At 47.5% G+C, this 72,089-nt stretch overlaps 1 protein-coding gene across 3 annotated transcripts; it reads left to right on the top strand.

Moving 5' to 3' along the window:
• Positions 1 to 11,539: 11,539 nt before the first annotated feature.
• Positions 11,540 to 16,242, top strand: LOC127313184 (BTB/POZ domain-containing protein At2g46260). 3 transcript variants are annotated; one of them, XM_071824715.1, is made up of 6 exons: positions 11,540 to 12,002; positions 12,840 to 13,227; positions 14,171 to 14,289; positions 14,363 to 14,426; positions 14,730 to 15,009; positions 15,124 to 16,242. In XM_071824715.1, exons 2-6 carry the CDS (start codon positions 13,011 to 13,013, stop codon positions 15,962 to 15,964), a joined length of 1,521 nt encoding a protein of 506 aa, XP_071680816.1. In that variant the 5' UTR covers positions 11,540 to 12,002; positions 12,840 to 13,010; the 3' UTR covers positions 15,965 to 16,242. The 3 variants fall into 3 exon arrangements, with proteins under 3 accessions (XP_071680816.1, XP_051199697.1, XP_051199698.1); XM_051343737.2 differs by having other exon boundaries at positions 12,437 to 13,227; XM_051343738.2 differs by lacking the exon at positions 12,840 to 13,227 and having other exon boundaries at positions 11,542 to 12,002.
• Positions 16,243 to 72,089: the final 55,847 nt, after the last annotated feature.

Here is a 72,089-nt window from a genome sequence, read left to right as displayed (position 1 = left end):
GCGTTTTGAGTGGTTTTGGTCCGTCGATCTGGTGTTGTTGTGCTTGATCTACTATTTTCCCAACTTTGAGCCTCCGATTCCATCGTTTCCCTTCGATTTGGTCGATTTGGATTTGGTTTGGGGAAGAACAGGAGAGAGAAATCGCGCCGTCCGGTTGAGCAGCCGGTCAACCGGGCTACAGACCGGCCGGGCCAGCCCAGAACCCGGTCGACCGGCCGTGCAACCGGCCAGGCCGGTCCAGGAGCCGGTCCAACCGGGCCCCAGACCGGGCGCAGCAACACCCCCTCCTTCGACCTCGTCTTCCGGCGATCTCCACCACCACCACCACCACCATCGCAGGTATAACTTGCAGCTTGCACCTTGTAACCCCTCTTCCTTTTGCGATCTATCCCATCGAGCATTGCTTGTCTAGTGTTGCGAGACATTGCACGTGGCCCCGCATTGTGAGGTGTGTGTGTCGCGTTGATTAAGGCACCCAAGCAAACACTCGTGTGGCAAGATAGCAAAAGCGAGGCTAACGCTAACATAGTGCGTGAAAAAGCCCCAAAAACACAAAAAGAGTGCGAGTAGCACCATACATCCATACATCCATACATCCATACGCCCATACATACAAAAGTGTCCACGTGCCACCAAAGATACAAACGAGTGCAAGTGCCACAATATACAAAAGAGAAAAAGCTTTTAAGCAAAGAGAGATAGGAGAAGAGAGGCCGCGTGTGAATCTTGTTGTCTCTTCCTTTGCAACCAAAGCTTTGGCTCTCCTTGTGTTAGTGTGACACCGAGCACTTATACATACACTTTTCCGCTCACTTTTGGTTGCACTAACCCCGCTTATCTCGTGTGTGTGTTCCACACTTTTTCCGTGTTTATAGTGATCTTCACATTGACATTTGGATTTTTGGTCCTCACCCACTTTTAACAACATACTCGATCTTGGATTTGTCTTTTGGCTTTCCACAACACTCGCCTAACACCATATTTGCTAGCTTTTGCGTGTGGCTTTGCGTGTGTTCCCGATACACTTGATCTTGCTTTCGGCTTGGTGGATTGCCTCAATACTATCTTACCTTGGTAAGAGTGCGAGGTAGTCTCCTTCCACTAACATACACAACATAGTTCTTGTCTTTCCATCATGGATAGGAACGGAGATACCACAAGGGATGAAGAGATCCTCCGCAACACCGAGAGGTTGGCTACTCAACACAACCTATGGACGCAATGACAAGAGTTCAAGGAGCAACTCTCCCTCTTCGAGACCCGCATCGATGAGCAATACGATGAGGTGGCTCACAACTTCTCCGCCGTGAACCAAGACTTGGCTCTTCTTCGTGAAGCTATGGACAACTTGAATGGCCAAATGGCGGCCAATGATGCCAACATGGAGCGGCGCATGGATAGCCTCGAGCGCGCCATCACCAACTTGGGTCGTCATCGTCGACACCGCTCTACTTCCTCTTCATCAAGCTCGTCACAAGACTATTACTCTCATGGTGGCCTTTCGTCCCCAAGCTCTTCTTCAAGGCATGAAGACCATCATCGACATCATCGCTCACATGCTCGTCATGAAGACTCCCGCTCCAACTCTAGGCGTGGAGAAATACATCACCATGCTCGCCCACATGAGCGTCCTCCACAAGACCAAGTCCTTCACCAAGATCGTCACCAAGCGAATCGCCATGCCAACCATGGGCATGACGACCAACCCCAAGACCAAGGTCCTCAAGATCAACCTCGGCGAGATCTCCATCGCCACCCTCGCCATGACCAACGTGGACGAGGAGAGCTACACCATGATCAAGATGAGAGACCCAACATTGAGCATCGTCCTCAACCGCGACAAGATCTTCAACCACATCCTCACCGTGAACCAAGTGAAGCAAGCGTTCATCTTCAACGCCAACCCAATGCTATGGTTGGCCGAAGAAGACCTCCTATTCCGCCTCTAGCCGCAAGAGATGAAGGCGCCCCTCCTCGTAGAAGAAACTTGGAGGATGAAGAGAACATGTATGGAAAACTCAAGTTCAACATGCCCAAGTTTAACGGTGAAGATGACGCCGAAGCCTACCTCTCATGGGCACTCAAGGTGGACAAGATCTTCCGCATCCACAACTACTCCGGTGCCAAGAAAGTGGCTATGGCATCACTCGAGTTTGAAGACTACGCCAACACTTGGTGGGAGCAAGTCCTCACTCTTCGAGAAGAGAAGGGTGAACCTCCAATTGACACTTGGGAAGATATGAAGAAGGAGATGCATGCTCGCTTTGTCCCCGCACACTACATGACCGACCTCTTCAACAAGCTCCAAAAGTTGAAGCAAGGCACCAAGACCGTTGAGGAGTTCTACAAGGAGATGGAGCTCACTATGATGCGAGCCAACATCCAAGAGTCCGAGGAACAAACCATTGCTCGCTTCTTCAATGGCCTCTCTTACCCCATCAAGAGGATCGTCGAGTTCCAACACTACTCCAACATGGTTGAGTTAGTGCACCAAGCATCGAAGGCCGAGCGCCAAGTGATTGAGGATATCAAGTACTCCAAGGCCAAGACCTACTTCACCTCCAAGTTCGCTACATCGACTCCTCCTACTACATCAACTCCTCAAGCTACAAGTGCCAAGGCCGACGCATCCTCTACACCTTCCAAGAAACCGACTATCCAAAGTCGCATGAAGCAAACGGTCTCCTCCACCGCCTCCTCTAAGGCATCCACGGGACCCTCTAGTGTCACTTGCTTCAAGTGTGGCACCCAAGGTCACAAATCATTTGAGTGCAAGAACACCAAGGTTATGATAACTATGGAGAATGGTGACATCGAGACTCTTGATGAGGATGAATATGAAGCCCTTGTGCAAGCCGCCGTGGAAAGTGAAGAAGCTTATGCGCAAGAATGTGGAGAAGATCCTCTCTTATGTGAGCATGACCCAAGTCCCTCACTTGTGGTCACAAGGGTGCTAACCACACAACCTCATGCTATGGAAGAACAACGGTGCAACATCTTCCAAACCCGTGTCAGAATTGGTGGCAAGTCGATCAAGGTCATCATAGATGGTGGAAGTTGCCATAACCTAGCAAGCACCGAGTTGTGTGAGAAGCTCCACCTCACTCTCCGCAAGCATCCTCACCCTTACCATATCCAATGGTTGAGTGACAAGGGCAACGTCAAGATACAACATACCGTCACCGTCAACTTCAAGATCGGCCCTTATGAGGACACCATCGAGTGTGACGTGGTACCCATGACGGTGTGCCACATGTTGCTTGGCCGCCCTTGGCAATATGACAAGAAGGCTATACATGATGGACTCTCCAACACATACACCTTCAAGGTCAACGACAAGAAGTTCGAGTTGCGCCCGATGACTCCTAGCCAAATCATCGCGGATAATGCGAAGGCTGTAGCGAGGGCACAACTCCGCACCCACCATAGTGAGATGAGAGGAGAGGGAGCGACCCACCACAAAGAGAGTGCGCGCCACAAGCCATACATGAGTGAGTCCAAGAGTGTCCTTCTAGCCACCAAGAGTGAGTGGAGAGAGCTCCAAGAGAACCCATCCACCATATTGCACTATGTGCTCATATGCAAGGGACCCTCGTCGGCGGCTAACGACTTAACCAACATTCCTCCATCTTTGTTGTCTCTTTTGCAGGAATTTCAAGACGTCTTCCCCGACGAGCTCCCTCATGGACTACCACCACTCCGCGGCATAGAACACCGCATCGACCTCATACCCGGCGCTCCGCTCCCAAACCGTGCCGCATACCGCACCAATCCCGAAGAGACCAAGGAGATCAACCGCCAAATTCAAGATCTCCTCGCCAAAGGGTACGTCCTCGAAAGCCTTATCCCTTGTGCGGTTCCCGTGATTCTTGTGCCTAAACCGGATGAGACGCAACGGATGTGTATGGATTGTCGCCCCATCAATGCCATTACCGTCCGTTACCGCCATCCCATTCCGCGTTTAGATGACATGCTTGATGAACTTAGTGGTGCCACGATTTTCTCTAAAGTCGATTTACGTAGTGGTTACCATCAAATCCGCATGGCTATTGGTGATGAATGGAAAACGGCATTCAAGACCAAACTCGGTCTATATGAATGGCTCGTTATGCCTTTCGGTCTTTCCAATGCTCCTTCTACTTTCATGCGCCTCATGAATCACATCTTGCGTCCTCTCATTGGCAAGAGCGTGGTTGTCTACTTCGATGATATTCTTATTTATAGCAAAAACCTCGAGGACCATGTGCAACATGTGAGAGAGGTCTTGTGCATCTTGCGCCATGAAAAGCTTTATGCTAACCTCCCCAAATGCACCTTTGCTCAAAACAAATTGGTTTTTCTTGGTTTCGTGGTTTCCGCTAATGGGATTGAAGTTGATTCTTCCAAGGTGGAGGCCATCCATAATTGGCCTACCCCTACAAATGTTGGCCAAGTCCGAAGCTTCCATGGACTTGCCGGGTTTTACCGCCGCTTTGTGAAAGACTTTAGCACCATTGCTTGCCCTTTGAATGAGCTTACTAAGAAGAATGTTCCGTTTGTTTGGGGCAAGGCCCAACAAAATGCTTTTGATGAGTTGAAGAAACGCCTTACCGAAGCTCCTCTTCTTGTTCTTCCAAATTTTGCCAAAACTTTTGAGATTGAGTGTGATGCAAGTGGGCTTGGTATTGGTGGTGTTCTTATGCAAGAGGGCAAACCCGTGGCATACTATAGTGAGAAGTTAGATGGCGCACGCCTCAACTATCCTATATATGACAAGGAGCTCTACGCTTTGGTTCGTGTTCTTGAAGTTTGGCAACACTATCTTTGGCCTAAAGAGTTTATCATTCATTCCGACCATGAGTCCTTGAAATATTTGAAAAGCCAACACAACTTGAACAAACGACATGCAAAATGGGTCGAGTTCATTGAGTCCTTCCCATATGTGATCAAATACAAGAAGGGCAAGGACAATGTTGTGGCGGATGCTCTTTCCCGCAAAAACACCCTTTTGCTAACTCGTTTGGATTTTCATGTTTTGGGACTTGAAGAGATCAAAGAACTATATCCGTCCGATTCTTTCTTTGCTCCCATTTTTTAGAAGTGCTCCGTTGAGCGAGGAGTGGATGATTTCTATTTGCATGATGGCTATTTGTTCAAAGCTAACAAGATTTGCATTCCCGAGTCTTCGCTTCGAAAATTGCTTTTGCAAGAGTCACATGGAGGAGGTCTTATGGGTCACTTTGGTCGAGAGAAGACATATGCCATGCTCTCAACCCACTACTATTGGCCAAGAATGTACCGCGACGTCGAACGCCTTTGCCGCCGGTGCACCACATGTTTACAAGCTAAGTCTACCTCCAATCCCTATGGTCTTTATACCCCATTGCCTATTCCATATGCACCATGGACCGATATTAGCATGGATTTTGTTCTCGGATTACCTCGCACTAAGCATGGTCATGATTCTATATTCGTGGTAGTGGATAGATTCTCTAAGATGGCTCATTTCATACCTTGCCATAAGAGCGACGATGCTTCACACATTGCTTCATTGTTTTTCAGGGAAATCGTTCGCCTACATGGAGTACCGCAAAGCATTGTGTCAGATCGAGATGTCAAGTTCATGAGTTATCTTTGGAAGACGCTCATGGCAAAGTTTGGAGTGAAGCTCCTATTTTCATCATCCTCGCACCCGCAAACGGACGGCCAAACGGAAGTGGTCAATCGAAGCCTCTCCACCCTCCTACGCATTCTCGTGAAGAAAAACTTGAAGTCATGGGAAGAATGCATTCCACACGCGGAGTTCGCCTACAACCGCGCCAAGCACTCGGCTACATCAAGGAGTCCCTTCATGGTCGTCTACGGGTTTGAGCCGCTCACGACACTCGACATACTACCACTTCCCCTTCATGAGCGGACGAACATGGACTTCGCCAAGCGCGCCGCCGACGTGAAGAAACTTCATGAAGAAACAAGAGCTACCATTCAAGAACATGTGCTTCGTCAAGCTACCCGCCTCAACGCCAAGAAGAAGGAAAGGATATTTCAAGAAGGAGACCTCGTTTGGATCCACCTCCGGAAGGAAAGGTTCCCTCGTGAGCACAACTCCAAGCTCAAGCCAAGAGGAGATGGCCCCTTCAAGGTCCTCAAACGCATCAACAACAATGCTTACGTCATCGACATCCCCACCTCCAAGTACTTGGTGAGCAACACCTTCAACGTTGCGGACTTATCGCCATATCATGAAGATGAGGAGGAACAAGAGTCGAGGACGACTCTTTCCCAAGGGGGGGGGAGATGATGCGGGGTGGCCTTCGGTCACCTCCACACCAAGACCAACAAGTCCCCCAAGTGGACCAATGACGCGAGCCCGAGTTAAAGCTCTTCATGATGAGGTGAACTCGCTCCTTACCACCCTTGACCTTGGTACCCCGTTGGATGGATTGCTACCTCATGCCGACGTGTTATGTGTCATTAGGTACAAGGAGCATCCAGAGCACGAAGAGGAGGACACACCATGGTCAAGAGAAGGAGAGGAGCAGCTGGACACGACGATGGACATGGAGCTGGACCAGAAGTCGCCCGAAGAGCGCAAGGAAGAGAAGATGGACGGCCGGTCCAGAACCCGGTCAGACCGGCCTCCTGACCGGGCCACCCGGTCCACAGCCCGGTCTGACCGGCCTCCTGACCGGGCCGCCCGGTCCAAACCGGGATTTGCGCTCGTGACATCCGGGCACCATCCAGGGGACTCGGAGCCTCGTCCGGTTGCCGCCCGGTCCCAGGCCCGGTCTGGACCGGCCTGCCCGGTCCCACGCCCGGTCTGACCGGCCTCCTGACCGGCCCGCACAACTTAAGTCGCCCAATCGACCCGAACTTGTTTCCTTCGTACCTTTTTGGCCCGTGACGCCTTGTAAGACTATATAAGCACCCCAAACGCCCCTTTAGCTCTTTAGACTTGTTTTGAACTCAAACCTACCTTTGAGCTTAGTCTCCCTTGGGTATCATCCCTCTGTAATCAAGGCCATCCTTGTTGTTGATTGGGATATTGTTGAGTGAGATTCTAGTACAAGCTACTCTCTCTCCCTCACCAATCTCTTCTTCTCCAACACCAATCTCTCACCGGGAATTCTGCCGCGTGCCTCTTCCGGGTGATTCTATTGGCGTGGTCCATCGAGCCACGGGGGTAAGTATCGGGTGTATCGGGTTGGTGTGCGTGCGTGAGTCTCGGAGTTCCTCGTGTTCGTCGTGTTCTTCGTGTTCCTCGCATTTTCCCATCTCCCCTCTTGGTTTCGAAGTCAATCCGCGAGATCGGACCACACATGGGGTCTTAGACCTCATCACATGTTTTTCTTAGGTATTGTATTGTTGATTGATCTTTATATTATCATGTTTTTTTTGAGAATTAGGGATAAATCCACATTTCATGTAATATCTAGCTAAGCATCCGTCATTAAGTGTTTTTATTTGATTTGTATTGGTATCCGACACTAGTTCTAGAATTAGAAGTAGAAGTTCCGTCCCTGTTACCCCTACTTCTAACAAAAATTCTTCATATTTTGGAACCATGAAATCCATATAATGTGTACCGAAAACCTAGTTTACGGTATCGCGCGAGCTTCGGTAGAATAGAACCCGTCAACTGGTAAAGGGCCCACCTTTCTTTTTAATACCTATGTACTTTTCTTTTTGGCCAGAATTTGGTTGGGGGGGGGGGGGGGGTAGCGGTATTCGATCGAAATTTGGGTGTAATTTGCGTTGGCGCAACGGAACTTCGCCAGAGTTGAGTGGTATATAGGTTGTCGTAATTTTTTTTCCAAAAATATGAGGATCTCGAGCATGAATTCTCGGTGCTCTTTCTTACAAGATTTAGAATAGGCTATTTTTTCAAACAAATTGAAATTGGTTATTTTTAAGATTTTAACAATTTTTACAGATTTAGATTTAGAGATGTTCGGAGGGAGCTTTCTCAAATTCGGGGGCCGATCATCATCAAAACCTAAATGGAAAAAGATACGGAGAAGCCCCGCCGAGGAACAAGGCGAGATCGCTGTGCTGTGCGGCGTCGACGTGTCACGAATGGAAAAAAATTCATCAGTCCCTTAGAGCATCTCCAACAGGCTCTGTAAAAGCCCCGCGCGGTAAAAAAACCGCCGGTTGGCCGCGAGCGGGGGCTGCCGCGCTGCTCCAGCGGAGGCGGGAAAAAGGTGCGCGCGCTAAAAAATTTTGCCGCGTGCGCGCTATAAACTCGTCACGCGCGAACGCGGCCAACTGCCATCCCTCCCACGCGTCCGTCTCTCTCCCTGCCTCTCTCCCTCCCGCGCCGCTCCGCCTCCGACCGCTCCGCCTCCGCGCGACTCCGCCGTCGTCCCCTCCGCCTCGCGCGAAGATGCCTTCGCGCCGTCGCCCCGCCTCCGGCTACCACGGCGTTCTGGCGCGGCCGAGCGGTCGCTTCGACGCGGAAATCCGTTCCGGCGAGGAGCGGATCCGCCTCGGCACGTTCGACATGGCGCACGAGGCGGCGCGGGCGTACGGCGCCGTCGCCTGGCAGCTAGGCCGCTCCCACCGCACAATGAACTTCCACGACATGTTCACGCGGGAGCAGGCGGAGATGCTCGCGCCGCCGCCGCCGGTGATCACGCGGGAGCAGCAGCGCCGACAGCGGGAGCTGGAGCAGCGCCTCCTCATCGCCGAGCGTGACGAGGCACTGCGCCTCGAATGGGCGCGCCGCTTTCCCGAGGACGTCGCCGCCACGGAGGCCTTCTACGCGCAGAAGGAGGAGGAGAAGGCGGCGGCGAAGGCAAAGAAAAAAGCTAGCCGCGATAAGCGCCGCGCCGAGTCCGTGGCGAGGAAAGCGGCGAGGGCCGAGAAGGCGGCGAGGAAGGAGGAGCAAAAGAAGAACGACGCAGGGCCGTCGACTGGACGACAACGCCGGTGTTGGAGACGACTCCGAGCAGTTCCGACTTCGACTGGGAGTCGGACGAGTAGTTATTGTATTTTCGTTCTATATGTCGCATTGTATCGTTGAACTTTTAAAATATATTCGTATTTTCGATCAAATTTTCATAATTTGTTTGATTTAATTTTCAAAACGGTCGGATTTAGCAGTTTGTGCCGCGCGCGCTGCAAAATAGAGCCTCTGCCGGAGGTGCGTTTTTCGCACTGCAACGCGCTGCCAAATAGAGCTTCGGCCGGGGGCAAATTCGCAATCACGCGCGCCAGCGGTATACAGCGCGCCGAATCGCCGGTTTACCGGCAGATTTTACGGCGCCTGTTGGAGATGCTCTTAACGGCCACGCGTTAGAGCATCTCCACTCGTTTGCCCTCCCCACGCCGAAATCCGGGGAGGAGTAGTTTCCCAGCCGCGTGCTCAGGCGAAGACGACGATGTAAATTTGAAAAACGGAAACTTGACAAACTACGGCTAAAAACGGGCGAATTTAGGGAGGAGGCGTTTTGGCTCATAGGAGCAAATGTTCCCATTATACAAAATAATTAAAAAATAATTTTAAAAATGACAAAAATTCCGACATATTGATGTACATCATGACATTCTATATTAGTGCACAAGTTTTCGTGGAGAAACAACATTTTATGTGGCTTGTACAAAAAGACAAAAAATGTCATGTACGTAGTCATGTTATAGCATCAAAATTTGTCTTTTTTACAGGAGCCACAAATTTTTTTAGTTTTTTTTGAAAACTTGTGTACAAACATAAAATGTGTAGATGTACATGTAAAATTTTATTTTAGAATTTTTTGATACTTCGAAATGTTGATTCACGTAATGGGAGCAAATGCTCCTATGAGCCAAAGTGAATATCCCCGAATTTAAACTAAATTTAATGATATTTACTATATAGAGGGTGAAGTTCATACATAGAGGCCGAATTCGACTATATTTCGAATTCGGCTAAGGGAATACAACTGTAAATTTTAAAACACAGCGCTCTACATGCCCAAATGGCGGTAGAACACCGTGTAGTCGTTGCCGTCGTCGTCAAACTGCGGCGGCGCGGCCTGGCGTCTCCCCACCGGCCGCTGGTGCGAGGCGGGGATGGCTTGTACCATTCGTCGTCCGAGGCTTCGAGGTCGACGAAGGGGACGGCGACGCCGGATGGAGGTGTCGCAGGCCGGCGGTAGCGAGCGACGTCATCGGCGGCGGTTGGAGCGGCGGCGCGGGCGGCGAGTTGACGCGCGGCGGCCAGGTCCATCAGCCGCCGCCGCTGCTCCGCCTCCTCGCGCTCCCAGTCGCGCCTCGACCACTCGTGGCGGTGTCCTCGGGGAGGCGTTGTCGGCGGGCACCAGGTCCTTGAGCGACCCGGCGATCGCCTCCGCCACGGCGGCATCCTCCGCGCGCTCGCCTCCTCCTCGGCGAGCTTTGTTTGCGGCGGCGTTGGTGGCGGCCGCGGCGTCCTCCTTCTTCGCCGCCTTCCTCTTCCGCCCACGCTGCGGGGAGGAGGGTTAGTCGCGGATGACGAGGGCGCCGCTGCTGCGCCCTCTGGTCGGCGGTGGAGACGCCGGCTCCTTCTTGACGCGCGCCGGCGTCGACGGAGACGTTGCCTCCTTTTTCACCGGCGCCAAGGATGGCCTCGGCGCCGATCCGGAAGACGACGAGCTGGCAGCCATGCGCCGTGGCAGCCAGGCGTTTCCCCGGCGGCGGCTCGCCGATGCCCTCGATGCAGGGTGCATCGTCAGCACCGGGAAGTTGCCGCCCTCGATGTGCGCGAGGACGTTCGCCAGCGTCTTTTCCGGCGCGCTCCACCAACGTCGGCGGCCCGCGGCGTTGTTGCGCGGAGGCGGAGGCGGCGGGCCGTCGTAGGCCGCCAGCTCCCGCTCCCACCGCCGGAGGAAGTAGGAGTTCCACCTCGTATAGTTGTCGGGGTGGCGGCGCGGGTCGGCACGCTATTCGTTCGTCATTGTCATCCGCGCCTCCTCGATGGCGACGTCGAGGGCCTGGCCCCGAGGCGGCGGCGGGATTGGTACGCCACCACGACTTAGCCGCCACCCGCCGCCGGGAGGCTGCGTGTCCGGCGGGCAGGGGTACCCCGCCTGGTGGAGGAGGTGCCCCTCCCACGCGTGGAGCGACCGGCGGGGGAAGCCATTGTTGGCTGCGCCGTCGTCGTCGGAGAACGCAATCGGGAGAGTGGAGGGAGAGTGGAGGGAGATGGGAGCAGGGGTACGCGTCGCGGCGAGCGGAGCGGCCTATATAGGAGCGGCTGGCGCGGGGGATTAATGCCGCGTGGAATGCGACGCGTCCGCGGCGAGCTGACCGGCGGCAGCCTTTACTGCGCGCGGAAGACGATGCGTGCGCGGAAGACGATGCGCGTGTCGCTGACCGGTCGGGGGCCACCTCCGCGGCGAAGACGGAACGAAAGCGCGGGAGAGATTTCTCGCCGTTTCGCGCGCTTTCGCTTCGTCCGGAGTCCCCGAGCGCTTCCCGGTAGGCTGGGGTTGGCGTGGGCTCGCCGGATGGATGAAAGCCCAAATCTGGCGAAAAATGAGGAACCGGGAGCGCGGCTGGGCATTCGGATGAAAAAATGGCACGCCCGGGCCTGTTCGGGGAGACGAGTGGAGATGCTCTTATCCCATCGTGGAGGTGCTCTCTCTCAACCACTCATTCTCTGCGTCTCCAAACCAACCACGGGAAGCGCCGCCGCCGGGAGGATTGCGGAGGAGGCTGCCCTTGGGCACGCATTGGGGGAGGAGGCGGCCGCCGTCGGGTACGAATTGAGGGAGGCGAGGGAGGAGGCCTCCGGCGTCGGGCATGCGTCGATGGATTAGGCGGGCGCCGTCGAGGGAGGTGGTCCGTCGGGAACTCGTCGAGGCAGGAGGCGGCCGCCATCGGGCACGCGTCCAGGGAGGATGCGGCCACCGTCGGGCAGGGAGGCCGCCGCACGAGCATGCAGCAGCAATAGTGACAGTATTCATATGGTGACATGAACTTGACGGAGTAGAAGCTGCAACGGCTCCGACGAGGTGGCATGCACATGGTCATAGAAGAGTCAAGCTATCCTACTACAGAACGTGAGTCTGTCATTTTTATTTGATAGCTGATAATTTGGTAGTGTAGCTAATTTAATCTGTTAGCCGTGGCTAATTAATCTGGTGATTGGTTTGCAAAAGAGCATGGCAATCGTTAACAGACAATTAACATGGCAGTCATGACTAATTGATATGGCAATCATGTTAAATAATCTGGTAATTATTTTGTCAAAGAATATGCTAACTATTTATATAAACAACTAATCTGTCAAGTATGTCTAAATAATCTGGTAATTGTGCTTGCCAAAGAACATTATATTTGTTTACAAATCTAACCTGGCAACCATAACTAGTTAATCTGATAGTTGATACCAGGTTAATCTGATGATTAACTTATAGTGGTGGCTAATTTATCTGATAAATGTTAGGGAGAATCTGGTAGTTGCTTCCTATGAACTCCATGAATTTTTTTGTAGGCAATGATGTCTAGCAAATGAGCAAAGTCAAAGGCCTGAAAATTTTGCACCATGATATCTCAGAATGAATCAAGTCTGAACCCATGTAATACTTGATTGAAGGGACATCAATTTTTTACTATAGCATTGTTAGAGAGGGGATGGTTCAAGCGAGATGATGATTTGAGTTTGTCTTTTCTGAATTGAAACAGATACTACCTATGGAAATCTAGAGTTTTTCCTTCTTTGTTCTTCTCTTCTTGTTACTATTTTTGTTGATGTCCAAGTTTTGGATGTGATGCTATTGAGTAGTTGAGCTAAGAAGGGGGTCCAGTTTTGGAAGCTAGCTGGTCACAGCCTCACGGCTCGCGCTCTCGTTTAGAGAATCTTTTGACTTTTCCTGCTGACGTCAGCCCTCGCACAGGGACTACTTCGGTGCGGCGCCGCCGGGTAGTCTCCTCCAACTTAAATACATAAAAGATTTTAAGATCTGGTACCGCCGACGCCCGACCAATCTTCTCGAAGAACCCTGCGGGAAGATCTAGGTTACGGCACCGTCCCGCACTTCACTCCTCTTCTAGAGACAGCGAAGCTCATGGGCCCCGAAGAAGCGGCGGCGGCGGGGGCGGCCGGGGCTTCAGCGGAGGCGGATCTCTCAGGCGGCGGCGCGGTGCTTAGCTTCGAGTTCGCGTTCAATTCGCCCAACTTCTCCGACAGGGTGCTGCGGATGGAAATCGTCGCTGGAGAAAACGCGCCGGGGTCCGGCGAAGACACCAGCGGAGAATCCATTGCCGACCACCGCAAGGAGAAAGGTTCGTACAGTTACTGGTACAGCTATTGTGAGGGTGGGAATTTGTGGATCGTTAGCGATTTTGGGTCAATAGCCTTTCGTCAGGGATTAGGGAGTAAAACCTGCTATCTGTCAATCAAAATTCCGCTCGGCTGAATCAGGCGAACCAATCAAAGATTAGAATGCAGCAAATATTTTGTCGCATATATATTTTAGATGAAGGAGTAATTGAGAATAGCCACTGGAGTACTTAATAGCAGGTTAACAAGATTCCCCCCCCCCCCCCCCCCCCCAAAAAAAAATAATTTCTAGGTTATTAATTACTTTGCAGTAGCACGCACACCTGCAGTATACATGTAAATTTGGTAATATAGTGATCAAAGGTAGATGTTGGTTGATTGTTTTATACATATGAGTAACATACTAGTTACAGGTCAATGATTGCAAAAACCCACCGGTTCTTAGTTAAACCTCCTTTTTTTCTCCCTTTTAGCTACTTGACCTCGATTCTGCTACCATATGCTTGCCTGGTATGAGCTATAGTAATGCATTAGATAAATATAAAACTTTGTGAGGACGAAGTTATACGATATTGAAATTCTAACATGATCCTTGGTGTAACATTTATGGTTAGTTTACTCATTGTCATTGAGATACAAGCATGTTAGATTGATTGATACAGAAGTTCAGTCAGATCGTTGGGGTAACATGTATATGTTTACTTTACTCAGTGAGATACTACATTCAAGATTGCTTGATGCAGATAAATGATTGTTCAAAACTTTAGGACATTGTGCCATTTTACCCTATTATTGAATATTGATTAAACTGAATCAGCACCCACAAAAAATAGTGTTCGGAGTATTTTAGTAGCAGAATGTAATTCTAGTGATTGTAGTCTGCAAGTCTGCAACCTTTACTTGTCCCAGTTTGTTCTTTATTTCACTTATCTTGATATTTTGCAGGTTATAAAGGACAGAGTAGCGGCTCTTCCTCAATCGTGGTGGGTGCACCAGTTTTACGAGAAAAGACCATTTATATCAATTCAGCAGTTCTTGCCGCTAGAAGTCCTTTCTTCCTCAAGGTAATTTTGATAACCATGTGAAATATATTTGCTCTATACATCCCACGTTTCTAATAAGTTTCATGCTTCCTAGCTTTTCTCAAATGGCATGAAAGAATCTGATCAAACACATACAACACTTCGAATTGCTGATTCAGGTAATGTGATGGTTCAACTGTGACATTCTTCATCCTATAGTTTATTCTCATTTGCTATTCTGACGATGTTATCATTTTCTATATGCTTTATAATATTTACATAGTGAAGGGACGATTGTTTGCCATTTCATTTCATTTTCTACGATAATAAAGCAGTTGGTCTCCCAGTGATATCTTCTCTCCTTTTTTTTCTCTTCATACTTAAAATACTCATTGGACCCCCAAAACTATGTTCTCTTTTTGTTTAGTTATTTATTGAATTGTCCCCTTAATAATGCCTTATTTTCGTTCTACATGGAACAGAGGAAAATGCAGTTATGGAGCTTTTAAGCTTTATGTACAGTGGAAAGTTGACAACGACTGAGCCTGCTCACCTGCTCGACATCTTGATGGCTGCCGATAAATTTGAGGTTGTTTCTTGCACGAGACTCTGCAGTCAGTTGCTCACAAGCTTGCCTATGACCACAGAATCTGCACTGCTCTACCTAGACTACCCATGCTCCATTTCAGTGGCTGCTGAAGTTCAAGCTTTGACAGATGCGGCCAAGGAATTCCTTGTCAACAAATACAAGGATTTGGATAAGTGAGTCATTCCATCCTACGTACCCACCTCTTATTTTATTTTCTTTCAAGGTAAGCATTATTATCACAGAATCATGTATGAAGTGTACTCAAGGCATTTGTTGTCTCATATCAGGTTCCAAGATGAGATGATGAGCATCCCTCTTGTTGGTATCGAGGCCATCCTCACCAGTAGCGACCTACAGGTGAAAGATGAAAGTTTCATATTTGACTTCTTGCTCGAGTGGGTTTGCTCGCAATACCCAAAATTGGAGGATAGATCTGAGATATTTTGTTCTCGTTTACTCCCTTTGGTGCGCTTCGAACATATGAGCTGGATTGAACTGGGGAAGGTCCTTACGTTCATCTACAATATTATGGACCATGAGCAAGCAGTAACCAAGCGTATCATCGAGGTACTTGCATACAAACTTGACCCATCATGGCAACAAACCAGTCGTGCAGCTGATTCAACAACTTGTTGGCAATTGCCAGAAAGAGCTTACACGTACAACCCTGTGGAAGTGGTTTCGTTTGATCGACCTCGCCCACAGGCTATAGTTTACATGGATCTAAAGCGTGATGAGTGCTCTCGACTCTTCCCATCAGGAGATAAATACTCGGTCCCGTTCCATCTTGTAGGGCTGCAGTTCTTTCTCACGGCATGCTGTGAGCTGGACCAGCAGAGTAACTACAACAGCTTTGGTCTATGGTTCGGGATTGACGAAGAGCCAGACAAGCCCATATCTTTAACAATAGATCTTGAGTTTGCTGCTAGGGTAAAATCGTCAGGACAATTCGTGAGCAAGTTCGAAGGAAGTTATGATGTTACTGATGATTCTATGCGTGGATGCTACGATCTTTTTGATGTTCCATGGTCGTCGTTCATTGCTGATGACAGCTTCTTCATCGATGGCGTGTTGCATCTTAGAGCTGATTTGACGGTTGTCAAGCAGCCTGCGGACTTGCAGACTTGATGGTATCTCACTCAGAGGACATAAAGATTTGACATCTCACACAGCTGAGTTGTCGACAGTGCTGCGTGAGTCGATTCAGTGGGACCATGTTGGTTGCCTGGGAATGTTGTAGTTCATTCTTGTAACTGTGGTCCCATTTCATTATTCTTGTGTCTTCTGTAAATTGTTTGGCGCCTGACCAATGCAAAGAGTTGATGTAGGATTTTAGCCTGGAAGTTGAAAACCAGGGGCCAGCACTCTTTGTCTCGATAGACTGAGAGTTATTTATCCATTTAGAATTTAAAGTGCACATTTAAAAAGTGCAATTCGCATTTTTTTTCCACCAGCATGTCCTTTAATCAAGATATTTTTGCACTAAAAATGTGATTGCACTTTTGTACGATTAGACTTGAAGACGATCTGAGTTGATTGAGACTTAATGATATTAGTTGATTGAGATTTTGCAAAACCATTTTCTTTTGTTCCGGCAAACTAGGCCTGCAACCTAGAAATAAAGACATGAAACGTCTATTCGCCAAACGTGAACCGGTATTTCTCGCCGATGGCGATTTCGAGGGCGCACTAGGGTGTAACTGCCGCCTCCGGTGCTTTGCTTACGGTCGTTCGTATCAGTACCTGTTTAGGGTTCCTTTCCTCCCCTGCAATCTGTCTCTTCTGAGTTTCCCGTACAGATGTAGGTTGAAGCGTGGTAATCCTTTTAAGGGTTGACCGTTCTACTCGTTCTGGGTTTGTTCTGGTGCAAGATCTTTGGGGTTGATCAAAGCAAGAAAAACAAATCGCATGGCAGACGTCGGTCTGGTTCAGGTTTTCTTGCCTAGAGTTTCAGTTACGTCCAAGAAAGTCTGAATTGTTTGAGGAGTATTGTGGTTGGGCAGTCTGCAAGTTTCTACAGGAGTACCACCGGTGAGGAAGAGGTAGTGTGGGTACGTCAGCCCATAACACTTCAACACGAGCGGCGGCACCCCTCAAAGGTGTCCGACGGCAGCAATGAATTGTATCGGTCTAAACTGTCGCGGAGCTGGAAACGCTGCGACAGTTAAGTTGGGAGTTCTTCAACGATTACGCCAAGCTAAAGTCATGTTCCTAAGTGAAACTCGTCAGAGTTGTGATCGGATGCGTCATCTCCGCTCACGTCTTCGACTGAAGGGTTTTACTGGTGCGAGTTCTGATGGTTTTAGTGGTGGATTGGCATTATTTTGGCATGAAAGTGTTGAGGTAGAGGTAAATGATGCTAATGGCAGATACATTGCTATATGGATGCGTATCTCACCGGACGATCCTATGTTTCATGCTACCTTTGTATATGGTAAGCCTAGGGCGGAGAATAGGCATAGAATATGGTCCGCTCTAACAGATACATGTGCCTCATGTTCTCTCCCGTGGGCGCTTATAGGCGACTTTAACGAAGCCTTATGGACATATGTGCAGTACCTCGAGCTGAACCACAGATGGTTGCGTTCCGTGACTGCTTGCAAGTATGTGGTTCGAAAGATCTTTGGTTCATCGGACTCCAGGGCTGGCCCATAGGGCGGGGCAAAGGGGGTGTTCGCCCCGGGCCTTCAGGAGCGAGGGTCCTGGCCCAGGATTTTTTACATACTTGATATATTTATACTTGTACTTAGGCTATAGAGTGATTTTCTCTCAAAAAAAGGCTATAGAGTGATTTAAAAAAAATAGGTTGTAGTGTTAAAAATAATTCTAGAAAATATAGATGCCCTAAGCTACAGTTTACCATGCCTCTTACCAAACATTTATTTTAATATTTACGCTTTAGGATTTTCCATTTAGAATAATTTTATAAAATATACAAGGTCCAAGCTGCAGCTTACCGTGTCTCCACTCTAACTTCTTTTAACAAAAAATATTTAATTTTTTTTCCTTAAGATACGATTTCTATCTAGCCTTCCCAAATGTCCAGAACAACACCGACCCTCATATTTTTTATAATTAATCTTAAAGATATATATATATATATATATATATATATATATATATATATATATTATACACGTGTACACAAGTAGCTACTGGTAGAAGTAAGAATCATGACATAGTTTGCTCGTTCAATAGAAATAAATATTTTCAAACGTCTTCTTCAAGATTTTGAAGACCATGGATCTTTCAAATGTAAATATTATTTAGTTTGTTATTGCATTACTCTAATATTTCTCTTGCCCAATACTAATATTTTTTAAGTCTTTCATGTGTGATGGAGATTGTTAAGAGGCCACACAACCAATCATGCTTAAACTTTAAGTAATATATACAAATTTAGCATAAATAAATATCTTTACAAAAAATCTAGAGTAGGGGGGGGGGGGGCAATGGCCCCCTGCCCTATGATAACTTCACTATTGTGAACAAGGGGTCCTTGATATCGTTTCGCCCTAGGGACTCCGAAATCTATGGACCGACCCTGACGGACTCCCATTTAGATATGATAGTCGTCGAGGCGGCAACCGCAATGTGCAAGTCAGGCTCGACCGTGCGGACGCCGCGAGCATCACTCCATCCCTGAGTCTCTGCACGAGCAGCGCTGGGTTGCTGACGTCCGGGGACGCGTTACCACTGAGTTTTTGCCGGCGTTTGTGAGCCTCTGGATTGCCGTGGCTGGGTTACAGCTTGTCCCGGACGCTGCGGACGCCTTCACATGGCGATGCTCCGAGTCCGGCTCCTACTCGGCTTCCTCCGCTTATAGGATGCAGTTCCTGGGATCCACGCTCTCGCCGCTGCTGCCTACAATCTGGCAAGCCTGGGTGTCGGCCAAGTGTAGGCAGTTGGCGTGGATGTTCGCCCAAAACCGGGTCCTCACGGCGGACCGCCTCATGGCAAGACGCTGGCCGAACTCCTATTCCTGCTCGCTGTGTATGCGTAACTTGGAGACGGCGGAGCACCTGTTGGTGGAGTGCCCTTGGTCCACGGCCTTGTGGTTTAGGTAGCTGACAAGTATGGTGTCGCAACGCTGCGACCTGATGCTTGGAACCTCCCTTTGGCGTCGCTCCCGTCTTGGCTGGCGTCGATCTCCGCCTTGGTGGGTGTTCCGGCCAAAACAGCCAAGTCCCTAGCCCTGCTAGTGATTTGGGCAATTTGGCGTGAGCGAAACGCACGCATCTTCCGGGACTTGCACCGCTCTCCCGACGCGGCCGTGCGGGAGGTTTTTGACGAGGCGGCTTCTTGAGCCCTAGCTGGTTGTCGGCACATTCGATGCCGCGAGTAGTCCCGTGTGTGTTTCTGTAGGGCGTCGCCCTACCGTGTTCCATGTAAACTCGAGTTCCTTTTAACTCTCTCCTTCTATCAATGCAAAAGCGCAGCCCTCCTGCGTCGTTTCAAAAAAACTGTAGTACATATGGTTTCTCCATGTTGAGATCACTACCCTCTACTCTGGTCACTAGTAAAGGAGGTAAGAGAGCCCGAGGTCACCAAGCCCTGTGTGTTTTTAAGCATTGTCCTAGGAAACTAATAAAGTCGCTCATGAGATGGCTAGGTTTTGTTTTGAGTCAAAAAAAAAATTGTAATTGGGTCGATGAACCCTCTAGCTGCATCTTGAGCAAACTGATAGACGATGTAACAATTGTTTGAAATTAATAAAGTTGCCGTGGTGGCTTTCCCTAAAAAAAACACTTGCGGTATGAATTTTTTTGGGAAAGAGAATCTTCTCTGAAGGAGGTGATTGATTCGGCATGGAAAAATCTGGGTCACATGCTGGACTTGGGAAGCATCAACCGTGGCCTTGCTACAGTTATGAAGACGCTTCACTAATGGGGCAAGCGTAATTTTAGGAGTGTAACAACGGAGCTGGATAAATTATGGAGAAACTAACTAACTTGCAACCAACTTGCATGGGTCTAATGCACCAAGAGATGAGATTAGGGTGACAACTAGATTTTGTATCGTGAAGAGATGTGATGCGTGCAATTAACACACGTCCGTTGGGAACCCCAAGAGAAAGGTGTGATGCAGACAGTAGCAAGTTTTCCCTCAGAAAGAAACCAAGGTTTATCGAACCAGGAGGAGCCAAGAAGCACGTTGAAGGTTGATGGCGGAGGAGTGTAGTGCGGCGCAACACCATGGATTCCGGCGCCAACGTGGAACCTGCACAACACAACCAAAGTACTTTGCCCCAACGTAACAGTGAGGTTGTCAATCTCACCGGCTTGCTGTGAACAAAGGATTAACCGTATTGTGTGGAAGATGATTGTTTGCGAAGAACAGTAAAGAACAAGTATTGCAGTAGATTGTATTTCAGATGTAAAGAATAGACCGGGGTCCACAGTTCACTAGCGGTGTCTCTCCCATAAGATAAATAGCATGTTGGGTGAACAAATTACAGTTGGGCAATTGACAAATAAAGAAGGCATAACAATGCACATACATATATCATGATGAGTACTATGAGATTTAATCAGGGCATTACGACAAAGTACATAGACCGCCATCCGGCATGCATCTATGCCTAAAAAGTCCACTTTCAGGTTATCATCCGAACCCCTTCCGGTATTAAGTTGCAAGCAACAGACAATTGCATTAAGTATGGTGTGTAATGTAATCAACACAAATATCCTTAGACAAAGCATCGATGTTTTATCCCTAGTGGCAACAGCACATCCACAACCTTAGAACTTTCTGTCACTGTCCCAGATTTAATGGAGGCATGAACCCACTATCGAGCATAAATACTCCCTCTTGGAGTCACAAGTATCAACTTGGCCAGAGCCTCTACTAGCAACGGAGAGCATGCAAGAACATAAACAACATATATGATAGATTGATAATCAACTTGACATAGTATTCAATATCCATCGGATCCCAACAAACACAACATGTAGGATTACAAAGAAACGATCTTGATCATGATAGGCAGCTCACAAGATCGAGCATGATAGCACAATTAGGAGAATACGACCATCTAGCTACTGCTATGGACCCATGGTCCAGGGGTGAACTACTCACACATCAATCCGGAGGCGATCATGGCGATGAAGAGATCTCCGGGAGATGATTCCCCTCTTCGGCAGGGTGCCGGAGGCGATCTCCTGAATCCCCCAAGATGGGATTGGCGGCGGCGGCGTCTCTGGAAGGTTTTCCGTATCGTGGCTCTCGGTACTGGGTGTTTCGCGACGGAGGCTTTAAGTAGGCGGAAAGGCAGGTCAGGGGGCCACACGAGGGCCCCACACGCTAGGGCCGCGCGGCCAGCACCTGGGCCGCGCCGCCCTGTTGTGGCGGCGCCTCGTGGCCCCACTTCGTCTCCCCTCCGGTCTTCTGGAAGCTTCGTGTAAAAATAGGCCCCTGGGCGTTGATTTCGTCCAATTCCGAGAATATTTCCTTACTAGGATTTCTGAAACCAAAAACAGCAGAAAACAAAGAATCGGCTCTTCGGCATCTCGTCAATAGGTTAGTGCCGGAAAATGCATAATAACGACATATAATGTGTATAAAACATGTGAGTATCATCATAAAAGTAGCATGGAACATAAGAAATTATAGATACGTTTGGGACGTATCAAGCATCCCCAAGCTTAGTTCCTACTCGCCCTCGAGTAGGTAAATGATAACAAAGATAATTTCTGAAGTGGCATGCTATCATAATCTCGATCATACTATTGTAAAGCATATGAGATGAATGCAGCGATTCGAAGCAATGATGAAGATAATGAGTAAACAAATGAATCATATAGCAAAGACTTTTCATGAATAATACTTTCAAGACAAGCATCAATAAGACTTGCATAAGAGTTACTCATAAAGCAAGAAATTCAAAGTAAAGGCATTGAAGCAACATAAAGGAAGATATAAGTTTCAGCGGTTGCTTTCAACTTCAACATATATATCTCATGGATATTTGTCAACACAATGTAACATAACAAGTGCAATAAGTAAACATGTAAGAATCAATGCACACAGTTGATACAAGTGTTTGCTTCTGGGATAGAAAGAATAGGCAAACTGACTCAACAATAAAGTAAAAGATAGGCCCTTCGCAGAGGGAAGCATTGATTACTATTTTTGTGCTAGAGCTTTTCATTTTGAAAACAAGAAACAATTTTGTCAACGGTAGTAATAAAGCATATGTGTTATGTATAAGATATCCTATAAGTTGCAAGCCTCATGCATAGTATACTAATAGTGCTCGCACCTTGTCCTAATTAGCTTGGATTAACACGGATTATCATTGCATAACATATGTTTCAACCAAGTGTCACAAAGGGGTACCTCTATGCCGCCTGTACAAGGGTCTAAGGAGAAAGTTCGCATTGGATTTCTCGCTTTTGATCATTCTTCAACTTAGACACCCATACCGGGACAACATAGACAACAGATAATGGACTCCTCTTTTAATGCTTAAGCATTCAACAACACATAATATTCTCATAAGAGATTGAGGTTTTATGTCCAAACTGAAACTTCCACCATGAATCATGGCTTTAGTTAGCGGCCCAATGTTCTTCTCTAACAGTATGCATACTCAAACCATTTGATTGTGAAAACCGCCCTTACTTCAGACAAGACGAACATGCATAGCAACTCACATGATATTCAACAAAGGTAAAAGAGTTGATGGCGTCCCCAGAAAACATGGTTACCGCACAACAAGCAACTTATTAAGAAATAAGACACATAAGTACATATTCTTCACCACGATAGTTTTTAAGGCTATTTGTCCCATGAGCTATATATTGTAAAGGTAAAGAATAGAAATTTTAAAGGTAGCACTCTGATGACCCACAAGTATAGGGGATCGCAACAGTCTTCGAGGGAAGTAAAACCCAATTTATTGATTCGACACAAGGGGAGACAAAGAACACTTGGAAGCCTTAACAGCGGAGTTGTCAATTCAGCTGCACCTGGAAACAGACTTGCTCGCAAGAGTTTATCAGTAGTAACAGTTTTATAGCGATGAGTAGTGAAATAACAAAGAAGAGTAACAAAGACAGCAGTAGTGATTTTAGTAAACAGCAGGATTAAAATACTGTAGGCACGGGGACGGATGAACGGGCGTTGCATGGATGAGAGAAACTCATGTAACAATCATAGCAGGGCATTTGCAGATAATAATAAAACGGTGTCCAAGTACAAAGCAATCAATAGGCATGTGTTCCATATATAGTCGTACGTGCTCGCAATGAGAAACTTGCACAACATCTTTTGTCCTACCAGCCGGTGGCAGCCGGGCCTCAAGGGAAACTACTGGATATTAAGGTACTCCTTTTAATAGAGTACCGGAGCAAAGCATTAACACTCCGTGAACACATGTGATCCTCACATCGCTACCATTCCCTCCGGTTGTCCCAATTCTTGTCACTTCGGGGCCATTGGTTCCGGACAGCGACATGTGTATACAACTTATAGGTAAGACCATAAACAATGAATATCTTGATGAAACAATAACATGTTCAGATCTGAGATCATGGCACTCGGGCCCTAGTGACAAGCATTAAGCATAACAAGTTGCAACAATATCATCAAAGTACCAATTACGGACACTAGGCACTATGCCCTAACAATCTTATGCTATTACATGACCAATCTCATCCAATCCCTACCATCCCCTTCGGCCTACAGCGGGGGAATTACTCACACATGGATGGGGGAAACATGGCTGGTTGATGTAGAGGCGTTGGCGGTGATGATGGCGATGATCTCCTCCAATTCCCCGTCCCGGCGGAGTGCCAGAACGGAGACTTCTGGCTCCCGCGATGGAGTTTCGCGATGTGGCGGCGTTCTGGAGGGTTTCTGGCGACTTCGACTTCTCCCCGTGCGTTTTTAGGTCGAGGCCGATAAATAGTCCGAAGGATGGCGTCGGAGGCCGGCCGAGGGGGCCACACCATAGGGCCGCGCGGGCCCCCCTAGGCCGCGCCGCCTTATGGTGTGGGGCCCTCGGGCCTCCACCTTACTTGACCTTCTGGCTCAGTCGATTGCGGGAAAATAGGGCCTTCTGCATAAATTCCGAGGATTTTCCCGAAAGTTGGATTTCTGCATAAAAACGAGACACCAGAACAGTTCTGCTGAAAACAGCGTTAGTCCGTGTTAGTTGCATCCAAAATACACAAATTAGAGGCAAAACAATAGCAAAAGTGTTCGGGAAAGTAGATACGTTTTGGACGTATCAACTCCCCCCAAGCTTAGCTTATTGCTTGTCCTCAAGCAATTCAGTTAACAACTGAGCGATAAAAGAACTTTCACGAACACATTTGCTCATATGATGTATATATTCTCATACTATGGCTAATACTTAAGCAATTCATAATGAGACACATGCAAATAAGATCATCTAACAGCTATGTCAATCATGAAGAGGTACCAACAATTAATAATAAGCATCATGAATCATGTATATAAGCAGGATTGCAATGTTCATAAGAGAGTATGATAAAGTGGTATCTCGCTTGCCCGTATTTGATCGGCAAAACATAAATGCCCAGGCACCTCTGGAGTTCATAGAAAGACTAGAAGTAGTGATTGTCAAAGATAAAAGCATCAGAGTTATACCACAATCAATCATATTTTGAGACAAGCATATTATACTAAGAATGCAGTTGTGCTCTCAAGATAGTGCTCAAAGAAAGGATGGAGACACAACATAAAAGTAAAAGATTTACCCTTCGCAGAGGGAAGCAGGGATTAACATGCGCTAGAGGTTTTCATTTGTAAAGCAGGAGTAAAATTATTTTGAGAGGTGTTTGTTGTTGTCAACGAATGGTAATGGGTACACTAACTACCTCGCCAACCGGACTTTCAAGAGCGGCTCCCATGAATTATTTCATATTTATTTGGCACTCCTTCCAACCTTTCCTTCACAAACCATGGCTAACCGAATCCTCGGGTGCCTGCCAACAATCTCATACCATGAAGGAGTGCCTTTTTATTTTAGTTTTATTATGATGATGACACTCCCCCCAACCTTTGCTTACACAAGCCATGGCTAACCGAATCCTTCGGGTGCCGTCCAACAATCACAAACCATGGAGGAGTGTCTATTTAAGTTAATTAATTTGGGACTGGGAATCCCATTGCCAGCTCTTTTTGCAAAGTTATTGGATAAGCGGATGTGCCACTAGTCCATATGAGAGTCCGTCAAAAGTAAATGACAAGATTGAACGCTAAACACCACATACTTCCTCATGAGCTATGAAACATAAACACAAACTGAGAAGCATTTTGAATGTTTTAAAGGTAGCGCATGAGAATTTACTTGGAATGGTTTGAAATGCCATGCATAGGTATTTATGGTGGACGCTTTTGGAACAACTTGGTTTTCAGGTGTTTGGAAGCACGAGCAGCGTTCCCGCTCAGTACAAGTGAAGGCTAGCAAAAGACTAGGGAGCGACAAATCAAGAGAGCAGTAACTGTCATAATCATGCTTGCGGCAAAATAAATTAACGGAGGCATAAAAATGATACAAGAACTCTGAAGCAATGTAAATCATTGAGGCTTAATTGACTCTTGTTCAGTCATACGCATGCGTGAGCATGTGCCAAGTTAATTCAAACGAATTATTCAGAGGAGGATACCACAATATCATACCTATCTATGAATAAAACAATGCAAGCAAACATCCATGACATGCTACTCATATTAATAAATTGGAGCTAAACATGAGAGATCATAAACTACTAGACTTTCTCAAATAACATATACCTCACATGAACCAACTAAGCATGCTCACATGGATGAGTATATGTACAAAAATGAAAACAAATAGAGTTCATACCAGCCTCTCACCACAATCCAATTGTCGTAGATCGTCATTATTGCCTTTTCACTTGTGTAGCTTGGATAATATGAAATGAAAACCATGCTCCAGCCACCGAAGACCATTGAACTCATAATGAACTTTACAAACCAAAGAAGAGCAGCAAATATTTTTGGTGTTTTCGAATTGCAAACAAGAACAAAAGGAAATAAGCAAACAAAACAAAATCTTTTTGGGTTTTCTTATAGCAAACTAGCAATGGCAAATAAAGCGAAACAAATGCAAGAAACCAAAGCAAACAAATTATGAAGAGAAACAACAGAAATATTTTTGGTCTTTTTGTATTTTGGGAACGAAACAAAGCAAAAACAAGAAATAGCAAACTAGAAGAAACACAGAAAAGCGAGATGGCAGAAATCTGCCAAAACCTGACAGCGGTACAGAAATCGATTTTTACAAAAATCTTACGTTGCTCATCTCGAAAAGTGTTCAGCTAACGAAAGTTAGATAACAACCTGGGGAACCTCCACAAAAATTGGCAGCTCAAAATAACGTTCTGGCTGTGCGCACGAATTTTTCTTGTAACAGTCCAGAATCTGTTTTCAGACAGCACTTCCCCAAATATCATCTCCCTCTCATTAGAAAACCACTCAAAGAGACTAAACAAGTATGTGTAAGTATCCAGCAATCATAATATGCAAAGAATGAGTGATGCCGGTATACCTCCCCCCAAGCTTAGGCTTTTGGCCTAAGTGGAGTTCAACCCCAACGAGGGTAGCTGTTCCTCGCCGGTGGATAATCCATGGTGTAGTCATAGTAAAGTTCCTGTGCAGAAGAAAAGCGTGGAGGCTCCACATGTCCAACATGTTGATGCGAGGAACTTGCTGCATCGGATGATGAGTCGAGGTGCTCCTCGACCTCCGTGTCGTCTCTTGCATGATGGCCTCCTCCCTCTATGTGTGCATCCTGTGCACCTTCTGTGACCGACCAATCTCCCCTGGAATCAAGGTTAGACAGAACAGGCGCAGGCAATCTTACTAGTTTCTCAGTTTTCTTAGTTATTCTCCAGACTTTCTTATAAAATGTCATCTTGTAAAACAGGTTACCCAAGTTGGAGGAATCAGAAACAAATTCATGTTTAATCATAGAAGCTATGTCAAGTTTTTCTATGGAGAATGGAATATCAAAATGATGAGGTTCTACATTATGAAAAGCTAGTAAACGAGAGGCGATGAGACCTCCACAAATTCCACCTTTCTCACGGTTAGTAGCGAGTCTATAAGCTATCAATGCCCCCAAATTATAAGTCCTACTACCTTGCAGTGCCGCAGCTGGAAAAGCTAAATCCGGGATAGAAAGTTTACCACCAATCTTTCTAGCAAGAACGCATTTAGTAATAAAATAGGCAAAGTAGCGGATAGCCGGGAGCTGAATGCTAGTGATTTTACCACTATCCTCTGAGAAACTCCTTCCATAGCAAATCATCTTGAAGAGGCTTAAGAGTTCTTGTGGCGATCCCCTTATCTTCTCGCATGATCCCCATTGCGGTACTCTAATTGCTGCACAAAAATCACTGAATGGCAAGTTGACAGCTTTATTGTAAATTTTATACTAAACCGTGGGGTTAGATCGCGACCAATTGAACTTAAAGTCCTGCACAAAAGACATAGTTAATTTTGCATATTGTCTTGGCTCTCCTTCAACAAAATCACTCAGCCCTGCTCGAGAAATTAGACTCCGAACATCTTCCAATATTCCCGCGCTTCTCATGAAATCCGCGCACGGGTAGTAAGAGGGGTATACTCCCTCTTCACGATTCACTCTCATAACTTGTTGGACCTCCAGTTCTTGTTGGTTAAGTTGATATCTACTCCACTCCATTTTCGGAGAGCAAATGTGCCAAATTTCAGACAGAAATCTGGGCTGAGCAAAGAGATCGAAAAATCCTGAGCTCTTGAGCAAAAACGCGAGTGAGAGGAACCTGGTGCGAGTTTTTTCGGGAGAGAGAAGATGCTGGGAGAAAGAGATGAAGTAGTGGGGCAAGGAGGGGCCCACACCACAGGGTGGCGCGCCCCCCTCCTTGGCCGCGCCGGCCTGTGGTGTGGCACCCTGTGGTGCCCCACAGGTCATCCTCTGGTGCTCCCAGATGCCTCGTCGAAAAATAGGACCAACGGTATAATTTTTGTGAATTTTTGAAAACTTTGAAAAATGCACATTTCTGGGTATTAAGTTTATTATTACTGGCCAGGAAATTTTTTGAAATCTCTAAATAACTAAGGAACTTTGCAAATTAAAAGTGCTACAGCAACTAGAGCAAGTGGAAGAAGAAAGAGATGTTGTTTACCTCCTCTATGCATATAAAAAGTATTTGTTAACAAGGTTGATCAAGTCTTGCCACCAAATAAATTTTACATAGCATAAGAAGAAATAAACCTCAAATCAATCATGTTACCTTGAATTGTATTGATATGGATCCAATCACGAGAGTTTGATATTCTTCTTTAGGCTCATATATAGGACAATCAATAGTTCCAACTTTGATAGTTCTCACATTAGAAATAGTATTGACTCCACATATTTTATCAATCTTCTTGGGGAAATAGACGGTATGCTCCTTATCATCAACATTGAAAGTAACCTTTCCTTTATTGCAATCAATAACAGCCCCTGCGGTGTTAAGAAAAGGTCTCCCAAGAATAATAGACATATTATCATCTTCAGGCATTTCCAACACAACAAAATCAGTTAATATCAAGCAGTTAGTAGTAACTTGAACAGGAACATCCTCACATATACCAACAGGAATAGCAGTAGATTTATCAGCCATTTGCAAAGATATATCAGTAGGTATCAACTTATCTAAGTAAAGTCTCTTATAAAGAGAAAAAGGCATAACACTAACACCGGCTCCCAAATCACATAGAGCAGTTTTAACATAATTATTCTTAATAGAACAAGGAATAGTAGGTATACCTGGATCGCCCAACTTCTTTGGAACTTTGCCATTGAAAGAGTAATTAGCAAGCATAGTAGAAATTTCCTCATTGGGGATTTTCCTTTTGTTAGTAACAATATCTTTCATATACTTTGAATAAGGAGGTAATTTAATAGCATCAGTCAAAGGGATTTGCAAGAATAAATGTTTCATCCAATCACAAAATTTATTATAGTGTTCTTCTTCCTTTGATTTCAGTTTCTTAGCAGGAAAAGGCATTTGCTTTTGAACCCAAGGTTCTCTTTCATTACCATGTTTCTCAGCAATAAAATCTTCTTTAGTATACTTTTTATTTTTAGCATGCTTTTCAGGTTCTTCTTCAACCTCTTCTTTATCAGGAGTATCATTCTTATCATTATCTTTATCATGTTCATTACCACTTTCAGTTTCAGCATCAGAAATAGAAATACTATTAGGATCATTAACAGGTTCAGAGGATTCTACAACATTCTTATGTTTCTTTTTCTTTTTCTTCTTAGAATGAGCACTAGGTTCAATGCGTTGAGAATCTTGTTCAATTCTTTTGGGATGCCCTTCAGGATATAGAGGATCCTGGGTAGAGACACCTCCTCTAGTTGTTACTTCATAAGCATGTTTCTCTTTAGAATTATTTCCCAACAAGTCATTTTGCACTTTAGTGAGTTGATCAATTTGAGTTTGAACCATATGAAAATGTTTAACAAGCATCTTAACATCATTGGAGGTTCTCTCTACAATATCATGCAATTCACTAATAGCTCGACAATTTTCCATTAAATGATTCTCTACTCTCGTATTAAAATTTTCTTTCTTAACAATATAATTATCAAACTCATCTAAGCATTGTGCATGAGGTTTCGAATAGGGAATATCTTCCCTAGTAAAACGCTGAAGGGAGTTTACCTCAATCATGGATGAAGGGGGAATTATCTCACATATATCTTCTATGGGAGGAAGATTCTTCGCATCTTCAGATTTAATACCTTTCTCCTTGAGAGACTTCTTGGCTTCCCTCATATCTTCATCATTCAATTTAATTAAACCCCTCTTCTTCAATATTGGCGTTGGAGTTGGTTCAGGCGTAGTCCAATCATCATGATTCCGGCCTATTTTAGCCAATAATTCTTCAGTGTCGTCTGGAGTTCTTTTCCTGAAAACACAACCAGCACAACTATCCAGGTATGCCCTAGACTCAATGGTTAGTCCACTATAAAATATATCAAGTAAATCATGCTTTTCCAAATCATGATCAGGCCGAGCTCTAATAAGAGAGCAAAATCTCGCCCAAGCCTCAGGCAATTTCTCTCCATCTCCCTGGTCAAAATTATAGATTCTCTGCAAAGCAATATGTTGAGCACTAGCAGGAAAGTATTTACGGAAGAAAACATCAAGCAATTCTTTTGGACTTTTAATAGAATTAGGCGGCAAACTATTATACCAAGTTTTAGCGTCATCCTTTAATGAGAATGGAAAGATTTTAGCAACAAAGTAAGTACGCTTCTTAACATCATCAGAAAACAAGCTACTCAGAGTAGATAGCTCAATCATGTGTTCAACAACACTTTCTTTTTCAGTACCACAAAAGGGTGTTTTCTCAACAATAGCTATATGAGATAAATCAAGAGAAAAATCATAATCTTTATCCTTAATGTTTATAGGAGATGTGGCAAACTTAGGATCAGGAGACAGTTTATATCTAACAGCATGTTCTGCAAGCAACTTTTTAATTTTTCTTGCATCAGTAGTAGCATTGCATTTTTCAATAAAATCATCATTAAGCTCCACATAATCTTCATCAGGATCATCACTAGAATAATCAAGTTCAGGTGAATTAACAGGTGTAGTAGCATTAGGAGTTTCAGTATTTTCAATTTGTCTAGACTTAGCAATCGTAGCATCTAGAAAGGATCCCAATGAACCACTATCATCAAGCACAGCAAAAATATTATCAATATTATGAGAGTTTTCAGATTCAGCAGAAGTACCCGCATGTGAAGCATGTGGCGGTGAAACAAGTTTATCAATCACAGATGGTGAATCAAGAGCAGCAGAGGTACTCAGAGTTGTACCTTTTCTTGTAGTGGATGGTAATATGGCGACCTTAGTATCGCGAGGTTTACCCATGATGGAGAATTTGCAGCGAACAATATCAGTCCAAGTGAACTTCCAAATAAAGCTATGTTCCCCGGCAACGGCGCCAGAAAATAGTCTTGATGACCCACAAGTATAGGGGATCGCAACAGTCTTCGAGGGAAGTAAAACCCAATTTATTGATTCGACACAAGGGGAGACAAAGAACACTTGGAAGCCTTAACAGCGGAGTTGTCAATTCAGCTGCACCTGGAAACAGACTTGCTCGCAAGAGTTTATCAAGAGTAACAGTTTTATAGCGATAGCTTGATAGTGAAATAACAAAGACGAGTAACAAAGACAGCAGTAGTGATTTTAGTAAACAGCAGGATTAAAATACTGTAGGCATGGGGACGGATGAACGGGCGTTGCATGGATGAGAGAAACTCATGTAACAATCATAGCAGGGCATTTGCAGATAATAATAAAACGGTGTCCAAGTACAAAGCAATCAATAGGCATGTGTTCCATATATAGTCGTACGTGCTCGCAATGAGAAACTTGCACAACATCTTTTGTCCTACCAGCCGGTGGCAGCCGGGCCTCAAGGGAAACTACTGGATATTAAGGTACTCCTTTTAATAGAGTACCGGAGCAAAGCATTAACACTCCGTGAACACATGTGATCCTCACATCGCTACCATTCCCTCCGGTTGTCCCAATTCTTGTCACTTCGGGGCCATTGGTTCCGGACAGCGACATGTGTATACAACTTATAGGTAAGACCATAAACAATGAATATCTTGATGAAACAATAACATGTTCAGATCTGAGATCATGGCACTCGGGCCCTAGTGACAAGCATTAAGCATAACAAGTTGCAACAATATCATCAAAGTACCAATTACGGACACTAGGCACTATGCCCTAACAAGCTTATGCTATTACATGACCAATCTCATCCAATCCCTACCATCCCCTTCGGCCTACAGCGGGGGAATTACGCACACATGGATGGGGAAACATGGCTGGTTGATGTAGAGGCGTTGGCGGTGATGATGGCGATGATCTCCTCCAATTCCCCGTCCCGGCGGAGTGCCAGAACGGAGACTTCTGGCTCCCGCGACGGAGTTTCGCGATGTGGCGGCGTTCTGGAGGGTTTCTGGTGACTTCGACTTCTCCCCGTGCGTTTTTAGGTCGAGGCCGATAAATAGTCCGAAGGATGGCGTCGGAGGCCGGCCGAGGGGGCCACACCATAGGGCCGCGCGGGCCCCCCCTAGGCCGCGCCGCCTTATGGTGTGGGGCCATCGGGCCTCCACCTTACTTGACCTTCTGGCTCCGTCAGTATTCTGGGAAAATAGGGCCTTCTGCATAAATTCCGAGGATTTTCCCGAAAGTTGGATTTCTGCACAAAAACGAGACACCAGAACAGTTCTGCTGAAAACAGCGTTAGTCCGTGTTAGTTGCATCCAAAATACACAAATTAGAGGCAAAACAATAGCAAAAGTGTTCGGGAAAGTAGATACGTTTTGGACGTATCACACTCAAGTAATGTACTTTGGAATGGCGGAGAAATACCATGTGGTAGGTAGGTATGGTGGACACAAATGGCATAGTTTTGGCTCAATGATTTGGATGCACGAGAAGAATCCCTCTCAATACAAGGCTAGGCTAGCAAGGTTGTTTGAAGCAAACTCAAGTATAAAATGGTGCAGCAAGACTCACATATGAACATATTGTAAGCATTATAAGACTTTACATCGTCTCCTTGTTGTTCAAACACCTCAACCAGAAAATATCTAGACTTAGAGAGAACAATCATGCAAACCAAATTTTAACAAGCTCTATGTAGTTATTCGTTAATAGGTGCAAAGTACATGATGCAAGAGCTTAAACATGATCTATATGAGCACAACAATTGCCAAGTATCACATTATTCAAGACATTATACCAATTACCACATGCGGCATTTTCCGTTTCCAACCATATATCAATGAATGAGGTAGTTCAACTTTCGCAATGAACATTAAAGATAAAGCTAAGAACACATGTGTTCATACGAAACAGCGGAGCATAATATCTCCAATATAAAGGATTGTGGGATCCGACTTTATTCAAACAAAACAAAAACTAAAGCAAACAGACGCTCCAAGCAAAGCACATAAGATGTGACGGAATAAAAATATAGTTTCACTAGAGGAACCTGATAATGTTGTCGATGAAGAAGGGGATGCCTTGGGCATCGCCAAGCTTAGACGCTTGGGTCTTCTTAAAATATGCAGGGATGAACCACGGGGGCATCCCCAAGCTTAGACTTTTCACTCTTCTTGATCATATTGTATCATCCTCCTCTCTTGACCCTTGAAAACTTCCTCCACAGCAAACTCGAAACAAACTCATTAGAGGGTTAGTGCATAATTGAAAATTCGCATATTCAGAGGTGACATAATCATTCTTAACACTTCTGGACATTGCACAAAGCTACTGAAAGTTAATGGAACAAAGAAATCCATCGAACATAGCAAAACAGGCAATGCGAAATAAAAGGCAGAATCTGTCAAAACAGAACAGTCCGTAAAGACGAATTTTACAGGGGCACTTAACTTGCTCAGATGAAAATGCTCAAATTGAATGAAAGTTGCGTACATATCTGAGGATCACGCACGTAAATTCGCAGATTTTTCTGAGTTACCTACAGAGAATTCTGCCCAGATTCGTGACAGCAAGAAATCTGTTTCTGCGCAGTAATCCAAATCTAGTATTGACTTTACTATCAAAGACTTTACTTGGCACAACAATGCACTAAAATAAAGATAAGAAGAGGTTGCTACAGTAGTAAACAACTTCCAAGACTCAAATATAAAACAAAGTACTGTAGTAAAAACATGGGTTGTCTCCCATAAGCGCTTTTCTTTAACGCCTTTCAGCTAGGCGCAGAAAGTGTGTATCAAGTAACATCAAGAGACGAAGCATCAACAGCATAACTTGTTCTAATAATAGAATCATAAGGTAACTTCATTCTCTTTCTAGGGAAGTGTTCCATACCTTTCTTGAGAGGAAATTGATATTTAATATTACCTTCCTTCATATCAATGGTGGCACCAACAGTTCGAAGAAAAGGTCTTCCCAATATAATGGGACAAGATGCATTGCATTCAATATCCAAGATAACAAAATCAACGGGGACAAGGTTATTGTTAACCATAATACGAACATTATCAATCCTCCCCAAAGGTTTATTTATAGCATTATCAACAAGATTAACATCCAAATAACAATTCTTCAATGGTGGCAAGTCAAGCATATCATAAATTTTCTTAGGCATAACAGAAATACTTGCACCAAGATCACATAAAGCATTACAATCAAAATCATTGACCCTCATCTTAATGATAGGCTCCCAACCATCTTCTAACTTTCTAGAAATAGAGGTTTCAAGTTTTAGTTTCTCTTCTCTAGCTTTTATGAGAGCATTTGTAATATGTTTTGTAAAGGCCAAATTTATAGCACTAGCATTGGGACTTTTAGCAAGCTTTTGTAAGAACTTTATAACTTCAGAGATGTGACAATCATCAAAGTCTAAATCATTATGAGCTACAGCAATGGGATCATTGTCCCCAATGTTGGAAAAAAATTCAGCAGTTTTATCACAAGCAGTTTCAGCAGTTTTAGCAATTTCAGGTAATTTTGCACGCTTTGCACTAGGAGTAGAAACATTGCCAACACCAATTATTTTACCATTGATAGTAGGAGGTGTAGCAACATATGAATCATTATCATTACTAGTGGTGGTAATAGTCCAAACTTTAGCTACATTATTCTCTTTAGCTAGTTTTTCATTTTCTTCTCTATCCCACCTAGCACGCAATTCAGCCATTAATCTTATATTCTCATTAATTCTAACTTGGATGGCATTTGCTGTAGTAGCAATCTTATTATCAATGTCCTTATTAGGCATAACTTTCAATTTTAAAAGATCAACATCAGAGGCAAGTCTATCAACCTTAGAAGCAAGAATATCAATTTTATCAAGCTTTTCCTCAACAGATTTGTTAAAAGCAGTTTGTGTACTAATAAATTCTTTAAGCATGGCTTCAAGACCAGGGGGTACACTCCTATTATTGTTGTAAGAATTCCCATAAGAATTACCATAACCATTACCATTAGCAGAAGGATATGGCCTATAGTTGTTACCAGAGTTGTTCCTATAAGCATTGTTGTTGAAATTATTATTTTTAATGAAATTCACATCAACATTTTCTTCTTGAGAAACCAATGAAGCTAAAGGAACATTATTTGGATCAACATTAGATCTACCATTCACAAGCATAGACATAATCACATCAATCTTATCACTCAAGGAGGAGGTTTCTTCGACAGAATTTACCTTCTTACCTTGTGGAGCTCTTTCCGTGTGCCATTCAGAGTAATTTATCATCATATCATCAAGAAGCTTTGTGGCCGCCCCCAAAGTGATGGACATAAAGGTATCTCCAGCAGCTGAATCCAATAGGTTCCGCGAAGAAAAATTCAGTCCTGCATAGAAAGTTTGGATGATCATCCAAGTAGTCAGTCCATGGGTTGGGCAATTCTTTACCAAAGATTTCATTCTCTCCCATGCTTGAGCAACATGTTCATTATCTAATTGCTTAAAATTCATTATGCTACTTCTCAAAGATATAATTTTAGCAGGAGGATAATATCTACCAATAAAAGCATCTTTACATTTAGTCCATGAATCAATACTATTCTTAGGCAAAGATAGCAACCAATCTTTAGCTCTTCCTCTTAATGAGAAAGGAAACAATTTCAATTTTATAATATCACCATCTACATCCTTATACTTTTGCATTTCACATAGTTCAACAAAATTATTAAGATGGGCAGCAGCATCATCAGAACTAACACCAGAAAATTGCTCACTCATGACAAGATTCAGTAAAGCAGGTTTAATTTCAAAGAATTCTGCTGTAGTAGCAGGTCTAGTCATAGGTGTGCATAGGAAATCATTATTATTAGTGTTTGTGAAGTCACACAACTTAGTATTTTCAGGGGTATTCATTTTAGCAGTAGTAAATAAAGCAAACTAGATAAAGTAAATGCAAGTAACTATTTTTTGTGTGTTTTTGATATAGAGAGCAAGACAGTAAATAAAGTAAAGCTAGCAACTAATTTTTTTGTGTTTTGTTTAGCTGCAGCAAACAAAGTAGTAAATAAAATAAAGCAAGACAAAAACAAAGTAAAGAGATTGGAAGTGGAGACTCCCCTTGCAGCGTGTCTTGATCTCCCCGGCAACGGCGCCAGAAAAAGAGCTTGATGCGTGCAATTAACACACGTCCGTTGGGAACCCCAAGAGGAAGGTGTGATGCAGACAGTAGCAAGTTTTCCCTCAGAAAGAAACCAAGGTTTATCGAACCAGGAGGAGCCAAGAAGCACGTTGAAGGTTGATGGTGGAGGAGTGTAGTGCGGCGCAACACCAGGGATTCCGGCGCCAACGTGGAACCTGCACAACACAACCAAAGTACTTTGCCCCAACGTAACAGTGAGGTTGTCAATCTCACCGGCTTGCTGTGAACAAAGGATTAACCGTATTGTGTGGAAGATGATTGTTTGCGAAGAACAGTAAAGAACAAGTATTGCAGTAGATTGTATTTCAGATGTAAAGAATAGACCGGGGTCCACAGTTCACTAGCGGTGTCTCTCCCATAAGATAAATAGCATGTTGGGTGAACAAATTACAGTTGGGCAATTGACAAATAAAGAAGGCATAACAATGCACATACATATATCATGATGAGTACTATGAGATTTAATCAGGGCATTACGACAAAGTACATAGACCGCCATCCAGCATGCATCTATGCCTAAAAAGTCCACTTTCAGGTTATCATCCGAACCCCTTCCGGTATTAAGTTGCAAGCAACAGACAATTGCATTAAGTATGGTGCGTAATGTAATCAACACAAATATCCTTAGACAAAGCATCGATGTTTTATCCCTAGTGGCAACAGCACATCCACAACCTTAGAACTTTCTCACATCGTCCTGCATTTAATGGAGGCATGAACCCACTATCGAGCATAAATACTCCCTCTTGGAGTCACAAGTATCAACTTGGCCAGAGCCTCTACTAGCAACGGAGAGCATGCAAGAACATAAACAACATATATGATAGATTGATAATCAACTTGACATAGTATTCAATATCCATCGGATCCCAACAAACACAACATGTAGGATTACAAAGAAACGATCTTGATCATGATAGGCAGCTCACAAGATCGAGCATGATAGCACAATTAGGAGAATACGACCATCTAGCTACTGCTATGGACCCATGGTCCAGGGGTGAACTACTCACACATCAATCCGGAGGCGATCATGGCGATGAAGAGATCTCCGGGAGATGATTCCCCTCTTCGGCAGGGTGCCGGAGGCGATCTCCTGAATCCCCCAAGATGGGATTGGCGGCGGCGGCGTCTCTGGAAGGTTTTCCGTATCGTGGCTCTCGGTACTGGGTGTTTCGCGACGGAGGCTTTAAGTAGGCGGAAAGGCAGGTCAGGGGGCCACACGAGGGCCCCACACGCTAGGGCCGCGCGGCCAGCACCTGGGCCGCGCCGCCCTGTTGTGGCGGCGCCTCGTGGCCCCACTTCGTCTCCCCTCCGGTCTTCTGGAAGCTTCGTGTAAAAATAGGCCCCTGGGCGTTGATTTCGTCCAATTCCGAGAATATTTCCTTACTAGGATTTCTGAAACCAAAAACAGCAGAAAACAAAGAATCGGCTCTTCGGCATCTCGTCAATAGGTTAGTGCCGGAAAATGCATAATAACGACATATAATGTGTATAAAACATGTGAGTATCATCATAAAAGTAGCATGGAACATAAGAAATTATAGATACGTTTGGGACGTATCAAGATGCATCTCCACATATGCCCCCGATAGCGGCCCCGATAGCAATTTGGGGGTCGGGGCGAAAATGGGCTCGCACCAGCGTGCCCCAAACGGTGCCGGCAATTTTTCGAGCCCAATAGAAGCGCCGGTAACCTCGTGTCGGTCCCTTCGCCAAGGGCGCGAATCGGGCACGCCGGCGCCTCGTGATGCTGAAAAGTTTGGGCGTGGGAGCCGCCTATCAGTGACGCCAGGGTGCAGCGCGGGATATTTTACCTTCACGACGCTCCCGCCACGACGTCGCGCGGGAAATTATCCCGCCGCGACATCGTGCGGGAGGTTTCCCTCCTCGTCGGCGGTCTATATTATCCCTCCTCCCCTGCCTCATAGTGCAAAAACCCTAGAAAAATAGCACAATGTTCGATTCATGGGACGGGGCGACGCTAGAGGCGGCCGTAGAAGTCGTGGAGGCGGACCCGTGATAACCCACAAATATAGGGGATCGCAATAGTCTTCGAGGGAAGTAAAACCCAAATTTATTGATTCGACACAAGGGGAGGTAAAGAATACTTATAAGCCTTAACAACTGAGTTGTCAATTCAGCTGCACCTGGAAAAGCACTAGTAACAGGGGTGATGTGAAAGCAGCAGTAATATGAGAGCAATAGTAACAGTAACACAGCAGCAGTAATAGTAACACAGAGGCAATGACACCAGAAAATAGTTGATACTACTTCCAATGACATGTAGGAACGAGTATATGATGATGAGAGATGGACCGGGGTTCCCAGCTATCTACACTAGTGGTAACTCTCCAATAACAAGTGTTGGGTGAACAAATTACAGTTGAGCAATTGATAGGATTGAAATAGCATTAAGACAGAACATCAAGATTATTAATCATGTAGGCATGTTTTCCATATATAGTCATACGTGCTCGCAATGAGAAACTTGTACAACATCTTTTGTCCTACCAGCCGGTAGCAGCCGGGCCTCTAGGGAATCTACTGGAAATTAAGGTACTCATTTTAATAGAGCACCGGAGCAAAGCATTAACACTCCGTGAAAACATGTGATTCTCATACCTAAGCCTTCCCCTCCAGTTATCCTAGTTGTTGTCACTCTGGGGCCTTTGGTTCCGGACATAGACATGTGCAAACAACTTGTAGATACAATCTAAGCAATAAGTATAGAGCTTAAATCTAAGATCATGCCACTCGGGCCCTAGTGACAAGCATTAAGCATAACAAGATTGCAGCAATAATAACTTCACAAACTTTATAGATAGACTAATCATAATGTAACAATCCATCGGATCCCAACAAACACAACACCGATTACATCAGATGAATCTCAATCATGTAAGGCAGCTCATGAGATCATTGTATTGAAGTACATGGGAGAGAGAGTACCAACTAGCTACAGCTAGAACCCGTAGTACATGGGGGAACTACTCACGGAGCATGATGGAGGCGGTGGCGTCGATGGAGATGGCTTCCGGGGGCACTTCCCCGTCCCGGCGGCGTGCCGGAACAGAGATTCTGTCCCCCGAATTGGAGTTTCGCGATGGCGGCGGCGCCCCTGGAGTCTTTCTGGAGTTTCGCCAATTCGTATCGAAGATTTAGGTCAGGACGGCTTAAATAGGCGAAGAGGCGGAGTCGGAAGGGCCACGGGGCCCCCTCACAGTAGGGGGGTGCCCCCCCTAGGCCACGCCGCCACCGTGTGTGGGGCCCTCAGGGCTCCCCTCTGGTCCCACTCTGGCTTTCTGGAAGCTTCCGGGAAAACTAAGGTTCTGGGCGTTGATTTCGTCCAATTCCGAGAATATTGCCCGAACAGCCCTTCTGGAACCAAAAACAACAGAAAACAGGAACTGGCACTGTGGCATCTTGTTAATAGGTTAGTTCCGGAAAACGCATAAAAACATTATAAAGTGTGAGCAAAACATGTAGGTATTGTCATAAAACAAGCATGGAACATCAGAAATTATAGATACGTTGGAGACGTATCAGCATCCCCAAGCTTAGTTCCTACTCGCCCTCGAGTAGGTAAACGATAAAAAGAATAATTTCTGTAGTGACATGCTACTTACATAACCTTGATCATACTATTGTAAAGCATATTAGATGAATGCAGTGACTCAAGGCAATGATCTATAGTTGCTAACAAATAGATAACATATAGCAAAACTTTTCATGAATAGTACTTTCAAGACAAGCATCAAAAGTCTTGCATAAGAGTTAACTCATAAAGCAATAAATTCAAAGCAAAGGCGTTGAAGCAACACAGAGGAAGATTTAAGTTTCAGCAATTGCTTTCAACTTCAACATGCATACCTCATGGATATTTGTCAACACAAAGTAATATGATGAATGCAAATAAGCAAGTATGTAAGAATCAATGCACAGTTGACACAAGTGTTTGCTTCTAAGATGGAAGGAAGTAGGTAAACTGACTCAACATAAAGTAAAAGAAAGGCCCTTCGCAGAGGGAAGCAGGGATTAAATCATGCGCTAGAGCTTTTTAAGTTTTGAAATCATATAGAGAGTATAAAAGTAAAATTTTGAGAGGTGTTTGTTGTTGTCAACGAATGGTAGTGGGCACTCTAACCACCTCATCAACCAGACTCTCAAGAGCGGCTCCCATGAAGGACGTTATCTCTACCAGCAAGGTAGATCATCCCTCTTCTCTTTTGTTTACACATGTATTTTAGTTTTATTTATGGTTGACACTCCTCCCAACCTTTTGCTTACACAAGCCATGGCTAACCGAATCCTCGGGTGCCTTCCAATATTCACATACCATGAAGGAGTGTCTATTTGCAAAATTAAGTTGCTTACTGATAGATCAGGGCAAAGCATGTGATGAGAATTATTAATGAAAGTTAATTAATTGGGGCTGGGAACCCCTTTGCCAGCTCTTTTTGCAAAATTATTGGATAAGCGGATATGCCACTAGTCCATTGGTGAAAGTCTGTCCGAAGTAAATGACAAGATCGAAAGATAAAACACCACATACTTCCTCATGAGCTATAAAACATTGACACAAATAAGAGATAATAGCTTTTGAATTGTTTAAAGGTAGCACATGAAGTATTTGCTTGGAATGGCAGGAAATACCACATAGTAGGTAGATATGGTGGACACAAATGGCAGAGGTTTTGCCTCAAGGTTTTGGATGCACGAGAAGCATTTCCTCTCAGTACAAGGCTTTGGCTAGCAAGGTTGTTTGAAGCAAACACAAGTACGAACCGGTACAGCAAAACTTACATAAAAACATATTGCAAGCATTATAAGACTCTACACTGTCTTCCTTGTTGCTCAAATACTTTTACCAGAAAATATCTAGCTAACCTTAGAGAGACCAATCATGCAAACCAATTTCAACAAGCTCTACGGTAGTTCTCCACTAATAGGTTTAAACTACATGGTGCAAGCGTAATCATGATCTACTTGAGAGCTCAAAACAATTTCCAATTATCAAATTATTCAAGACAATATGAAGCATTTTCTGTTTCCAACCAAATAACAATAAGTGCAATAGCTTCCAACTTTTGTCATTGAACATTAAAAGTAAGAGCGAAGAACACAAGTGTTCATATGAAAAAGCGGAGCGTGACTCTCTCCCACACAAGGATTGCTAGGATCCGATCTTATTCAAACAAAAATAAAACACACAGACGCTCCAAGTAAAGCACATAAGATGTGACCGAATAAAAATATAGTTTCAATAGAAGAAACCTGATAAGTTGATGAAGAAGGGGATGCCTTGGGCATCCCCAAGCTTAGACGCTTGAGTCTTCTTGAAATATGCAGGGATGAACCACAGGGGCATCCCCAAGCTTAGGCTTTTCACTCTTCTTGATCATATATCATCCTCCTCTCTTGACCCTTGAAAACTTCCTTCACACCAAACTTCTCATAAACTTCATTAGAGGGGTTAGTACTCAAAAAAAACTTTAATCCACTTTGGTCCTGTAGTGACACATTGCAAGAACTCAATAAAACATTAGCTACAACTCTCCACGTCTAGAAAGCCTTGCTTAAAGTCCACAAGAGACAATGCAAAAAATAGAGACAGAATCTGTCAAAACAGAACAGCCAGTAAAGACGAATTTTTAAGAGGTACTTCCATTGCTCAAATAAGAAAACTCAAAACTAATGAAAGTTGCGTACATATCTGAAGAACACTCACGTAAATTGGCAGATTTTTCTGAGTTACCTACAGAGAGCCCTGGCCAAATTCGTGACAGATAAAAATCTGTTTCTGCGCAGAAATCCAAATCTAGCATCAACCTTCTATTAGAGACTTCACTTGGCACAACAATGCAATAAAATAAAGATAAGGAGAGGTTGCTACAGTAGTAACAACTTCCAAGACACAACAAAATAGTAGCAAAATAAAGATATGGGTTATCTCCCAAGAAGTGCTTTCTTTATAGCCATTAAGATGGGCTCAACAATTTTAATGATGCTCACATGGAAAATAGAAATTGAGGCAAAAGGAGCATCAAGAAGAAAATTCAAAACATATTTAAGTCTAACCCACTTCCTATGCATAGGAATCTTGTACACAAATAAATTCATGAAGAACAAAGTGACAAGCATAGCAAGATAAAGCAAGAGTAACTTCAAAATTTTCAGCATATAGAGAGGTGTTTCAGTACCATGCAAATTTCTACAACCATATTTTCCTCTCTCATAATAATTTTCAGTAGCTTCATGGATAAACTCAACAATATAATTATCACATGCAGCATGCTTTTCATGATCTACAAACACATAATTTTTATCAAGCTCAAAAATAATAGGATCAAAACTTTCTAAGCCACTTTTATCAATAATATAACAAGATGATTGATCAATCTCAAAAGATATGGGACTCCTAGATAAAGTCAAGACCTTTCCAATCCCATTTTCATTAGTAGTACAATTAATATTATTAAGTAACATAGGACCATCATCTAGAGATTTATCATAAACATTTGCTAAGCAAAACTCTTTAGTACCATGCATCTCAACATCAGGCACAAACAAAGCATTATCATAAGATTAATCAAAATAGCATGGATTATCATAGATAACAGTAGCATAATTATTCTCATAAGTTTTACTCATAGGAAATATTTCAAGAGAATCCACAACATAACATTCATCCTTCTTTGGTAAGCATGGAGGACAATCAAATAGTGTAAGAGATAAAGAGTTACTCTCATTAGAAGGTTGGCATGGGTAGCTAATCCATTCTTCCTCCTTTTGTTCATCACTCTCCTCTTCTTTTTCATCTAATGAGCTTTCAGGTTCATCAATTTCCTCCTCTTTTTCATCCAATGAGCTTTCAGGTTCATCAATTTCTTCTTCCACAGGTTCCTGCAAATTGTGAGTGCATTCTTGTGCATTAATGAATCTCTCTTTATAATCAATGATATAAGGATTATTGCTGTAACTTTCTATGCAAAAATTAAGGATAGAAGAAACATAATCTTTAAGGTCCTTACAAACAACACAAGTTTCATAATTTTTAGATATGAAGGATTCTATCTCAGAAGCTCCCATAAACAAAACAAATTGTTCTACTTCTTCGAACCCAAAATGAATATAGCTACTCCAGTTATAGTTCTTAGTTAAAACTTCCTCACTAAAGCCACATTGAAATTTAAGATGTTTAGTATCTTGTTTAGAGCAACAGTTTATATCATGGCGTTTAAGCAAGATTTTAGCAATTGTATTCAGTTTTTCTATCACAGCACTCATAACTTTACCCGTTCTTGATTCTCTATAATTGTTATATAATTCAATAAGCTTCAAATAGGTTGTAGGTTCTCCCATAGCAACAGTTTTTAATTTTTCGGTTTTTCAAATTTTTATGGATTTTTTTTGGTATATAAAACAAAACACAAAGAAACTAGACAAAAGTAAACTAAGCAAAACAAAATAAAATAAAACAGAGAGAGAGAGAGAGGTAGAGTGTACTCCCCAGGTGAACTTATGAGTAGAGCTATGCCTCCCCGGCAACGGCGCCAGAAAATAGTCTTGATAACCCACAAGTATAGGGGATCGCAACAGTCTTCGAGGGAAGTAAAACCCAAATTTATTGATTCGACACAAGGGGAGGTAAAGAATACTTATAAGCCTTAACAACTGAGTTGTCAATTCAGCTGCACCTGGAAAAGCACTAGTAACAGGGGTGATGTGAAAGCAGCAGTAATATGAGAGCAATAGTAACAGTAACACAACAGCAGTAATAGTAACACAGAGGTAATGGCACCAGAAAATAGTTGATACTACTTCCAATGACATGTAGGAACGAGTATATGATGATGAGAGATGGACCGGGGTTCCCAGCTATCTACACTAGTGGTAACTCTCCAATAACAAGTGTTGGGTGAACAAATTACAGTTGGGCAATTGATAGGATTGAAATAGCATTAAGACAGAACATCAAGATTATTAATCATGTAGGCATGTTTTCCATATATAGTCATACGTGCTCGCAATGAGAAACTTGTACAACATCTTTTGTCCTACCAGCCGGTAGCAGCCGGGCCTCTAGGGAATCTACTGGAAATTAAGGTACTCCTTTTGATAGAGCACCGGAGCAAAGCATTAACACTCCGTGAAAACATGTGATCCTCATACCTAAGCTTCCCCTCCAGTTATCCCAGTTGTTGTCACTCTGGGGCCTTTGGTTCTGGACATAGACATGTGCAAACAACTTGTAGATACAATCTAAGCAATAAGTATAGAGCTTAAATCTAAGATCATGCCACTCGGGCCCTAGTGACAAGCATTAAGCATAACAAGATTGCAGCAACAATAACTTCACAAACTTTATAGATAGACTAATCATAATGTAACAATCCATCGGATCCCAACAAACACAACACCGATTACATCAGATGAATCTCAATCATGTAAGGCAGCTCATGAGATCATTGTATTGAAGTACATGGGAGAGAGAGTACCAACTAGCTACAGCTAGAACCCGTAGTCCATGGGGGAACTACTCACGGAGCATGATGGAGGCGGTGGCGTCGATGGAGATGGCTTCCGGGGGCACTTCCCCGTCCCGGCGGCATGCCGGAACAGAGATTTTGTCCCCCGAATTGGAGTTTCACGATGGCGGCGGTGCCCCTGGAGTGTTTCTGGAGTTTCGTCAATTCGTATCGAAGATTTAGGTCAGGACGGCTTAAATAGGCGAAGAGGCGGAGTCGGAAGGGCCACGGGGCCCCCTCACAGTAGGGGGCGCGCCCCCCCCTAGGCCGCGCCGCCACCGTGTGTGGGGCCCTCAGGGCTCCCCTCTGGTCCCACTCTGGCTTTCTGGAAGCTTCCGGGAAAAATAAGGTTCTGGGCATTGATTTCGTCCAATTCCGAGAATATTGCCCGAACAGCCTTTCTGGAACCAAAAACAACAGAAAACAGGAACTAGCACTGTGGCATCTTGTTAATAGGTTAGTTCCGGAAAACGCATAAAAACATTATAAAGTGTGAGCAAAACATGTAGGTATTGTCATAAAACAAGCATGGAACATCAGAAATTATAGATAGGTTGGAGACGTATCAACCCGCAGCTCGCAGAGTACGAGGCGTGGGAGGAGGCGGCGCTAGCGGCGACCGTAGATGCCTACGACGCGGGCGAGCGGCAGCGCCAGGAGGCGGAGCGGCGGGAGCGGAGGGAGCACGAGGAGGCGCGGCGGGAGGCGGAGCGGCAGCGCCAGGAGGCAGAGCAGCGGCGCCATGAGGAGGAGAACCGGGTGGCGCTCGAGGAGGCGGAGCGGCTGGAGTTCTTGCAGGCGCGGCGGCGGTGGGAGGCGCTGAGCCAGCGCCGGTGGGAGGCGCGACGACAGAGGGGGTGGGAGGAGATTGCGATGCGGCGGTTGCAGCGGGGGGAGACGCAGATTCAGGAGGAAGTCTGTGAGCGTCGGCGTTTGGCGGAGCTGCAGCTCCGCCTACAGAGGCAGGAGTTGGATCACCATCGGCGGCGGGAGGACCTAGAGCGGCAGCTGCATCAGGAGGCGGTGGCCGCAGATAGAGCCGCCTACTTGGCGTTCGTGGCGGAGAGAGCAGGGGATCATCGATGGAGGAGCAGCGGAGAGACCAGGGTAGAGACCACCGGAGAGAGCAGCGGGCGAACGTCCACCTCCATAGAGCCAAATGACCAGTAGATAGTAGGCTAGAGGTGAAGCATGTTTGATATGCCATCCGGGGTTGAGGAGTGAATAATGTTTTACTCGGATTTGCCCAAAAATATTATTCATTCCTCGATCCTGAATGACAACTAAATGAAACTTTAGCATAATATGTAGTTTGTGTAAAAAAAATTCTATCGGGGCCGCCTGTTTGGGGGCGTCGGTGTGGGAACAGCTCCCCTAAATAGAGTATGCAGTGCCGGTGTCTCCCAAACGGAGGTGTCGGCGCCCCTGCCGGCGCCTATTTGGAGGCTGCCGGTGGAGATGCTCTTATGGCTGCAACGTTCTCGCATAGACTGGCTTCGTGAGGGAGACCAAAACATGAAGTTTTTTTCATCAAAAGGCAGTGCGGAGGGCTCACAGGAACAAAATTTTAAAATTGCGAGATGATAATGGTGTGGTTAATATTGTACCGTGTGACATGCAGAGAATGACAATGTCATATTTCCAGTCATTGTATACAAAAGACCCAACTCTTGATCATTCAAATATCGCAGAGTTGCTACATGAAAATATCACTCAAGATATGAATAATCAACTTTGCGAAGAATTCACTAATGATGAAATCACCGATGCTCTTTTTCAGATTGGACCGCTTAAGGCCCCTGGCCCGGACGGTTTTCCTGCACGTTTTTATGAGCGGAATTGGGAACTAGTGAGGGTGGATATTATAGTTGCGGTCAATGAATTTTTTGCTATAGAACATATGCCTGATGGGTCCAATGATACCTCTATTGTTTCAATTCCTAAAGTGGACAACCCGGTCAGCTTGAAGGAGTACAGGTCAATTGGACTTTGCAATGTCCTATACAAAATGGTCTCCAAATGTTTGGTGAATAGGCTTAGGCCTCTACTTGGCGAGGTTATATCTGAAAACCAGAGTGCCTTCGTTCCTGGGCATATGATTACGGGTAATGCCTTATTGGTCTTTGAGTGCCTTCATTACAGGGAGCATGGTACGTACTTCCTCAAACGATAATTTCCGCGTTTATAAACTTGATCTATCCAAAGCTTATGACAGAGTAGATTGATCGTTCCAGGAGAGTAAAATGCATAAGATGGATTTTCTCACCGGTGGATGCAATGGATCATGGCGTTTGTAACCATGGTGAAATATTCAGTTAAATTTAATAGAATCTTGTTGGAAGCTTTCTCCCCAACAAGAGGATTACGCAAGGACACCCCCTGTCTCCCTTTCTATTCTTATTTGTCACGGATGGCTTATCATCTTTACTGCAGCATGAGGTTGAGGCAGGCGGTATTTCCCCCATCAAAGTTTGTCGCAATGCTCCGGGGACTTCACACTTGTTGTTTGCGGATGATACTTTGTTATTCTTTAGAGCCATGACAGATCAAGCTACTCGAGTGAAGGATGTGTTGGATATATATGAGAAAGGTACGGGCCAATTAATCAACCGGCTAAGTGTTCTGCTCTATTTAGTACTATTTGCTCACAGGAGACTCAAGATGCAATACGGGCCACTTTGAATATTGTTCAACAAACTTTCAAAGATAAATATTTGGGGCAACCTACTCTAGGGGAAGAATGAATAAAGGAAATTTTCAAAGCATCCAAACACGATTGAGTAAATGATTAATGGAATGGGGTGACAGTATGTTAGCGCAGAGTGCGCGAGAGGTGCTTATTAAGTCCATTGCACAATCGGTACCAACGGGGGGTTTAGGGCCCTACATGGGTGTATTCAAATTACCTGCTTCGGTTTGCGTTGATTTGAACCGGTCAATTCATAATTACTGGTGGGGCTCTGCTAATGTTGGATGGCCAAAACTCCTCCAATCTAAGTTGCAAGGCAGTATGGGATTTAGGGATATGTGTATCTTCAATCAAGCCGGTAGACATGCATGGAGATTAATAGCCTTCCTGGATAGCTTGTGTGCACGTGTGTTCTCTGTGCACGATATTACCCAAATGGGGATCTTGTCGATACTGTTTTTACAGGTAGTCCATCCTCTACGTGGACAGCGATCGTACACGGCCTTGAACTACTGAAGAAAGGTCTTGTCTGGCGGGTCGGCAATGTGAGGAGTATTCAGATTTGGCGTGACAGTTGGCTTCCACAGTCGACTATACGAAGGTGCTATCATCTCAAGGTAATTGCAGATTACGTTGGGTGTCACAACTCTTGGATAATCCCTAAATCTCCTATAACCCCTAAATCCACCATAGAATTCGGTCATAGCATAATTTTTTATGAGTTGTGCCGTTAGCAGTACTATTCTGTTGATGATCATTTACTTGATGTAGTTCTGATTGTTGAGTTCAATTGGTTAATCTTATGGTGACAACAATATTTGTTGAATTATTAAATTTGCCTGGTATGATTTATTTACCTCTTACCTTTGCTTTCTTGTTTTCTGAAACTGAATGTTGCTTACACAGTTACACTTGTTTAGTAGATAGCTAGCCCTGCCACAGTCGGAGATTTGTCGGACGCACTTTTAGGGACGCATGTATTTGTGTGTTTGTAATGGAAAGTAGCTCTTTGTTACCCATTTACTTGTGGTAATACCGATTTGTGGTACTAACACAGACTTAGGATGTTTTCTATTTTTTTGAATGATTTGGAAACCCAAAATTAGAAGAAGCTAGAATGTCATGCTATGTTTTATGAACAGTACATACTTTTTCACCGAGGAGTACGTGCTTGATCGATTCCACCGTGTATAAAGCATAACCATCTCTGAAGGTTTATATATACGAGATACTTCAAGGAAATTCTTACAAGTCACAGGAAATCCTCTACATCAGTGTGGTGCACATCGATGCGTCGATCTCAGGCGCTGCATGCGCATGCCTAGGGTGCTGGTGGCACGGCCGCCGCGGACGCGCATGGGCCGCTCGTCGTTGAAGAAGCTGAGTTTGCAACGGTGTTGAGCTGCGCGTTGTAGTTGATGCAGCGCATGAAGTTGCGGACGCAGCGCAGCCTGTAGCGGGCGTCGTCGGGGTGATCCTCCCGGAGAGACTCCGCGCCGGCGTCCAGCGCCCGGAGGCAGCCGGCCCACGCCGCGGCCCCGTCGGGGTGGTTCGCCAGCACGGGCCGCACGGCAAGGTCCAGGTACCCTCGCGCCCACGCCGTCTTCCCCCGCCTGATCGCGTCCACCAAGCGCTGGAACCTGACGACGAACAGCGCGGCGGACGCCGCCGGCGTGCGCGCGTCTCCCAGGAACGACGACACGTACTCGTCTGCCGACCGCCACCACCCGTCCTCCAGCAGGGTCGATGCGTGGCGGTAGTCGAACCTGAGCCGCGCCTCCTTCTCCAGCGCGTAGGCCGCCGCCTCGAGGTCGCGTGACTTGAGGAACCACTACAGGAATCGCACGAGGTGTCACGCGGCGGGCTCTGGCGAGCCGTGGCGCATGCTACGCCGAGAGTGAGGCCGTCGGCGTACGCTGCCACGCGGCAGGCCCTGGCGAGCGCTGGCGCACGCTACGCCGAGCGGAACCCCGTCGGCGTACACGAGACCATTTGGTCCATGTCGACGCTACCCCGAGGGGGAAGCCGTCGGCGTAGCTTGGACCATTTGGTCATTTTTTTTGGTTTTTTTGCTGTTTTCCAGATTTGGCAGATAATAAAAGCACATAAAATTCACATAAAATTCACAGGAACTTCGCATGAAGTGCAAATACACATAACATGAAGTGCATACATAGTGTCATAGTGGATACATAGTGCCATAATGTGCATACATGGTGGTGCCATAGTGTGCATACATGGTGCCATAGTGTCGATAAGAGATACAATGCGACAACTAGAGGAGCTCGTCGCCGCTAGACACCGGCCCGGGCCGATTCCTTCCGGTAGAAGCTGCGGAAGAACCACCGGGAGAAGGACCGGGAGAAGTACCGGGAGAAGTACCGGGTGTAGCACCGGGAGAAGGACCACCATGATGAACCGGTGTGATCTCCCTCCCACCACCCTGATTTCCGGAACATCCCGTTCCCTACACACATGTTCCCGAGATGTTAGCAATTTGCGAGGCAAAGGAAAGCCGTAGTATTCGGTTTGGCGAAGAACTTACCGTTGTTCTCCCATAGTACTCCGCAGCGAAATTTTCCTTCGATGGCATGTTTGGCGCCGGCCCCGGAAAGGGAGGCATCGGCCCTAAATCCGCTGTCGTCATCGGTTTGATTGGCCACAAACGACGCCGCAAGATAGTTTACATGTCAGTCTTTGCAGAAATGAAGCATCAAACTAGGGGAAAGTGGGACTTGTCATCATTTGCGAAAACAAAGGTTGGAACTTACATGTATATATGCCATGTACTCCATGAACTGCTGCTGGTGCTGGTTGAAGGCCACCTGATATTCTTGATGAGCGGCCACGTAGGCCGCCTCGAAGTCAGGCTACAATTTCACAAATTCATGTCTCGTTAGCACTTAGCAATGTATGAACGAAAGTCGGAAAGAGGATGGAAATGATGGAAACTTACGTCGTATGCGGGTTGTTGCCGAGCCCGGCGACGAGGCGGGAGAGGGGGGCTGTCCTTGGTGAGTCCCGCCTTGAGACGCGTGAAGGTCGTGGTGAGGGTATGCTTGACGGCCTTGTTCAGCATGGCGAGACGGCCATGCGGCAACCCTCCGGACGACAGGACCAACGACTCCTCGTCGACCTCCGCGCTCATGGGGTCATCCACCTCCGGGTGACGATGCCTCACCATCTCGCAGTAGTTCTCGACGTCCTCGGCGTAGGTGCCGAAGTACTCAGGGAGCGAGGGCTGAGGCTGCGAGAGATCGGGCTTCTTAAGCCGCATCTTGTTGTATATCTCGAGGTCAGACATCTCCTCCTCGGGTCCTAACGCGGCCCTCTGCATCGCGAAAGGAAATGTTGTGAGTACCAACTTTGAACCTGAAGGAAAATAAAATGTATACATACCGTCTTCCCCTTGTAGCGCTCGTAGCTGAGGTTTCCCCACAAGGTGTGTGCCACCGTCGCCTCGGTTCTCCGCGTTCCGCCTCGCCACGGCTGCAAAGTCCTCGTCCATCTTGAGCCACCTCGTCCTAACCATCTCCTCCCATGCCTCGGCATGCGGCTCGGCCCAATCGGGGATAACCTGAAAATGCAATACTCAACTCAATCTAATGCAATCGCAACTTAGTAGCAATGTAGAATCTCATTGACATTTTACTCACCGACATGTAGTCCTCCACCGTCATCTCGTACTCGGCCTTAGCATTCTTACCAACAATGTCCGGCTTATGGACCCTCTCGCCTCTCTCTGCCCAGAAGTGACCCGCGGACGTGATCCTTTGGTTGTACCACACTGCGGTGACATCCTCCCACAAGTCGCCCGCAAAGTCCTGTTCGCGGCCGCCTCCTCAACCTCGGGCGCCACACGATAAAAACACTTCAATCATGCAAAAACAATTGTGAGATTCATGAGTTAGAACATTGGGGTCATCAAATATGAACGAAGCTCGAGAAAATATGTCTTACCCAAAACTTTCTCATCACGGCCTCAGCAGCCGTCGGGAAGCCTACGCCAGGGGCACTCTCGTAGTCCGTCCAAGTAGTGGCTAGCTTCTTCTCGCCAGCTGGGACAGTGCCGAGGGGATAGTACTTGCCCGGCCAGAACTTCCTAAGCAAAGCTCCAATCATGCTGCTAGGCAGCGCCCATTGACCCCGTGATGAAATATCCAATTGCTGCACATTAAAATCAAACATTATCACATGAAAATCAAACATTAGTAAATGAAAATCAAACATTAGTACATGAAAATCGAAATTGCCAAATTAGTACACTTACTCAGGTGCGCAGGAATTATAAGGGTCTTCGCCTCATGGGTCTTAGGCTCCTTCCTCTCGTCGGGGACTCTCGCTTCCCCACGAATCTTCAGTGCCTTCGGCCGCCCATCCTCCTCCGGAGTCTCAAACCCGCGGCTAGAGTCCTCCTCGGCTCTAGACTCCGTCTCCGCCTCCTCTCTAGACGTCCCCTCCAAAAAGAACCCGGAAGCAACGTCGCCTGAAGCCGAGGGTGGTGGCTCAAAGTCCGGTCCTCCCCAGCCACCTCCACCTCCACCTCCACCTCCTCCCAAGCCACCTCCAGCTCCACCACCTCGTCCCCGTCCTCGTCCTCGTCCTCGTCCTCCTCCTCCTACCGCAAAGTCCTCGTAACGCGGATTGCGACGCGGTTCCCTCTCACTCCTTCTAACATTGTTCTTGCGTTGTTGCATCTTCTTAAGCAAGCTCGACGAGTCCTCCTTGCCGCCGCTCATATTGTTCAATCACCTGCATTGAGAAAGAGAAAACAATTAAGAAGCATGTTGAAAAATATATAAATAGTAAGCATAAAGACACTAAACAATTAAGAAGCATGTTCAAAAATATATAAATACTAAGCATAAAGATACTAAACAATAAAGAAGCATGTTGAAAAAAATATAAATACTAAGCATAAAGATACTAAACAATAAAGAAGCATGTTGAAATATAAACACATAAAAGACCCTCACCAGCCGTCATCAATCTCATCGTCAATCTCATTTTGTTTCTCCTTGCCACTATCACTATCACTATCTTTTGAGTAGTAAGTTGGATTTTGATAGACGGGTGGAGGCTCATCATCGCTATCATCTTCCACTTGTAACTTCTCGAGCATATCTATGTCCTTTAGATCCACCACTAACTCACCACGAGTTTCTGCATCGTTCCTGAGGTCCTCTTCAAGAACACATTCTAACTCAAAGTGCCCGAAGTCCTCTTCCTCTTGATAGAAAATTCCCTCGTATGTTACAGGGTCAATGTTGTTGTAATCGTCCTCGGAGGGAATCGGTAGGTTACCATGTGGCGATACCTGGAACACGACTTCCCAGCCGTTGAGGGCCGCTTTCTGGCATGGGTACGGCAAATAATAAACTTGTTTGGCTTGGTGAGCAACAATATAGACATCGGCTCCGGTATAGGTGGTGGAAGGCTTAACTTCAACTAACCCAATGGACTTGGTAATTCTCTGTCCACCTCTTGGGTCGAACCAATGACACTTGAACACAACGAGATTGAGTTGTTTGTTTGTACGATTGAAGGTCAGCTCGTATACATTCTCTAACCTCCCGTAGTAATCAAAGGTATCGGATCCTTTAGTGAAGACACCAGTATTTATCGTTTTTGGATTCGCCCGGCCCTTCTGGTGTGTCTCTGTATGGAATCGAAACCCATTCACGTCATACTTCTCATACTTCATGACGTCACGGTTACAACCTTGGGAAACACATCTCAACTCATCTGTCATCTCAACGTTTGCATCAGCTCCCTACAATCACGGTTCAAATTTGTTGTGTGCATTAGTTACGTGGAATAACAGGGACAAGTCACATATTGGTAGGTAAGAGGGACAGCTTAGACATTACTTTTTTCATGAACTAAGACACAAAGTTTATTTTTACTTCGGGAGCACCCTCTTCAAAGAGAGTCTCCAACTCCGCGCCCGTGGGATCGCGCGGAAGCCACCACTGTTCATCCGTGAATTCGCTGAAAGGATACAATAAGCATTAGACCGAGTTGAGTGTAGGTGATCGAAACTAGATACAATAAGCATTACACCATGTTACCTAATGAAATCGTGACCGCCATCGCTCGTCCCCCCCCACCACTTCCTTCATGTTCATAAGCACATAGAGCATTATGCAATCCTTCTCTTCCCTCTCCAATCTATATTTTTGTCCTTTACCAGCCTTGCCACCGGGACATTGGAATAGTTGAAGCTTGGGGTCATTCATGGGCACGTCGACATTGTAACGAGAGACCGGGTTATGCAGAGTGGGAACTTCATCAGGATAGTACGTTGTTGCGGCATCTGCCATCTCCCGAAGGCACGTTGCCTCAGCTATGCATGCTTCAATCTTGGCTTTGTTTCCAGTTATCTTCCGAATATACTTGAACTCTCTCTCAATACAAAACTGCCACCGAAGCGCACTGGGCCACCCAATAGTGCCTCGTTTGCGAGGTGCACAATGAGATGTGCCATCGGAGTAAAGAAGCCTGGCGGAAAGATCATCTCCAAATTGCATAGCAACTCCGGCACTTGAACTTGCAGCTTCTCAATAACCTTAGGACATATCCGCTAGCACAGAGCGTGCGGAAGAAATGGCTCAACTCCGCGAGCACTCGCCATATTTTCTCGGGGAGATACCCTCGAAGCATCACCGGCATCAGCCGCTCAATCCATATATGATAGTCGTGACTCTTGAGCCCGGTGACTTTTCCCGTCGAAAGATTGACTCCTTGCTCATATTCGAACAATAACCATCGTGGGAACATCACAACGTATTTTAGCCACTTGAATGCCTCCTTCTTTTGGATGGAATCAAGGCAGAAGTCGGCGTGCGGCTTGAACCAATTCTTTCGACGGCCGCAGGACGTTGCATGTGTAATTTCTTCCTATCACAGAGCTTCTCAACATCGACTCTAGCCTTGACATTATCCTTTGACTTCCCGGGAATGTTTAGGCACGTGTGAAATAAGGACTCCGCGACATTCTTTACGGTGTGCATCACATCGATGTTATGGGGAAGTTCGAGGTCCTTGTAATACTCGAGCTTCGTTAAGGCTGCCTCGTGAGTCCGGTTGTGCGTTACACCATATCCCTCAAATTGATGGCCAGCTTCCGATGCGGCCTGCACGAGAGCACGTAGCTCGGCATCAACAACTATACCATCGAACTTTGGCACCTCTGTTACTTCATGCACAACTTTGCCTTTCTTGAAGTTCTTTTTGTCTTCTACGAACGGATGCCTCCGTTTGAGGTACTCGCCGATTCGTGTCAAACGCAACATACTTGCGACCCTTATTTAGCCAAAGGAACTCAAGTCGATGCTCGCACACTGGGCATGGCCATTTACCAGCTGTACACCATCCGCATGTTAGGGCGTACACGGGCATGTCATGCATGGTATACCGCAACCAAACTTTCATGCAGAAGTTTGTCTTCGATGCTCGGTCGTACGTCAACGTCCCGTGGTGCCAAGAGTGGTTCAAATCTTCCACAATCGGCTGCATGTAGACACTCAAGTTCTTCCCGGGTAATGGGGCCCTGGAATGATCAGCGACGAAACATGGTCTTCCTCGTCATTAGGACTCCGGGAGGGAGATTGAGCGGAATTACAAACACGGGCCAACAAGCTGTAATTGGAATTCGACATACCATATGGATTGAAGCCATCCGTAGCTATCGCAATTACGACATTCCGAGCATCTGCTGCCATATGGGGGTATTTTCTATCAAAGTTCTTCCATGCATTGCCATCAGATGGATGTCCCATCTTCGTCCGCCCCTGATTGTCCTTTATTCGAGTCCCCATCTTGTGCCACGTCATCTGTTTGGCGGTCTCCTCAGTCAAGTAAAGCCGCTGGATTCTTTTTATGAATGGGAGATACCGAAGAATCGACTTTGCGATCTTTGACCGCCTCACACGACCATCCTTTCCCGTTACCTCTTCATACCTAGAGGCCTTACAAATGGGACAAGACTTGTCCTCCGCAAACTGTTTCGAGAAGAGAACACAGCCATTTTCACAACAGTCTATCCTTTGATAATCCATGTTGAGCGCCGACATGAGTTGCCTCGTCTCGTGCAGGCTTTTAGGCGTACAATGCCCTTTGGGCAACATGTTACCGATTGTTTTCAGACTTGCTTCGAAGCCGTCACGGGTGGTGTTGTACCGGGTCTGTCGGCTAGACATTGGGAGATGGCATCGAGCTGAGAAATCTCGGCGCCATCGTACGAGAGGCGTCTTAGCAGCGGCTATCATATCATAGAAGGCCTTCGCGGCTGGCTCTGGTTCCTCCGGTTACGGAGGTTCCTCCGGTTCTGGCGGTTCCTCCCGTGAAGGTGGCGACTTTGGCATGTGGGCATCGACAAGATCATCTAGAAAGTCTCTAACCCCATCGTACTCATTGCCATTGAGCCGTTGCCGCATCACCTCACCTCTGTCACGTTCGTGCTCATCAAAGTCGATCTGCGTGACGTAACGAGGCATATACCCATATTGCGAGAAGGTGTTTAAACATGTCATCCTTTCCACGACGGTGATGCTTCAAGCAACGATTGCACGGGCAAAGTGGCTGAACCTTCTGTTTTGTACCACGCGCCAACTCCTTCACTAAATGCCAAGTCTTCCTTATCCACTCATCTGTTTTATTAGTCGCACTAACACGGCCGGTGTACATCCATCCATTATCAGCCATCCTCTGCTCTATTGGAAGCCAAACGACAAGCATAGCATTTATATCAAATAGGAAAATGCATCATATTTTAATTTTTTTAACAGGCAAAACGAATGCATCAACCTACATCTCTACTAGGTGGGCTCCTAGCAGCCGCCGGATCCGTAGATTGAGTACGTTCTCCATGCTCTACCCCCGTCCGCGTCAAAATTTCGCAGCACCTCCCCGCTGCTCTCCCGATACACGTCTCGCCAAAAAGACAAGAGGATGTGCATCCGGAGAACAACGGTGAGCGCTGCCGAAATCTGACTCGGACCGGAGCAGAGCATGGAGAACGTACCCAACTACGGATCCGCCGACTGTCCCGTAAATGCCGCAAGCGTTACGGTTGAAAATATGCCGACCACTAATGCATATTTATCCGCGTAACGCTTGAGGACGGGAAGTGACACCTAGGTGACGCAACTTGACTTGGAAAATGAATCTAGTGACATAAATAAAATGCGGAGAAGAAGTTGGAAATTTTGCTCACCCTCGGCTGTAGAGGAAGTAGTCGAACAACCGAGTGTCGATGTCGGCGACCGTCGAGAAGCGCGTCACGCCGGGGTGCTCACGACGAGGCGGTCACGGCATAGCCTATTACAAATCCGCATTCAGGGTCAGCGTTAGTGGAATAGAAACATAGAATCTACATACCAAAAGATGACAAATTCACAAACTAGCAACTGAACAAATAAACTACAAACAGCGGCGCATCATATCCCAAGAATTTGACAGCAATTGGACAATATTTGTGTCTTAGAGCAAGTCCAAAGAATTGGAGTTTGGAGAAAACCTCACTTAATTTCCCAAACAATTGGACTTCATCCACAAATTAATTGGATAGAAAGCAGTACCAAATAACAAACAGTAGCAAGCACTAGCAAAATAAACAGAGAACTTATGCATAACAAAAATGAAAAAAAAACAGGGGCTAACCTAGCTTACCATGTGCAGGCCGGGCATCGGGGCAGGGGTGCGAGGTGGAGGAGGGCGGCGCGAGGAGGATGCCGGCGACGGGAGGAGGGCCGGGCCGGGGCAAGGAGGTGGGCGGCGCCGGGAGGAGGGCCGGGGCGAGGTTGGGGATGAGAGGAGGAGGGCCGGGGCGAGGAGGGCCGGCGAGGAGGAGGGCGCGGCGAGGAGGAGGGCGGCGACGGGAGGATGGGGACGGGCCGGAGGAGGAGGGAGGGGAGGAGCGGCGGGCAGCAGGCGGCGGCAGCGGCGTCGGCGGGAGGCGGTGGCGGCAGCGTCGGGCGGGAGGAGGAGGGGGAGGAGCAGCGGCGGGCAGGAGGCGGCGGCGGGCGGGAGGCGGCGGCGGCGGCGGCCGGGCGGAGGCGGCGGCGGCGGCGCTGGGCAGAGGCGGCGGCGGGATTGGGCGGGCTTTGGCGCGAGGAGGAGGCCGACCAGGGGATTTGGGGAAAACGCGAGCGCGGCTGTGCCGACCAGGTGATTTTCGCGGACTTCTACGCCGAGGGCCAACGGTACCCCGAGGGCCACCCTCGGCTTATCCAGGTGATTTTTTTAATTTTTTTTCTTTCATTTTTTTTAATTTTTTTTCTTTCATTGTTTTACTAGTATATAATTTTTTTTACTAGTATATACTAGTATATAATTAATCGCTAGTTTGTTGAGGATTGCCTCCTCCTTTGGTGCGGTTTCTTTTTCTCTCTCCCCGCATGCAACCTGCACAACCAATGAAAAGGCTGCAATAACTGCTGCTTTCCTCGTTCTTCCACTCTCCCCCTACATGCAGAGCAATGAAAAGGCTGCAAAGAATCGCACTTGGTATTAACTGCCGGCTATTTTTGAGGTGGAGGAGAGAACGAGTCGAGGGTAATTTGGGAAGATTGGCGCGATAGTTGCACCTGGCCGCACACACGCCTTAAGCTTTGAGGAAAATTCAAAAAAAGATATACGCCTTAAGCATTGAGATGGAGGGAGTATTATATTACGTCCAGATTACCTTTTTTACCACGTCGACATTAACTTGAGTGCGCGGTCTACCCTTTAGATCTGGCGGTCTACCCCTTTGACCGAATCCGCTGTATCCTAGTTCCGTCTTTTGCAGTGGTTACTAGGACACATAAAATGACGCCACGCGGCTCCGCTCGATTTTTTGGCTCCGTTTGCTTTGCCAACTGCGCAAAACGGGGCCGCCGGGACATGCGGTATGGCCGTACCGGGCGCGCGCGTGCACCCGTCCGCCAACGCGCGAAACGGAAAACATTTAGCACATAAAATGACGCGTCCTAGACCTAAAAACATTTTTCCCTCCATTTATTGAGCGAAGGAAAGTGTCGCCCCAGTTCAAATCCGGACAGTTTCCGGCGGATTCGGCGAGGCACCGCAGAAGCGGGTGGGATTCCCGGATGGCTTCCGGGCGCATATGGCATGTGATAGGTGGTGCGTAGGAGGTATCCTACCGCCGCGCGGAGGTCCCGCGCGATACTGAAATGCGCACCATGTAGCTGCTTCACAAAAAAAAGCCCTTCCGGCACCCCGAAAATGGAAAAACCGTCGCCCGTGGTTCGGATTGGAAATCCGCGACCGGGGCCTTGCTTCCCATCCTAAGGCCCACGCACGTGCCAAATATGGCCTCGTTCCGACAAACTATGTGGTGAAACGGGCCGTTTCCTACTCATTTCCCCTAAAAGCCATAGAACTCCGGACGAGATAGCCCTGTTCGTGAAGGGTTCTCCAAGATAATTGCCGTATCCCAGTTCTGTCTTTTGCAGTGGTCACTAGGACACATAAAATGACACCACGCGGCTCCGCTCGATTTTTTGGCTCCGTTTGCTTTGCCAACTGCGCAAAACGGGGCCGCGGGACATGCGGTATGGCCGTACCGGCGCGCTGCGTGCACCCGTCCGCCAACGCGCGAAACGGAAAACATTTAGCACATAAAATGACGCGTCCTAGACCTAAAAACATTTTTCCCTCCATTTATTGAGCGAAGGAAAGTGTCGCCCCAGTTCAAATCCGGACAGTTTCCAGCGGATTCGGCGGGGCACCGCAGGAAGCGGGTGGGATTCCCAGATGGCTTCCGCGCGCATATGGCATGTGATAGGTAGTGCGTAGGAGGTATCCTACCGCCGCGCGGAGGTCCCGCGCGATACTGAAATGCGCACCATGTAGCTGCTTCACAAAAAAAAGCCCTTCCGGCACCCCGAAAATGGAAAAACCGTCGCCCGTGGTTCGGATTGGAAATCCGCGACCGGGGCCTTGCTTCCCATCCTAAGGCCCACGCACGTGCCAAATATGGCCTCGTTCCGACAAACTATGTGGTGAAACGGGCCGTTTCCTACTCATTTCCCCTAAAAGCCATAGAACTCCGGACGAGATAGCCCTGTTCGTGAAGGGTTCTCCAAGATAATTGCCGTATCCCAGTTCCGTCTTTTGCAGTGGTCACTAGGACACATAAAATGATGCCACGCGGCTCCGCTCGATTTTTTGGCTCCGTTTGCTTTGCCAACTGCGCAAAACGGGGCCGCGGGACATGCGGTATGGCCGTACCGGGCGCGCGCGTGCACCCGTCCGCCAACGCGCGAAACGGAAAACATTTAGCACATAAAATGACGCGTCCTAGACCTAAAAACATTTTTCCCTCCATTTATTGAGCGAAGGAAAGTGTCGCCCGGTTCAAATCCGGACAGTTTCCAGCGGATTCGGCGGGGCACCGCAGGAAGCGGGTGGGATTCCCAGATGGCTTCCGCGCGCATATGGCATATGATAGGTGGTGCGTAGGAGGTATCCTACCGCCGCGCGGAGGTCCCGCGCGATACTGAAATGCGCACCATGTAGCTGCTTCACAAAAAAAGCCCTTCCGGCACCCCGAAAATGGAAAAACCGTCGCCCGTGGTTCGGATTGGAAATCCGCGACCGGGGCCTTGCTTCCCATCCTAAGGCCCACGCACGTGCCAAATATGGCCTCGTTCCGACAAACTATGTGGTGAAACGGGCCGTTTCCTACTCATTTCCCCTAAAAGCCATAGAACTCCGGACGAGATAGCCCTGTTCGTGAAGGGTTCTCCAAGATAATTGCCGTATCCCAGTTTCGTCTTTGCGGTGGTCACTAGGACACATAAAATGACGCCACGCGGCTCCGCTCGATTTTTGGCTCCGTTTGCTTTGCCAATCGCGCAAAACGGGCCGCCGGACATGCGGTATGGCCGTACCGGGCGCGCGCGTGCACCCGTCCGCCAACGCGCGAAACGGAAAACATTTAGCACATAAAATGACGCGTCCTAGACCTAAAAACATTTTTCCCTCCATTTATTGAGCGAAGGAAAGTGTCGCCCCAGTTCAAATCCGGACAGTTTCCAACGGATTCGGCGGGGCACCGCAGGAAGCGGGTGGGATTCCCAGATGGCTTCCGCGCGCATATGGCATGTGATAGGTGGTGCGTAGGAGGTATCCTACCGCCGCGCGGAGGTCCCGCGCGATACTGAAATGCGCACCATGTAGCCGCTTCACAAAAAAAGCCCTGCCGGCCCCCAGCAAATGGAAACACCGTCGCCCGTGGTTCGGATTGGAAATCCGCGACCGGGGCCTTGCTTCCCATCCTAAGGCCCACGCACGTGCCAAATATGGCCTCGTTCCGACAAACTATGTGGTGAAACGGGCCGTTTCCTACTCATTTCCCCTAAAAGCCATAGAACTCCTGGACGAGATAGCCCTGTTCGTGAAGGGTTCTCCAAGATAATTGCCGTATCCCAGTTCCGTCTTGTGCAGTGGTCACTAGGACACATAAAATGATGCCACGCGGCTCCGCTCGATTTTGTGGCTCCGTTTGCGTTGCCAACTGCGCAAAACGGGGCCACGGGACATGCGGTATGGCCGTGCGGCGCGCGCGTGCACCCGTCCGCCAACGCGCGAAACGGAAAACATTTAGCACATAAAATGACGCGTCCTAGACCTAAAAACATTTTTCCCTCCATTTATTGAGCGAAGGAAAGTGTCGCCGGTTCAAATCGGACGGTTTCCGGCGGATTCGGCGGGGCACCGCAGAAGCGGGTGGGATTCCCGGATGGCTTCCGCGCGCATATGGCATGTGATAGGTGGTGCGTAGGAGGTATCCTACCGCCGCGCGGAGGTCCCGCGCGATCTTGAAATGCGCACCATGTAGGCTGCTTCACAAAAAAAGCCCTTCCGGCACCCCGAAAATGGAAAAACCGTCGCCCGTGGTTCGGATTGGAAATCCGCGACCGGGGCCTTGCTTCCCATCCTAAGGCCCACGCACGTGCCAAATATGGCCTCGTTCCGACAAACTATGTGGTGAAACGGGCCGTTTCCTACTCATTTCCCCTAAAAGCCATAAAACTCCGGACGAGATAGCCCTGTTCGTGAAGGGTTCTCCAAGATAATTGCCGTATCCCAGTTCCGTCTTTTGCAGTGGTCACTAGGACACATAAAATGACGCCACGCGGCTCTGCTCGATTTTTTGGCTCCGTTTGCTTTGCCAATCGCGCAAAACGGGACGCCGGGACATGCGGTATGGCCGCACGGCGCGCGCGTGCACCCGTCCGCCAACGCGCGAAACGGAAAACATTTAGCACATAAAATGACGCGTCCTAGACCTAAAAACATTTTTCCCTCCATTTATTGAGCGAAGGAAAGTGTCGCCCCAGTTCAAATCCGGACAGTTTCCAACGGATTCGGCGGGGCACCGCAGGAAGCGGGTGGGATTCCCAGATGGCTTCCGCGCGCATATGGCATGTGATAGGTGGTGCGTAGGAGGTATCCTACCGCCGCGTGGAGGTCCCGCGCGATACTGAAATGCGCACCATGTAGCTGCTTCACAAAAAAAAGCCCTTCCGGCACCCCGAAAATGGAAAAACCGTCGCCCGTGGTTCGGATTGGAAATCCGCGACCGGGGCCTTGCTTCCCATCCTAAGGCCCACGCACGTGCCAAATATGGCCTCGTTCCGACAAACTATGTGGTGAAACGGGCCGTTTCCTACTCATTTCCCCTAAAAGCCATAGAACTCGGACGAGATAGCCCTGTTCGTGAAGGGTTCTCCAAGATAATTGCCGTATCCCAGTTCCGTCTTTCGCAGTGGTCACTAGGACACATAAAATGACGCCACGCGGCTCCGCTCGATTTTGGCTCCGTTTGCTTTGCCAAGCTGCGCAAAAACGGGCCGCCGGGACATGCGGTATGGCCGTACCGGCGCGCGCGTGCACCCGTCCGCCAACGCGCGAAACGGAAAACATTTAGCACATAAAATGACGTGTCCTAGACCTAAAAACATTTTTCCCTCCATTTATTGAGCGAAGGAAAGTGTCGCCCCGGTTCAAATCCGGACGGTTTCCGGCCGGATTCGGCGGGGCACCGCAGAAGCGGGTGGGATTCCCGGATGGCTTCCGCGCGCATATGGCATGTGATAGGTGGTGCGTAGGAGGTATCCTACCGCCGCGTGGAGGTCCCGCGCGATACCGAAATGCGCACCATGTAGCCGCTTCACAAAAAAGCCCTTCCGGCACCCCGAAAATGGAAAAACCGTCGCCCGTGGTTCGGATTGGAAATCCGTGACCTGGGCCTTGCTTCCCATCCAAAGGCCCACGCACGCGAGAAATATGGCCTCGTTCCGACAAACTATGTGGTGAAACGGGCCGTTTCCTACTCATTTCCCCTAAAAGCCATAGAACTCCGGACGAGATAGCCCTGTTCGTGAAGGGTTCTCCAAGATAATTGCCGTATCCCAGTTCCGTCTTTTGCAGTGGTCACTAGGACACATAAAATGACGCCACGCGGCTCCGCTCGATTTTTTGGCTCCGTTTGCTTTGCCAATCGCGCAAAAACGGGGCCGCCGGGACATGCGGTATGGCCGTACCGGGCGCGCGCGTGCACCCGTCCGCCAACGCGCGAAACGGAAAACATTTAGCACATAAAATGACGCGTCCTAGACCTAAAAACATTTTTCCCTCCATTTATTGAGCGAAGGAAAGTGTCGCCCCAGTTCAAATCCGGACAGTTTCCAACGGATTCGGCGGGGCACCGCAGGAAGCGGGTGGGATTCCCAGATGGCTTCCGCGCGCATATGGCATGTGATAGGTGGTGCATAGGAGGTATCCTACCGCCGCGCGGAGGTCCCGCGCGATCGAAATGCGCACCATGTAGCCGCTTCACAAAAAAAGCCCTTGGCACCCCGAAAATGGAAAAACCGTCGCCCGTGGTTCGGATTGGAAATCCGCGACCGGGGCCTTGCTTCCCATCCTAAGGCCCACGCACGTGCCAAATATGGCCTCGTTCGACAAACTATGTGGTGAAACGGGCCGTTTCCTACTCATTTCCTAAAAGCCATAGAACTCCTGGACGAGATAGCCCCTGTTCGTGAAGGGTTCTCCAAGATAATTGCCGTATCCCAGTTCCGTCTTTTGCGGTGGTCACTAGGACACATAAAATGACGCCACGCGGCTCCGCTCGATTTTGGCTCCGTTTGCTTTGCCAATCGCGCAAAACGGGGCCGCCGGGACATGCGGTATGGCCGCACGGGCGCGCGCGTGCACCCGTCCGCCAACGCGCGAAACGGAAAACATTTAGCACATAAAATGACGCGTCCTAGACCTAAAAACATTTTTCCCTCCATTTATTGAGCGAAGGAAAGTGTCGCCCGGTTCAAATCCGGACGGTTTCCGGCGGATTCGGCGGGGCACCGCAGAAGCGGGTGGGATTCCCGAGATGGCTTCCACGCGCATATGGCATGTGATAGGTGGTGCGTAGGAGGTATCCTACCGCCGCGCGGAGGTCCCGCGCGATACTGAAATGCGCACCATGTAGCTGCTTCACAAAAAAAAGCCCTTCCGGCACCCCGAAAATGGAAAAACCGTCGCCCGTGGTTCGGATTGGAAATCCGCGACCGGGGCCTTGCTTCCCATCCTAAGGCCCACGCACGTGCCAAATATGGCCTCGTTCCGACAAACTATGTGGTGAAACGGGCCGTTTCCTACTCATTTCCCCTAAAGCCATAGAACTCGGACGAGATAGCCCTGTTCGTGAAGGGTTCTCCAAGATAATTGCCGTATCCAGTTCCGTCTTTTGCAGTGGTTACTAGGACACATAAAATGACGCCACGCGGCTCCGCTCGATTTTTGGCTCCGTTTGCTTTGCCAAGCTGCGCAAAACGGGGCCGCCGGGACATGCGGTATGGCCGTGCACGGCGCGCGCGTGCACCGTCCGCCAACGCGCGAAACGGAAAACATTTAGCACATAAAATGACGCGTCACACTTGTACATATATGTTAGGGGCAGATGCAAGTTTTCCAACAATTCTGACGCTCCGGTGATCTGTATCTTGGGAAACCCTAGGGCGGGGACCCCATAGATCTACCCCTATAGCTTTCTCCGTGCGAGAGTTTACCAATGTAATTTTTTACTTGTTTTGGTTTATTTAGGACATATGTACATGGAAACCATAGGTTGGGCATACTTTACCATAAAATAGGCTCCATTTTAGCCGTGGCGAGAGTTTCCACATGACGATCCTGGATTTTACCAAGTGTTAGCCCATGTATGCGGAAATCGTCAACAACGGGTACATCCAAGGTTAGCCAAACCTTACATCACACTTGTACACATATGTTATGGGCATATGCAAGTTTTCCAGCGATTCCGACGATCCGATAGTCTGTATCTTGGGAAACCCTAGGGCGGGGACCCCGCAGATCTACCCCTATAGCTTTTTCCGTGCGAGGGTTTACCAATGGATTTTTTATTTTCTTTGCTTTGTTTAGGACATATGCACATGGAAACCATAGGTTTGGAATAAAATAGGCCACAGATGAGCCGTAGCAGGAGTTTCCACATACAAATCCTGGATTTTACCAAGTGTCGGCCCATGTATGCGGAAATCGTCAACGCGGGGTACATGCAAGGTTAGACAAACCTTACATCACACTTGTACACATATGTTAGGGACAAATGCAAGTTTTCAAGCGATTCCGACGCTCCGGTGATCTGTATCTTGGGAAACCCTAGGGCGGGGACCCTGCAGATCTACCCCTATAGCTTTCTCCGTGCGAGGGTTTACCAATGGATTTTTTTATTTGCTTTGCTTTGTTTAGGACATATGCACATGGAAACCATAGGTTTGGAATGAAATAGGCCCCGGATGAGCCGTAGCAGGAGTTTCCACATACAAATCCTGGATTTTACCAAGTGTCGGCCCATGTATGCGGAAATTGTCAACGCGGGGTACATGCAAGGTTAGACAAACCTTACATCATACTTGTACACATATGTTAGGGACAAATGCAAGTTTTCAAGCGATTCCGACGCTCCGGTGATCTGTATCTTGGGAAACCCTAGGCCGGGGACCTTGCAGATCTACCCCTATAGCTTTTTTCGTGCGAGGGTTCACCAATGGATTTTTTTAATTTCTTTGCTTTGTTTAGGACATATGCACATGGAAACCATAGGTTTGGAATGAAATAGGCCCCGGATGAGCCGTAGCAGGAGTTTCCAGCGATTCGGACACTCCGGTGGTTTGTATCTAGGGAAACCCTAGGGGGCGGGGACCCCACAAATCTACCCCTAGGGTTAGGGTTAGGGTTAGAGTTAGGGTTAGCAATGGACTTTTTTCCTTTGTTTTAGGTCATGTGCTGGCAAGTATGGATCCATGCTATCTAAGGTTTTCCTCCGGTTCACCCCACCGGTGAGTTCTGCCCTATACGTCCAGGACATGCCTAAGTGCCGTCAGCGCATGTGCGTGTAGCCGAAAGACCCCGGGGGTACAACATTAGACAAACAACACCACACCATGCTGGTGGTGGTGTTTTGTTGGAGAAGAACACATGGGTATATATAGGGAGGCGAGGGGCTGAAACGGCGAGAAAAGCTGGCGGGAGAAAATGGCGGGAAAGATTGGGCGGGAGAAATGGGCGGGAAAAATGGGCGGGAAAAAGGAAAAAAAAGATGGATGCTAAGCCGACGGTGCCCCTCGGCATAGGCTAGACAGCTGACGTCATTTTGGCGGGAGGGGCGGGAGGATTCGGCGGGAGAAATTGGCTTCAGCTACGCCGACGGTGGCCCTCGGCATAGGCTTCACGCCGTCAAGGTCCAGTTAGGGCATGGCCGCGGGGCGATGGGACGGGGTCGCACCCTCAACCTATGCCGAGGGCCGCCGATACGCCGAGGGCCACCCTCGGCATAGCGTGTCATGTGCCGAGGGTGGCTATACGCCGAGGGGCGCTTCGAGCAGCTGGGCTGACCGGGCAGTACGCCGACGGCCCCGACATTTGGCCGTCGGCGTACGCCACGGCCGTCGGCGCAGCGCGCCATTCCTGTAGTGAACGCGTGCGTGCGGCGCAGGACGATCCACTCCGACTGCCGGTCGACGCCCTCCGTCGGCGCTGCTTCGGCCGCTCTTCTCATGTGCAGCATGGCCTCCTTCTCCAGCGCGCGCGCCGTCGCCGTCAACTTGCGTGATCTGAGGAACGTGTGCGCGCGCCGCAGGACGATCCGCTCAGACTGCCGGTCGATCGCCATCGTTTTCTGGCCAGAGAAGGGAACGATGAGCTCGCTGGATCGCTTGGTTTGTGCAACAGCTCCTGCCTTTATTGACTGGGCTAGCCGACTCCCATTAGGAATCGGTGAATGATATGGCTGGCAATCCAAATGTTGTCACACCGGTTCCTACTCGGATTGACGATTTGTGACGTGCATGAGAATCGAAGCCGGAGTCGGCAGCACCAATCTATATACCTAATAATAAAGGAAATAAGGTTTCCGTGGTTTCGTCCGTTTTTTCGTCCGCCCAACACTGTATTTTTTGGTCCGTCGCCGCGGCACGACCTGGGCCACATCCTCTACGGAGTCCTAACCTGTGTCGCGTGTACGTCTCACCCAAACGGGACCAAGTGGGACAGGAATCGTGGGATTGACGTTTCCCCGACGAACTGTCTCGCGATCAAACTGGGGATCGATTCCCGATGATCTCTATTTTGTCTTCCTAAAATGGCAACGTACTACACCGCTGGTTAAGATTCAACTCGTGTCCTACTCTCAGTTTGGAACACCAGGCCACACGCGAGGAGATCGAATCCAAATCCAACCTGCCTCCTTCCAGGCTCCAGCTACCGATATATAGCCATGAAGCGAACCAGGCCAGGCCTCCGCTCGAAATCTGATCGAAATAGCCTGAATCCCAACCGAAAACCTTAGCATAGACGATGCTCACGGTCGACGATCTCTCGAGCTGAACTGTAACGGCAAGGGGATCTGGTTCTAGAGGCCGCTACGCGTTGCACGCTCGCCGACGTCAACGGCCTTGGGCACCGGCTATCCTCATGAGGAGCTTGACTTGTGCCGCGCGCTGACGACGTGCTTGAGTTGGCCGATGCCGCATGATACTGCCCTCATGGTGATGGGACGGTCAATGAAGTAGAAAAAACGGGAGGAAGAAGGGTAGATAGATAGGAATTAGCTCAACCTCAGCCATGGCTCGACCTCCCACTCAGCCGCTGCGCTCAGGATGCATTGCACGTCAACCATCCCAGGACGCTCGCCGAGTTCAAGAATGCAGCTCAAGCCGGTCGGACGTCCATGAGCAAGATGATTACGTGCGACCACACTACGCGCAATAGCATGCAGCTGTAGACCGGGATATTCACTTTGGCTCATAGAAGTATTTGCTCCCACTATGTGAATCTACATTTTGAAGTGTCAAAAAATTCTAAAGTAAAATTTTTCATGTACATCTACATATTTTATGTTCGTGCACAAGTTTTCAAAAGAAATTAAAAAAATTTATGGCTCCTGTAAAAAAGATAAATTTTGATGCTATAACACGACTATGTACAGGACGCAGCACAGCCTGTACCGGGCGTCGTCGGGGTGATCCTCCCGCAGCGACTCCTCGTCGGCGTCCAGCGCCCGGAGGCAGCCGGCCCACGCCGCGGCCCCGTCGGGGTGGTTCGCCAGCACGGGCCGCACGGCAAGGTCCAGGTACCGTCGCGCCCACGCCGTCTTCCCCCGTCTGATCGCGTCCACCAAGCGCTGGAACCTGACGACGAACAGCGCGGCGGACGGCGCCGGCGTGCGCGCGTCTCCCAGGAACGACGACACGTACTCGTCCGCCGACCGCCACCGCCCGTCCTCCAGCATGGTCGACACGTGGCGGTAGTCGAACCTGAGCCGCGCCTCCTTCTCCAGCGCGTAGGCCGCCGCCTCGAGGTCGCGTGACTTGAGGAACGCGTGCGTGCGGCGCAGGACGATCCACTCCGACTGCCGGTCGACGCCCTCCGTCGGCGCTGCTTCGGCCGCTCTTCTCATGTGCAGCATGGCCTCCTTCTCCAGCGCGCGCGCCGTCGCCGTCAACTTGCGTGATCTGAGGAACGTGTGCGCGCGCCGCAGGACGATCCGCTCGGACTGCCGGTCGATCGCCATCGTTTTGTGGCCAGAGAAGGGAACGACGAGCTCGCTGGATCGCTTGGTTTGTGCAACAGCTCCTGCCTTTATTGACTGGGCTAGCCGACTCCCATTAGGAATCGGTGAATGATATGGTTGGCAATCCAAATGTTGTCACACCGGTTCCTACTCGGATTGGCGATTTGTGACGTGCATGAGAATCGAAGCCGGAATCGGCACCACCAATCTATATCAGCACGGATTGAGGGCTGATGCACGAACCACGCAAAACATAACCTCTTTCTTCAAACTAACTAAAGTGAGGAAGGCGGGGAGAAGAAGAAGACGCATCGCAAAGGAACAGCAGCTGCCTCGCGCATGGATCGGCAGTCGGAGCATCTCCTCCTCCGGCGCGTGTACGCGTTCCTCAAGTCGAGGAAGCTCCACCGGGCGGCGCACGCGCTGGAGAAGGAGGCGCGGCTCCGGTTCGACTGGCCCCGCGTGGGCTCCATGATCGACGAGGGGCGGTGGCGGGCGGCGGACGAGTACGTGTCGGCGTTCCTGGAAGATAGGACGACGCCCGAGGCGGCAGCCACCCTGTTCATCGTCAGGTTCCAGCGCTTAGTCCGCGCGCTTAAGCGAGGCGACGAGGCCTGGGCCCGGCGGTACCTCGCGCGCCGCATCCTGCCCGTCCTGCGCGCCCACCCCGACAGAGACAACGCCGCCGCCAGGTGCCTCGCCGTGCTGGCCGGCGACAGGGCCGCCCTCGACGCGCACCGCGACGACGCCCAGTCCCGACTCCCGCCGAGCCTGCAACCTCGCCTTCCTCGACAGCATCTTCCAGAACGACGGATTCGTCATCTTAACAGACGACGACGCCGACCTCAAGCGCCTCCAGAGGGCAACCTCCATCGGCCTCCGGCGCTATGCACCACCGCGCCCGCGCCGCAGCCGACCAAGGAGTTCTGCATCGGCCCTTCCTCCAGCTGCCAGCTCTTAAGTTTTAACCAAACGAGATGTAATATTTCATGGCTGCAGCAGTTGGCTAAACTGCTACTGTATGTAAAAACAGTTCCAGTGTTGAACGAGCATTGTCAAGGAATAATATGTATTTCCAGCGCAGCTGTGTTACGCGTTCAACACTGAAGATTTTCTCGGTTTGGGGCGATGTGTGTTTCGATCGAGCATGGAGAACAAACAGGATGGTTTCTATTCGTGAGTAGGAATTGTTGCATTATAGTCAGGCTTTGTTACAGCATGTCTAACAGACCCTTTAAAAGGCCCAACCCCGTAAAATAACCGCCGATATACGGGGTAGGACTCTACCCGGCAATCTAGCAGACCTGTAAAACAGGCCCCGCGTCGATTTTTTACAGTTTCGGCTACGGGGTGGTTTTTGGCCCCTTACTTGTACGGGGCGGGAGGCCGAATAAAGGGCCAAACCCTCACTCGTGGCGCGCTGAATTTTCAGAAATCGCAACTGCGTCCGCGCGACGGCTGTTGGCGCTCGTCGGTGCCTTCGGCGTGGCGGCGGCGGTCACGTTCCCGGCGTCGTACCTGCTGCTGCGGCAGCGCCCCCCCGCGGTTGCCAGCTGCTGGCTCGGTTCGCCGGTGAATTCGCGCCGTGGGTGCTAGCGGCGGGTTGGTCGGCTTGAGGACGACCTGCAGGTCCTCCTCCACGAGGTACTCCGTGGTGGAGTTGGGGAGGCTCGGCAGCGGGTCGGCGCGCGGAGCGGCGGGCGCCCGTCCGGCGGCGGCGCTGCGGCCACGACAGCGGAGGCGGACGAGGTGGAGCGGCGGCTGCTGACGCTGCCGAGCTCGACGCGGAGCAGGTCAGGGAGGGCGGGGGCGGGTCAGGGAGGGGCGGGGGCGCGTCAGGGAGGGGAGGAGGAAGAAAGAGGAAAAAAAAGAAATTGATTTGGCATATTCTCGAAATATGCTCTTTTACAGTTTAGGGATACAGGGTTTGCTAGCTCGGACGAGTTTTCGGCCGATTAAAATCGAATACAGGGTCCTCTACTCGTGTTGTACGGGCAGAAATTTAGAGAATCTGTTAGACATGCTGTAGTGTTTGATGTTCAAGCTAAGAAGATGGCTTTTTCAGGTTTCATGTGTTTAGTTCTGTGCGTTTTCCTGTATCCATGCCATTGTGCTTTCCGATACTAGTTCATAAATATTGGAAACATGTGCAGATAAATTTCAGTCACAGTAAAGTCTGTAAGTGCCGAGTTTAACTTCTAACAAGGTTTCTGTAGTTAACGAAGACGACATTAATGTTTTGTTCGGAAATGTAAAATGTTAAAGCATTTTGTTTTGATTCATCCGCTTTAGTTTATATCTAGTTTATTTTTATCTGTAGGTTTACTTATAATTTGGTTTATATCTAATCTACTTTAAAAGTAACTGAAATATCTTACATTGATGCACAGAGAGAGCTGTTCTTCTTTCCTGTGTCGTACGCACCTTAACGGTTTTGTTTCTTCTACACTAGGTATGCAAATATATAAAAATAAATATCACCTACTTACAGTCATGTAAATTAGTTTTACATGTTATCAATACCTACGGGTTCGATCTAGGCTGCCGGGCCTAGATTTGCCGGCGGCGGCGCGACTGTATCCTCTGCAGATACGGCAACCGAGGGACGGCGGTGGTGGCTCAAGGAGGCGCCATCTTCCTTGCCTCGGCACTACGCTTGGCGAGGTGGGGATGCGCGGCTGCCGGTGAAAACCGTGCTCCGACTCCGGTCTTGATGGGCGATGGCGGCGCTACACGTCGCAACCTTCTTGGAGGCATCGTTGTCGCAGCCTGCATCTACACACTTGTGCTGCTCCGGGGGAAACCCTAGATCTGGGTCTCCCGGATCGGACGATAGTGGCGCGCCTGCGTCGTTCTACCTCTTGGAGCATCGTTTTTGGAGCAGCTGCTGGATGATGGCGGATGTTGGTGGAATGGTATTCATCTACCACATTGTTGGCGTTGAGTCTCGGTGGCATGGTGCTGCAGGGTATCGACGACGGATGCGGAATGATGTATGCGTGCAGGATGGTGGAGCCATATGGCGTCATTGTGGCATCGATGGCAGGTCTTGCAAGGTTAATGCGATGATCTCTCTTGAAGATTGAGTCGAGGAAGACGACGGTAGCAACTTTTATGGCATATGCGTTGGTGTGCGCGGAAAGTCTGCTTGACTGGACGTGCTTCTCACGCTATTGGGCGGTTTGGGAAGGCATTTGGTTTTTAGATGATGTGAGTTGGTGTATTGTCACCTCCTTCACCCCCTTCGTCCCACTGTAGGTCTAGTGAGGTGGCTTCGAGGTTGATCTTTTGTATTGTTCTTGTAAGGTTTTTGAATAATCTAATAAAAAGCCGTGTGCATCCTTTAGATGCAGAAGCTGGGGCGATATTTCCCCTATTTCGAAAAAAATCAATATCATGTATGTAATACCAGGCAGAGAGACATGTAAATTTTCAGCCGTGCAAGAGTTATTTTCCTACTTACATGACTGAAATATTCATATGTAATTTAGGCCAAAAATACAAGAATATTTTCCCTAATTGTAGGAGATATTTCCCTACTTACATATGTGATTTTTTTGACATAATCAAATATAAGTAGGATTTTTCCTACTTGCATGTATGACAAATACTACTGTGCAGATTAATTTTACATGTAAATGAAGGCAAAATGACATGTAATTTAAAGAGGTAATACATGTAAGAATGAAGGCAAAATGACATGTAATTTAGCA

This window comes from Lolium perenne, chromosome 7 (assembly GCF_019359855.2).
Source record: "Lolium perenne isolate Kyuss_39 chromosome 7, Kyuss_2.0, whole genome shotgun sequence".
Lineage (NCBI taxonomy): Eukaryota > Viridiplantae > Streptophyta > Magnoliopsida > Poales > Poaceae > Lolium > Lolium perenne.
Note: the sequence above shows the minus strand (reverse complement) of the source record. Positions and strands in the feature narration are given on the sequence as shown.

What these genes read in the sequence shown, in the direction of transcription:
- LOC127313184 (XM_071824715.1), top strand. Translation starts at nt 13,011, where the DNA reads ATGGGCCCCGAAGAAGCGGCGGCGGCGGGGGCGGCCGGGGCTTCAGCG. An exon ending in GAAGTCCTTTCTTCCTCAAG is followed by an intron (nt 14,290 to 14,362) that starts GTAATTTTGATA and finishes CATGCTTCCTAG; the next exon opens with CTTTTCTCAAATGGCATGAA. An exon ending in AAATACAAGGATTTGGATAA is followed by an intron (nt 15,010 to 15,123) that starts GTGAGTCATTCC and finishes GTCTCATATCAG; the next exon opens with GTTCCAAGATGAGATGATGA.